This window comes from Amia ocellicauda, chromosome 3, assembly GCF_036373705.1.
Source record: "Amia ocellicauda isolate fAmiCal2 chromosome 3, fAmiCal2.hap1, whole genome shotgun sequence".
Taxonomy (NCBI): domain Eukaryota; kingdom Metazoa; phylum Chordata; class Actinopteri; order Amiiformes; family Amiidae; genus Amia; species Amia ocellicauda.
Window position 1 is genome coordinate 21,129,133 of NC_089852.1, and position 72,089 is coordinate 21,201,221.

The following is a 72,089-nucleotide window of genomic DNA, read 5'->3' on the forward strand; positions in this document are numbered from 1 at the left end:
GGAGACTTCTCATAACCCAACAAAGTCCTCCAGATGAACACTCGTTGGGAAGGGAGAGATAACTGCTCACTTTACTGGCTGATCAAACCCAGGTGGTGCCATTCTCCAGATGTGTCAGTACAACACTGAAAGGTAGCTGCCTCTGCTTGTTTTTTTCTTCTATTGCTCGTTGACTAGATGAGACAAATCATTAATTTCTAACTTTAAATGTCTGAGGAACAATGTGTTGAAATAACTCCATGGCTTTTCCATCTCCCATATAACAGGTCGATGTAGATCAATAGGATTTAGGTCTGTGTAACTTCCAGCCAGGGTTTCAATCTGATGCAATGGGATAGGCAGTCAATCAATGTGAAAGGCCCAAGTTAGATATCAGTTAAGGATGTGCAAGCCCAGAATTCTTGTCATTAGTGGTTCATCATCTCAAAGGGCTTAATTCAATTAACATTGACCCTTTTGGAGGCAAAGCATAAACGCATGCAATGAGTGTGGAACCATATCTGTCTAGCTTTTCGGAGACCAGTCCTACATCATTAATAAATCTTTAACATACTGGATGTGCCACACAATTCTGGAGCTCATCATTTTCCCTGTGTCATCGTGACTACAACATGACAGATTGTTGCATTTCTGCTCCACCGGCAAAGCAGACCCAAATTGATAATAATGTTTGAAACTGCTTCTCTCATTCCGAGTGGGGAGATGGGGGATTGGTGGATTAAAAGCAACTAATTACTCTAATCAGATTAATGATCGTTCTGAGCTGTATTCCAATATCGACTGCATTCAGACTTTTAATCTGTTTACGGCCGCGAAGGAAATGAACCAAACAAACAGGCCACAAACTTTCCTCTGTTCCCGAAACAAAGACGCCTGACAAATCAATCTAAAGTAAAAATAAATATTATAAATTAGCCATTTAACAAGAAACTTTTATGCAAAACAATTTACATAGACTATGTGGAAGTGGAAGCAGCATCAACTCCTGCTGAGATATGAGGAATAAAAGTGTGATTTAGCAAGTTCAATTGCTCATACACACACAGAGACAATGGCAGGGTCAGGATTTATACCAGGGAATTTCAGGTAATAAACTTCTCCTTAAATACTAGACCACCCCAGCCCCCTGTAAGTAAAGAACCTAAATTGAAAATAAAATTGAGCTGGGGCTTATCTTATTAACTGGAGGTAAGGAGGAAATCATTATCTGAGATATTTGATATAAAATACTACAGTAACCCTTAAGAATCCAGTGTGACATACATGTCACATATATTTAAAAGTAGCTTGGAAAAAATATATGATCCCAATTTCCTTGCCCTGCATATGTGAAACATATGTCACGCTGGGTTTTTAAGAGTTAACAAGAAAAATAAAACTTAAGACATTTCTACCATGACTTGTACTGCATCTAACAACACTGTACACCCCCAGTTTTGTGGATAACATGAAGTCAACCTTGGAAGACATGACATTTACTCCCAAAGAGCTCATCTGATGTCACTCTTATAGTCCGGCCTTGTGTTGCTGGGTCAGTTATTGTGAAGGGACCTTGATAATGTGAGATCCATGTGTGTGTGTGTTTTTGTAAAGAGGGAAGCGTATCCATGTGTGATAGAGTATGTGTGTCTTCTCTATTCAGGTGTTACTGTGCAAAAGTTTCTACATCTTTAGAATATGTAAAAGTAGTACCCTTTGACACTCAGTCCTGACAAAATGACTATTAACTTTCTGATTAGCCCTGATTAATTAAGACAATGGTTCAGTTGCCTGTAGGATGTGGGCTCATTGACCCAGGCAGGGATCGATATGGAATAACATTTTGGAATACACAAGCACTGGTCATTGTAACCCAAGCCCTTCTAAAAAGGGTCTCGTCTGACTTGTTAGGCCTTTAAAGGGGAAGGTTGTCTGAGCAGAGGATCCGAAAGGCTTTGCTCGTACCTGCAGTGGCGTGCAGATGTGTTGCAGTATCTGAAAAAAAACAACTCCAATGGCACTTTTCCTGATGCACGTGCAAACATAATTTACTGTTGAACTTGAGATGAGCTCAGATATATCACTAGGTGCATTGGGTGAGATTGGGAGACATGAGATAGCATAAAGGCATGAACAGTATATTTTTTTAATTTGACACAAAAACTGCTGTTTTGAAGAGTCTAATTTACATGGTAACACATTAATACTACTAATGATACAATGGGCTCTAGATGCATATCACTGATTCTTCCTATGTGAGCCATCCATAATTCTAGTTTGCATCGAAAAACTTCCTAAAACGTCCAGCTTCTCTTATATTCTAGAAACTACATTGCAATTAAAGTATTGTATGTGTGACACCTTTGCACAGATAGCATGTTGTCAATAACACCCCTGTGGCAAAGTGATTTTTATAGCTTCATGAACAAAATCATATGCACTGTGCACTTTTTTGTGTGTTGTGTGTGTAATAAATGTATGTCAATCTCTGTGGAATACAAACCGACATACATCTATCAAGGTTAGTCTGTCAGACACTTCAAAGCAAAGTGCGCCGCATCAAACTGATACACCACATGCTGGAAAGAAAGCCAGCCTGAAGCTATAAAAGAATAATGCTCAGATAAATGGTCTTAAGGAGAGGTTTATATCATCTGTACTCTCCTGGCAGTTCATTCCTTATGTGTTGCTTATCCCTTTGCATGCTTCAGATTGTTTCAGCAAGAAAGCACTTTTGAACAGATTTATCAGGTGAGCAACAGTATATGACAACAGTATATTTAGCTCTGTGTCAAGCTAAACTGATTCCATTATTTGTTTCCTTGAAATAAGTTTTAGAAAGTTATTTTTTTTGTACTCTGATCATGGTAATTATCTAACCAGCACCACCACCACCAAAGAACTTCACAGTGCTTCAAACATGCTTAGCCCTTTGTGTTTTTAAATATTATTTTTCCTTCAACCTTAGACTTGCAGGATGCACAAGTACAGGGGACCACATACTGTTTGGGTATTGCACAGGGCTCTGTAAGCATGTAATAATATGCAAAATATGGCCTACAGGAGCAGAACAATCAAAAACAAAGGAGTCCATTATAATAGCGGTCTTTATATAATGCCATGTGACCAATCCAGTTCCCCATGGTAAGGCTGTAGTACAGTGATTCATAAAGTGTATATAATAATAATAATAATAATAATCAATTGCAAGGCCTGTCATGTGTGTGACACAGTCTTGTCATTCCCCCAGATGAAGAGGAAGGTGATTTTCCAGCTGAGTGGATTTGCCTGGGGAAGGAGCCTGGTGTTAACCTCAGCCTTGCTCATTAATTCCAAACCTGGGGCCTGGAGAGCTCAGATACAGAGAGAGAGAGAGAGAGAGAGAGAGAGAGAGAGAGAGAGAGAGAGAGAGAGAGAGAGAGAGAGAGAGTTTGTGTGGGTGAGGGAATGAAAGACAGAGAAAGCGAGAGAGATAGAGGAGTGGGTCTCAAGGTGGGCTCTCACATTGGCAGCTTCAGGTAGCGGGGAGTGACGATACGGAATCAGTCAATGTGTGTATTGAATTACAGTGCTCTTCTGCTCCTCTTGAAGACAGATAAATGAAATGCAGACACAAACACATCTGCTCCAGATTGCAAACCTTGGAATGGGATTTTCCCTTCCTTTCATTATTTGGTATTCTGGTTTCGGAGATAACATTAGTTGACTGAGAACATAAGGTTGTATAATATTTTTGATGTTGTTCTGTAACTCAATCTACAATTCACAGAGATAGCAAATTTCTCTACAATGCCTGTAGAAAAGATGTAATTTTGTAGATGGTAGTAGGATGATGATAAAGATATAATTGGTGCAAAAACAACCCTAAGCACAATATATACATAGAGCATGATTTTCAAATGTGCTCCTGTTTGGTGTAATACAGTGATGCAAGGTAGGACGTCCAAGATGCAGACAGCGACCGTTGGGACCGGTTGACCGCCTAACTGAGCTCCACTGACTGCAGTGAAAGCAATTGCACGCGTTTTTGTCTCCCCCTTCCGGTATGTTGTATATAACACAACGAGCTCTCGCTGAGATCAACGTCAAGTTGAAGTTCATCCAATACTCGTGTTAGTCTGTGCCTAAGAAATTGCTAGATAAGACAGAATAATCAGTATAAGATATGATATTTTTGTCTAGTACCAGACATACAATCCTCAAATTGAATGTAAATTTGTATTACACATTTTCATTACACTTAGAAATAATTTACTTTATAGAGCCTATATATATATATATATATATATATATATATATATATATATATATATATATATATATATATATATATATATATATATAATTGTATACTTCATTACTAACTGCAAAGGTAGACGGATAAACAGATTTTCGTTTATATTATCAAGTAGAAAAGGTGTGCAGAGTAGTGATGGGAAAGTAATTTCTGAACAGTTTTAATTAATCGATTAACAGTAATAACAGATAATAATAATAACAATAACAGAGACCAAAAGATACATAGACGGATAGATACATATAGGTGGCCATGTGGGATGCTTTCTCTCGCAGTAAACAGAGAGAGAGAGAGAGAGAGAGAGAGAGAGAGAGAGAGAAAACGTAAAGGGGGAGTGACTCGTATTGGTCCCTGGCAAAACCCGTGAGAGGCGTCTCAGTGCTCTGAAAGCAAGAACACGGCCACGTCTCACCGCGACCCCAGTGTCTCCTCTCCTCCTGCGCCCCGCAACAACCTGCCACACTCGGCCAGGGGTCCCGCACAGCGCACACGCACTGCGAAGCACCGCGGGCTGAACGACATCCCAGGGCGAGGAGAAGCTTATATAAGGACAGACCTCTAATTAAAGGACAACTCCAGAAACTATTAGAGATCATTCTTTTTTTTATACTAGATCTGAAAGAAATTAAACTTCCCCAAAAGGATATTGGTATTTTACCGATAACGCTAAGCCTGCCTGCCTGCCTGCGAGCCGCTGAAGAGCTGTGAGGGGACAACATGGGTACCGCGATGCTGGTGCTGCTTCTGGGGGCGGTGAGTGTCTGCTGTTCGTTGCATTGTCTGCTGACTTCAGGGTCCACAAGAGCCACTGTGCGCCCGGGTCAAGCGACGGGTCCAGTGCGGGGTGGGTTCACCTGCCAGTGAGGGGAAGCCAAGACACGGTTCCCTGCTCTCTGTCAGCGCTGCCTGCTCGCTCGGTCTCTTTTCCCAGACGGCGGCATTCATTCTCGTGTTCCCACGCCGAGTGTCACGGAGCCCGAGGTACTGTTTCGCAATTGCGCTTGGAATAATTGGACATGTTTTCTGGCTATTTAGACCTTCCCAGTGTGTAAAATGTGCGGATAGGGTGTGTGCGCGCTGTTTGAGCATGTTGGGTACGGGATGCGCCACTAAATGATAACGACCTAACTCCCTGTACATCCAATATTTGTTCATGTTATTGAGAGTTTTTGGAAATAATAATAATAATAATAATAATAATAATAAAAGTATCCATTACTTCTTCTTCTTCTTCAAAAAAAATCAGAAATAGGAAAGTGCGCACCACTTATGTTTCTGAGGAGAGTTGCAGTGTACATGTGTATCAATGAATTATTAAATCACATTAAACTGTAAGCAAAATAGTCAGCATCTTTAAGCAGAGGATACCGTGTGGCAGCGCTGCCCGTGGAGCTCACCGATAATTAGCACAGCCGTGTGTAATAACCTTAGAGAAATCACTCGGCTGGCTGCTACCGAAGACAATTAGACTCCCTGATCAAGTCCCTAATGCAGATCAACAGGGCTCCCTATTTCCTGGGCTGTGCAGTTTGCTTTTAATTGCTCCACTCAGGAAAGAGTCGTGATGTGTTTCAGCCCTCCTTCCATGACAGCTGCATAAGGATGCCTTGGCGAACGATTCCTCCAGCCTAAGGAGCCGATTTAGTATATTTGCTCATTTAATCTTAACCCCTCATCTGCTACAAAAACATATTGTGTGTGGGGGTCTTACAATCCGAGTTTGCAGACGTCTGTTACAGTGCACACATTAGGGAGTAAACTAAACAAGTCGGTGCCCGTCTCGCTCTTTGGCATTATTCACTTCGAATGAACAGACAAAATGCTTAGCAAACCGAGAAGGTCGAGACAGTTACAACCAAATGTGGTAGCTTTATATTACAGTAACTGTCATTATTACGCACTCATACACAGTCCTTAAACTGTCCAAGGCAGTTTTAGGGCTGCACTACATGTCATATAACCTACACCAAATCGTCTGTTATTATTATTTGTATCAACAGTGGCGGCAACAATAACTACAGCCCCCCTTTGTAGCCAATTCTGCGCGCTCCTCAGACCGCCAGCGCAAACCCACTCCTCCTGTGCGCAACTTCGCGCTCGGTCTGTTCGCAGGTTGGAGTCGAAGGTCAAATTGAGCAAACGTATGATTATCCAAGCCTAGTGCGTCGCAGCCTGTAAAGCTTAAACAGTGAAGCCCAGCTCAGGCTACAAGGACATGCCCTCGCTATTGACAGAGGAACCGCAGGGGACGAGATCAGCTCTCTTGCCGCGGGACTTAAAAGCGCTGCCGCTGGGGTGGCTGCTCTGAAATGGGAAGCAGCAGTGAAAGTGCGCAGTCGTGTTCAGTTATCTGTACGGGAAACTCGAGACGGTTGAACCAGCCGATTCCATGTTTTATGTGGCATGTTATGTCCAAAGATGTACGTTTATGATGTGGTTGTACTTTAATCTTAGATGGCAATAGGCGAATAATACAAATACTATCAAACAACTTAAAACTATGTAAAGAAAACGGTTTAATTCTGCTGTGTAATACAGACACAGTAGAGTTTTTGTATTTGTAATATTCTTGGGTACAGTAAACATTCTGCTTGCTGTAGAAACTCTTGTGAAACTTTGGTCTGTACATTACACATTGTGCTGTCTGTCCATTGCTGTGGGTCAAAGGATGTTTGCAAATCCAGAATTTGTGTTTACCTTTTCCTTATAAAAACAGCAAATCAAATATTTGCTGTCCAAATGATATTGTAAAAAGGCAGATATCAACTGACTGGTGACCCTGTACTGGGTGAAGTGGTTACTGAAAATGGGTGGATGGATAGCAACTGGTGATTTTACTATACTGATAAATAGTTTACATTTAGAAAAGTGAGTAAAATAAGGATTTCTTGCCACAGCTATGAATTTAAGTTATGGCGTTTTCATTATGTTTGGTTTAGTTTTAAAGCTCTGCATGTATCCTAACGATCCTAGTGATTGGAGAGGATGGTAAGGGTTGGAGACCCTGGAGTTGTATTTTGGGATGCAACAAGACAGCGAGGCTGCAACAAGGTCAGAGATAGCCCAGAGAAGCAGGCGGCCACAGTGCCCAGATACTGTAGGACCACTATGGCCTTTGGAATCCAAAATCATTAGTATCTTAAAAGACCTTCCAGAATCCCCTTCCAGCAGTTTAGCCTAAATCCAGGTCTAAAGCTGTAACATTGTGAACCGTGTACAAGCACGTCAGGGAGAGAGGCACTAGCAGGGAGAGGAGGGTTAAGAGAGTGGGCGTGTGTTGCACAGATGGGCCCATTATGTTCTCTTTGGAAAGGTATAAAGAGCCCTCTTAGCCACGATGATTTTCAGAGCACCAAACTGCTGCTGACAGCTGGGGTCAGGGAGTCAAACATATTCATCCCTTCGTGGGAATACAAGGAAGACTGCCCAGGCACCCAAGCACAGACAAACACACACACGTGTAACAGGGCATGCGAGCTGGGGGGGGGGGGGGGGGGGCGTTGTCGTGATTGCAGAGCCCTGATAGGATTGGATTCATTTCACTCTGCTGAAGATGCAAAAGTGAAAATGGAAATCCTTTTACAGAGCGTCCCACCCAAACTCTGGTCAGTTGATGAGCCATTACAGATAGGCATCTTCAAACTCAGGCTGTCTTGGGTCTGGCCTATCTACATATCCCTCTCAATTTTAATTGTTGGATTCAGCAATTTCTCACTCCTGTGCCTCATCTGCCAAGAAAAATAGCTGTGTTTAAGATAGTGCAGCTGTTTAGTAGCAGATCAAGACATTGCCCAATTGAATTTAAAGGGCTTTGGTATTCTTAAGGATGAAGAGTGCCATATAAAGACATATTATTATTATTATTATTATTATGCTCGTCATGATCATTATTATTGAAAAAGCAGAGAAATTAGGAGTCTACCCAGAAAGGTATGCAAGGTGGAAGATAAAGGGTAGAATAGTGATGTGAAAAAACATAAAAAAAATTAGAGGTTGGGAAATTAAGACATGCAGAAATGAAAAAGTAAATGTATTTCTTCCACCTAAGGCTAAGGCGAATGTCTGGGTGAGTCATTCCTGCAAAAGATGAGTCTCTCTGTTCAGGACCAGACAAACCTTCCCCCCGAGCCTCCGACAGCTGATTTTGTGCAACACTGCTCAGTAACTGAGGAGTGGGGCAGGGGGTGTGGCCTGGCTAACATCTGTGTTTAAACGGATTTTACCTGCTCCAGCCAGCTCTCACATGGCAACGTCCCAGTGGCTGGTTGATCACATGATTCCGTCTCTGCTGGAGGGCATTATTGACTGGACAGTAATGGGGCTTGGTGTTGCGTGTGCTTGAGCTCCACGAGTGGCCATGGCAAAAGTAGCTGGCCGCTTCATTCGGGGGTCAAATCGAGCCTGGTTAAGGGGGAAAGGTCAAAATCTGGACCTCGACTAAGTTACATCTCCTAGGTTCGCTTCCATCGCTCCCCAGCAGAGGTCACTGTCACTACTCTCTCCTCCCCTTCTACACTTACTACAACTGGGGGCTCATGCAGGGCAGTCAAATGCACCCACCCACCTCCTCCCAGCTCTGGTCCCTGTAATATATATTTAATGAATGCAATCAAATCCAGTCCAGCTGGATATAATTCTGTTGCTGTAGCTATTATACCTGCATTATTACCATCAACCTGACATGGCTCTGGTTAATCTGTTCCCCAATAAGGAGAAATTAATGAATCTATATGTAACATCTATTGTCTCCCTATTAAAATAAACAGCTCTCTGTGATCTCCTGCACAGACAAGATAGTGAGGTTGTTGCAAGGTATACTGAAATACCACCTGTGATTCAATAATAATTATTGTAATATTCATACCAGAACAGATTTTAATGTGAACTTAAACCCATGTGTTTGTTTCACCCAAAGACAAAACACAGACAGAACAAAAACCAAAACCAAACTTGGAATGTAGCCAAAATGCACTGTATCGTCTATATTGATCACAGACATTTTCTTCTCTTTTCTGTGCGGAGAATTCTGCCAGGGGAGGCTTTCCTGTGTTGATTGAGAGAACACAGAAATAAGGATTTGCTTTAGACAAGAGAAGAGCCATGCAGTGTCTGCTCTGTCTGCACAGCATTAATACTTCCATTACCCATGTTAGTGGGGGTGGGGGGTTGTGAATGTGAGAAGCCTTGCTGACTCCTCAGCCCCCTTTCCAGGAAGATTGTCAGAGTGGAGGATTTAATTACCCTGAGCCAAGAGATTTCTCCTGGAGGACACCAGCTTGGCAACACAGACTCTCAAGCGATGGGCAGGATTGGTGTGGAGGTACCAACAGTAGTGTGTGTGTGTTTGTGGGGGGGTAAGAGATTGGATTGACCACCTCCTAATAGTCATAAAGAAAAAGGTGTTCCCAGTTTCCACATAGGGATGAGCTTTGGGTTTTCTGCATTCATTGAGTGTGCCGGGGGGGTGTTGCTGCAGAGTCCTTGAGTGTGGGGGGGAAGGCATGAGCATTAACCCACTTTCAGTCCTTTACTGCCCCACAAACTGAACTTGTCTCCACACCCCCAGACTGACCTACCCCAGTCTTAGCCCAATCCCTTTCTAAACTGTTAAGGGCTTTTAAAATGTAGGGGAGCATATCAGGCTCTGAAGCAAAAAACAAATCTCTGTTATTGCACAGTTGTAGATTACAACCATGATTAAAGCCTGACAATTGCCATGCATGCACAACATTTGGATTTGCTGTCTTTCGTGTCTATAGATAGTAAAAAGCCAAGCCAAAAACCAAACCAAAACAACCCCCAAAGTCCATGAAAAGAAATCACCCGAAGAATCGGATGCTGAGAGGAAGAGAGGAAAAAACGGACCCCTTAAGAATGTTTTTTTTTGGCAGCAGATGTTTCTCAGCTGTTCTGCTGAATAGGCCACTAATGGACATGAACACACACTTCCCCTCAGATGTCTCTGATGCTCTCTTCTCATCCCCCCGCCCCTCCACGCTCATTGCCGGGAGTGCTTCCTCGCCCATAAGTGACGTTTGTTTTTGAGCGGAATCCATTAACCTGACTCAGGAATGCATCCAAAGACATCAGCCTTTCAATCTTAACACTTGTGGAATGTCATAAGGAGATCTGGCAGATAGCAAAGGTTGGCATATTTGTGTAAAACAGGGGGGGTCTGAAATTCACTCCCTGGAGGGGCTTCTGGTCAAGATTACAAACCCCCGAGGTTCTTCGTTGGCCTTTTTATCAGATTCACATGACCCCCTTTGCACTTCTCTTTGGGTTTTCTGTGTCACAAAGTACATCTAGTAAATGCTCAGTTCTGCAGAACCAAGGACAGATGTTACATTACTTCAGTTTTACAAACAAAAAGGAAGGGTGCTGGATGCATACTGCATACCACACACTGATGTCTAGGACTGTGACATATACAGATGTTAATTTCCCTCTTTTACTTTGGTGTCCATCCACATATGATGCCACTACATTATTACTGTAGGGATGAAGCTACAGGGGAAGTGAAGCAAAGTACACTGATTAAAGCATGATGATTACCCAGTTAAAGTCATGTGAATTAGGTCAAATGCAGAGCAAAATCAGGGGAAAAAACACAAAATGACTACAGCATTGACATTCCTGAAGACAGACAGACACAGTGGCACCTAACTCTACACAGCCATGCAGGTGCTTTCTGCCTGCTAAGAGAACAACCAATAAAAATGCCCTATACCCCAACCCCAACTCCAACCATAATTGGTCACCTTCTGCCACCACAGTGGTATCTTAACTGTAATGGGTAGGAGGTACAGCTTGGACTAGAACAAACATTCTCCGGGCTCTGGGATCCAACTTGGAACAGTTACAGTGAGAGACATTGAAACCTAGAGATGCTGTGGTTCATTAGCGCAGACTGCTTAACCGGCGTCCTGTTCCCTGACCTCTGCCCTTCCCTGACACCACGCTGAGACTCCCGATGCACTTCTGCAATGGTTGCCGCCTCAAGACGTTTACAAACTCCAGGTGCGTCTATGGAATTCCACCAGCATTTGGAGAAGGAGCATTCCAGGGTGTCCAGGACCAAACACACAGCAGTCCTCGAGCTCCTCTGCCTTTGAAAAGCAACTGAAAGATTACAATACTGACCTTAGCCTGAGGACCGGCCTTCTAATGCACCTGCAGTGTGAACCGCATTCCTCTCTCTGTATGTTTGATCTTGTTCAGTGGGACGCAGATTAAAGGTCTTATGTCCACCACCCCCCCCACCCCCAAAAGAAAAAACGGTTATGTCTGCACACTGAGTTACAGTGCTGCAGTGAGTTACAGTAACACACAGTTCTACAGTGTGGGTATTAAGTACTTATGTCGAACTGATTACTGTGTACGGCGTGAGGATTTTGGCTCTGGAGATTAAATCGTTTTACATGTTTTACTGGAAACAGCTGTCTTGGAGTTGTCACAACTTTAAACACAACAGAAACTATCCTTTCTTTATGTCTCAGTTTCCTAGTTTTCAAATCCCCACAGTTCTGTGCAACATGCCTAGCACAGTAGACAATGAATCTGACTATTTCTTTCCTCACTTTCCTTTTCGGAACAAAGGACATTAAATCACCGTTACACACCGTTAAATCACATTCACAGGGCTCACCTGCATAGGGATGCTCTCTCTTAATTTTAAGCATCGGGCACAATTGTTCTTCACATGTGGGATGAGCATTACATTCACAAGCCCTGCACTGATTGACTGCCTGTGCCGTTCCGCCATCACCTTGGAATGAAACCCTCTGTCTTACTCTGTCAGAGGAAGTTTTGATCATGTTTTGTGGGTATCAAGATCCTTTAGTGTTTGCGTGCTTTATCACATTTTATGAGCTCAACTTGTTAAAGAAAACGAAACCCAGGAGTTGTGACGGATGAGAGAACTAAGATTCTTAAGAGTCATTCATAGTTTGGCATTAGGCAGCAATAAGTATTTTATGAAAACCACAGCAGGAAAAAGTGTGTTGGGCAGACTTTTCCGTTTGTTCAAGCAGAAAAAAATAAAATAAATGTTGACTTAATATGTAGAATTCAAGAAGCAGTTTAAAGCTCTCTGCCATTTCATCCTCTGTTGCTGATCTTGAATGTGTTATTTACGACTTGCTAAATTCAAAACAACACAAAACCCCAAACCAGACAAAAAAAAAATGGAAAGGCTTGCGTAACTCTGATGGTGGAGGAGGGAAGGGGGACAGCTGCGTGAGGATCAGTGATCAGGACTGAGCAATTCTGAGGTGTGTCCCCCCCAGTCTTACTTCCTCCCATTCTGCCTAGGGAAACACTAGGGAAGTCAGTGCTGAGACAGTTGGAATGAGAAAATAGCTCTCTAAGCAGAAACAGCAGGGTTGTGACAACACAAACACACACGTCTCTTTGGCAAACACTCCTGACACAAATTGCCTAATTCTCTGTGTGTACAGAGCATGCAGCTGGCTCACTACATTAAATCGGCAGCTTCATAAAATAGACATCTCATTTGTTCATAAGATTATCTGGTTCAGCTAATTAAAAAAAAAACTTCAAACAAATGAATTACTATAGCGTTAACAGAGATTCATTCAGGATTTTATTGGTGCAGTCAAAAAATACGTCTGTGACATGCAAGCAATTAATTGGAGAGTGCTGTTTAGTGTATTGTGTGAGGTGATAGCTTGATAGCTCATTCAAGTTAAAGAATTTTGAAAAGTGAAATGGGTTTGCTTATAACTGAATTTTAGAAAAAGAGCTGCTGTAAAGATTATATATAAGTTGGGTCTACATATGTCCTATCCTCCTCACAAGATAGTAGACAGTTCATGTTACACAGATCCACACAAATCAGGTCAAACCATTTCTGTGAATTTCCTATGGAGGTGCCCCAGTGCTTAAAACCATATGCATGTTTCTAAGTAAGCTGGGACATTTCAGCTTTGTACTGCAGCCACAGACTGTAATTAGGTCCTGTTAGTACAAGCCTAATAATTACAAAACTAGGTATGGTTAGGCAATAGAGAGGTTGCAAGAAGTAGCTGCCAAGGTAAAGGACAGGGAGAGGGACAGTACAGGCTAGCAGATTGACCAGAAGAGCTGGCTGGCAAGGTGGGCTGAGGTGAGGAGGATTTTGAGAACTTAACTTACAGAAATAAACATTTGTGTATTTCGTTTCAAGGAAGGCCACCATGCATTGAGATTTATTTTGGTTTCTCAATAGTCTAACTTTAGGCAGCTTGACATTCTCTGATCCCCAAAAACTCAGATCTGAGGTCCCCTCTTAAAAGGATACATTTTATATTAAAAATAATATATCAGTAGTATCCATACATATGGGGAAAAGAGTTTGTCCCGTTGATGCAGAAGTATGAAGAGCATTTGGTGAAAACTGTCTTTGCTGGACAGGTCAACTGTCAACTCTGTATGACGTATTGTTTGAAAATAATGTAAAGATTGCATTCAAGCATTTTTATGTTTATTGTCTTTCTGCTTTATCATTGTTCAAATGTTGTGTATTACTGCAAGTGTACTGCTGAGTTCCGCAAAATTACGCATTAGTGTATTTCATTATGCATCGTACAGTAAAATACATATTAACTCATTCCCATCTCTCTCTGTAGGTGGGGGCCCTGGCTGCCAAGGAGGACTGTGTAAGCAAGCAGTTCACTTTGAGTGGGGAGTGCTGTGAAGTGTGCCAGCCAGGAGAGGGTGTGGTGAAGCCATGTGGTGTGACGCAGACGGTGTGTGACCCCTGCCTAGACAGTGAGTTCCTCTGCTCAAATATCTCCATCCCTCGCAAATACAAACCTAATGCTAGCCTTCACTTCAGTTAATCTGTTTTAGATTGCCACATGCCCTGAACCGAGACTGAGAAATTAAAGAAACTGCTGGAGTCCACCAGAGGTTTTTGTGTTCTTCTGTGCTACAAAGTTTTTTTTAACCACGTCTTTATGTTTTACGGTTATAAATAGTAAACAAGAGCCCAATTCTTCCCATTTTTATTCAGGATGTTTTCACGACAGATTTATGTACTTAAAACATCCTGACAGCTTTTCACAGCAATAAAAAGCGTGTTTTCCCTCTAGAACACCTATTTTAGCTTTATTTTTTAAAACCATTCTTCAAAATGGAAAGAAAGGGCTCGCTGCCACCCCCTCCTTCTAATACTTAACACAGAGTGCCAGGGAAATGACTTCTTTATAATTCTGTGACACAACCTTCGACGAAAAAAGATGTTGGCATGTCAAGAGTGGAAAGGAAAATGACACGAAGTGGGTCACAAATTCGAGAAGCAACATGTGGGAATATGTAATGTTGTATTTTTCAGAACAACCTCTTCAGAACTGCTATTTAAGTGAAGAGCTCTTGTCTTAGGAGTAGTTCAATGAATTCCTTCAGAGCTCATGTAAAATTAAAAGAAAAACACTCTCTTACCCTTCGAGGACTGGTTTAAGCTTTAGCATTTAGGGTTGCACGACAGCTCTGGCCTGTGTCGAGGACGGGGTACAGAGCTGGAGGAAGGAACCATTCATCTGTAAATAGTGCTTGTCCAACTGTGCTCCCCTCCATCAGCTTTCATTCTTTCACCTGCTGGATATGCCTGCTCACTTTTGACCCTGTTTAAAAATTGAACTCCCCCTGGGCAGGAAACTAAGTGAATGTCCAGTTTGTGTTAAGTCATTCAAAATATCTCTTACAGAGCAAAAATGTAACAAACTATTACAACTGTGAACACCACCAGTATAATTATTATAAAAAATAATAATCATCATTATTATTATTATCAGTTTGTTGATCACAGAATTTGTGGGTGTGCAGAAGTATTTGAGATGGAGCTGCTATCCTGCAGGACACACTGATCCTGTTTTGCACTACTTCCCATTAATAATAGACATAGAGATAAACAGAACACATTAGACATATTGAAAAAAAACATAATTGCTGTAATTACAGGCTATGTGCTAGTGTCCTAAAACGTTTGCTGTAAAATATAATTGGGCTCCTTCTGTGTTTTGTGTCCATGCCCAAAACAAAGTGCAGTTGCTTTGGGACTAGTTTTGCAGCTGTTAACACTTGGTGGGACAAGCCAACTGAGTTTATAGTAGACAGGTCATGTGCATCCTGCTAAAAACATTCTGGCCTTTTCACAGAAGGAATCTACCCCGGTTCTTAAGGCATGACCTACTTATAGGCCTTTTTCTGAAGGCCCGTCACAACTTCTGAACACTGACAGCAGTGTCTTGGTAATGCAAGTGTTTGGAATGGAAGAATAGAAAGGGAGAACAAAAACAGCATAGGAAGAACGAAGGAAAGGAAGTACAAGATAAAGCAAGAGAAGAAAAAACAGTACAAAAAAAGGCATGGAAAAGAAATTAAAAGAAAGGGTGGGAGATGCAGAAAAGGATACTGGAAGAAAAACAATAAGGCAATGAAAGAAAAGGGTAACAGGAAACTATAAAGATAAAGAATAAGGAAAATGCATCAATTGTGGGCATATTAAACAATATGTATTCTAGTATATTGTCAAAGGCCTGCTAGCTAGGCCAACAGAGGATGGTATCCTGACACACACAGCAAGTAGGGATTGAACCTGAGCTGCAGACGGTGGAATTGTGTGCGCACAAGCTGAGCAAGGCTCTGAAGCATTCTGCTTAGCATTTACAGGCCCTTAATATTGTGACGGGCTCCAGCAAGCCGTGTTCCCCTGCCGTGACAGATGCTGATGATGCACAGGAGTCTTCCACCAGAGTGGTCCGGACCGCTGTCTCTGCAGCTCTGGACAGGCTGCTTGTGCCCTGCACCTGTGGGCAACACAGGGAGTTTTGGGACATGGGGTCATAAAGAACATCAGAACCTACTGATGATGGACTAAAGGAGACCATTCAGTGCATGGTGTTTGTGTGGTGGCAGGTAGCTAATCAAGCCCACAATCCCATTCAGTACCTGCTTTAAGAATGCCTGAGATTCTGCTTTAACAGCACAGCTGGGTAGTTTGTGACTGATTGATTTGATGTGAAGGCTACTTTCCATACCACCGTGTTAAAGAACCAGTCTACTGCTATCGCATCACATCCCTTATGTGACCAGTAAAGACTTTTCAGTGCTGCAGCACACTGTTGGGTGCACAAAAATGTGTTGGGGGTTGCAAATGCTTGATAAAATTCATAGCGATTCACCCCCCTAAAAATTGTTTAAATTGACCCTCAGCACAGTGAAAATATAATCCAGCTGCATGACATTCATTTTCATGTATGTATATGAAACCTGTGAGTGGGAGGGCAAAGAGAGCTCATGAGGGAGCAAATGCACTTTATTTATGCACAGTCTTCTCTTCTTCAGAAGATAACAGAGAGCATTTAGATAATTGAAATTGACTGCAAGTGGTCCATGTCGGTCTCCCTGAGCCAGAAGATCCACACCGATTGACTCTGTGTTACAGATAAAGATAATCAATACCCCTGTGCACAGGAGCTGTAGAGGAGCTGCTGCTTCTGCAGATTGTTTCAACAGCCCCATCATCTAACCTCAACCCTGCCCTCCCTGCAGTACTTTATCAAGCTGCAATCCAGTCGAAATCATCGCATCATCACCCTTGCCATAGCGGTCAACAGCACTACAGTATATGCTGATTTCTACTACCTGGCTTACCTCTGTTTCTCTTTGCTTTCCATAAGAAACAAACACATATTTTCCAAATTATGAGCATTATGAGTTTTGTTTTCAGGGCTATTTGTACTGCATATCTAACTTTTAATCCAGCGTTTTGCTAATAAATCAGCCTGAACGCTTAAGAAACACAGCACAGTACTTCATTTAATTTGTGAAGTACAACCCCAAAACACATTTGATGCCATTTTATTCTAATTTAATTTAAGAAAAAAAAAACACTTAAATGTTGTTTGGCTAAAATACAATTTAGAAATGATTGCATCCTTCTTAACTCATGTCCATAAGGCTAGACAGCCATCAACACACCTCGGCATAAACAAATAAATTACAGATCAATTAATGGACTTGTGCCCTATGCTGAAAACTCAGGCATGGCTAAATATAGGCTGTTGATGCAGTAGCTGCTGTTCTCCATGACCTTGAACACGCGCACACACACACACACACACACACACACACACACACACACACACACACACACATACACATACACACACACACACACACACACACACACAGAAGCAAGTACAGTCTCAGGTCAGGAGCCTGTCAGTTCCACACAACTCCCAGCCTGCTCTGCTATAGCCCCCATCATTACAATAAAAGCTCCAGTACTAATGTCCCACTTAAATGGTCTGACACCTGCACAAAACTGCTGTTCCACCAAAGATGAGCTTCCATTCCCTTAGAGGGGTGAGTGTCACCCAAAGTGCCCACCTCACCTTACTGCCATTTCCATCTCAGTTGAAATAATTGGATAACTCTTGGTAACTACTAATTCCTTTGTTTCTCACACCATGGGAACACCTGGGAAGACACTCTAGCATTTATAAAAGAGGGTAAGCCATCTGTGTAAAACTTCAGACTAATTCTCTTTGAGAACGGATTGACACGGCAGTACAATAATGTCTGTGACTGGAAAATGTTCCACACCTGTGTGTCATCTCTCTGTCAAGCATGCTTACCATGTAAATGATTTATGCTATAATTGTCCCAAAACCAAATGTTGCTTAGTTGCCAAAAACTGGGTGAGCTTACCTAACAGCCTTTTCAAAAACTTAATCTGCCAATAGGTTTATTAAATTTAAACTTGCTTAGGGACAATGAAGAAGTTGTATTATTTGCATAGCTGTGGAAGTATAGCTAGAAATTCCTTTCTCACAAATGTTTTACTTTATGTACAGTGAGGGAAAAAAGTATTTGATCCCCTGCTGATTTTGTACGTTTGCCCACTGACAAAGAAATGATCAGTCTATAATTTTAATGGTAGGTGTATTTTAACAGTGAGAGACAGAGTAACAACAAAAAAATCCAGAAAAACGCATTTCAAAAAAGTTATAAATTGATTTGCATGTTAATGAGTGAAATAAGTATTTGATCCCCTATCAATCAGCAAGATTTCTGGCTCCCAGGTGTCTTTTATACAGGTAACGAGCTGAGATTAGGAGCACTCTCTTAAAGGGAGTGCTCCTAATCTCAGCTCGTTAACTGTATAATAGACACCTGTCCACAGAAGCAATCAATCAATCAGATTCCAAACTCTCCACCATGGCCAAGACCAAAGAGCTGTCCAAGGATGTCAGGGACAAGATTGTAGACCTACTCAAGGCTGGAATGGGCTATAAGACCATCGCCAAGCAGCTTGGTGAGAAGGTGACAACAGTTGGTGCGATTATTCGCAAATGGAAGAAACACAAAATAACTGTCAGTCTCCCTCGGTCTGGGGCTCCATGCAAGATCTCACCTCGTGGAGTTTCAATGATCATGAGAACGGTGAGGAATCAGCCCAGAACTACACGGGAGGATCTTGTTAATGATCTCAAGGCAGCTGGGACCATAGTCACCAAGAAAACAATTGGTAACACACTACGCCATGAAGGACTGAAATCCTGCAGCACCGCAAGGTCCCCCTGCTCAAGAAAGCACACGTACAGGCCCGTCTGAAGTTTGCCAATGAACATCTGAATGATTCAGTGGAGAACTATGTGAAAGTGTTGTGGTCAGATGAGACCAAAATCGAGGTCTTTGGTATCAACTCAACTCGCCGTCTTTGGAGGAGGAGGAATGACCCCAAGAACACCATCCCCACCGTCAAACATGGAGGTGGAAACATTATGCTTTGGGGGTGTTTTTCTGCTAAGGGGACAGGACAACTGCACCGCATCAAAGGGACGATAGACGGGGCCATGTACCATCAAATCTTGGGTGAGAACCTCCTTCCCTCAGCCAGGGCATTGAAAATGGGTCGTGGATGGGTATTCCAGCATGACAATGACCCAAGACACACAGCCAAGGCAACAAAGGAGTGGCTCAAGAAGAAGCACATTAAGGTGGCCAAGCCAGTCTCCAGACCTTAATCCCATAGAAAATCTGTGGAGGGAGCTGAAGGTTCGAGTTGCCAAACGTCAGCCTCGAAACCTTAATGACTTGGAGAGGATCTGCAAAGAGGAGTGGGACAAAATCCCTCCTGAGATGTGTGCAAACCTGGTGGCCAACTACAAGAAACGTCTGACCTCTGTGATTGCCAACAAGGGTTTTGCCACCAAGTACTAAGTCGAAGGGGTCAAATACTTATTTCACTCATTAACATGCAAATAAATTTTTGAAATGCGTTTTCCTGGATTTTTTTGTTGTTATTCTGTCTCTCACTGTTAAAATACACCTACCATTAAAATTATAGACTGATCATTTCTTTGTCAGTGGGCAAACGTACAAAATCAGCAGGTGATCAAATACTTTTTTCCCTCACTGTATACTTAAGAAAGATAAGGTCAAGCCAAGGGTCAGGCCAGAAGATAGTTTGACCTCTGTTTATAAAAGGCTCTGACTTTTAGCATGGAGTCAGAGCAACTTTGGAATCTCCTTGATTCACTGCTCCTCTCCACGCTGTGTGTAATAAAGGCATTGCAGCGAACGTTCCAACCTGATTGAGTTTTTTCCACATAGCCCACAGTGCCACTAAGTGTATGAAAGGTGTAGCTAGACAGAGAGAGTGGAGAAAGAGAGAGAGATGTCAGGTGTCACACAGGTCCCTGTGTGTAAAGTCATCCCCCTGACTTTATGGAGTGGTGTTCTCCCTAACGCTTTCACGCATGGTTCTCATGCCAAGAAAACTATTTGCTAATACTGCCACAGGGTGAGTGGAATGGCTGTCCCTGGCTGGTTGCCAGACTGCATTAGGCTCAGATTCCCACACAGCTACTAAACCCGTTTAGCGGAGCATAACTTAACCCTTGCATCGCTGGGAAAGAAACGTTTCCCTGGTGATAGTTAAATATAGGCAAGGCAGTGTGCTTTTCAAAGTTTTTCTAAGGACCAAGCTCAGTAGCGAAAGCAAGGCCAATTTGTGTAAGATTTGTGCAATAGTGCAAAAATTAACAGTTAAATTTCCACACTCAAATTTCATATGGAGGCATCAATGTGGTGGAGAATATTTGTTTAATAAACACCTGAGACTGGAGAGTGTTTGTGTCGTGGCAGATAGCGGAGAAAACAGCCTCCTGATGAGTGAAGGCAGTGATTGTGCGTTTCCTATAGTTATGGAATGCAGGGAATGTAGAATCTCAGTATTATGACTGAGACCCAGAGTGATGGAGTGATTAGGTGTCATCCTTAAGGTGTGCTTCAGAGACAATGCAGGAAGTGGGCTTAAAACTAGTGTGTTTGGCGTTTCGAGTACAAACTGAGACTGGAGTGCTTCAGTGGCCTAAATAACAGGTTCTAATGAAGTACTCTGTTGCTCATTATTAAGGTGACAGCCTCAGTGCAAAATGGAGTGCCACAGAGTACATTGTTGCTGTGACAGTGATGAAAAGCTGCTTCAGATGCTAAACTGGAAGGAGACGGAAACAAACAAACAAACAAAAAAATGTCAAGCACCTGTTGGGGAATGCTGCATCACCCTAATCAGCACTATTCAGCTCCCCTCCGGATTACTCATTCTGAGGGACTGAATAGTGTGCATCTGTTAGCCTCCCCACAATGCAACGCCAGTGGCTTCTTGAAGAAAAGCAGTCTGTGAATACTGCAAAACTAGGCTGTTCTTCTCAATGGCCACCTCAGCTCCTGAAACAGCACAGCCGAGCCAGCGCAGGGGTTGTATTGCCCAACCCCTAGAAATGAAAAGCTTGAGTTTCTGGAATCATTCCATTAACTCTATGCTATTCTATAGCCTAGACTGTGGGAAATTGTCAATTATGGAACATACAAGGGATCCGTTGGCAGAATAACTGGATTACCCCTCGTACTATCCCAGGCACTGGGTAATGATAGCCTGTAGTGCAGGATCTCCTCCCCTTCGGGACTGACTGCGTGTGAAACAGGGCTGAGGATGTGCAGTGCTGAGACATGGAGAAGCTTACAGTTTACAGACCCTGTTTTTTCCTGTTCTATAAAGTCTCAACTCTCATCATATTATGGGGCTTATTTACATTGGAATTTAGCCCATCTTTCTAGCAAAAATAACTGTATTGAAAATAAACTGTCCTATGTTTAAATCCCCATTAATTGAATATGCATTACATCAAATACTTGCTAAACCCCCTTGCTGTTCAAATCTGTAACAACTGGGGGGTGAGAAATAATAGCACAAGTGATGAGACTGAATAGCCCTCCTTTGGCAAGCTTATTGCAGTCAAGATGGAAATCTATGTGTGTTAGATTCAAATAGTTGTGTCCTTTTCTTTGACCGACTGGCACTTCCAGTTTCTTTAATGCCTTCCGTCAGATTATCGGTGGAATCGTCACTAAGGTTTCCAGCATGAGCATGACTCGGGACAATTCGCTTCGGATTTCTGCACAGTTATGGTGTGTGCCAGTGGTCGCCAGTTCCCATTCAGTTGCACGTATGCTCAGATCAGATCACCGTATTTCAGGAGGATTTGTCTGGAAAATGTTTGGTTTTGCTTTTAACAGGGACTGTGTAACCACCATAGTTTTATAAGACAGCCCTGTGCAGAAACCCTAATATTACCCAGAGACGGGAGACTATCCTAACAGTGTTGCGGGGCACAATGCTGATTGATTTTTATAATGCGTCACTGGATTTGTGTCTTAGACCCAAAAGTTAAACAGCTCCACTGCTGTGACTAGAGCTCTTACGGTCAAGTCTGCGCTGCCACTCCCTTAGTCACTGCTGAAGAAGCATGGGCTTTGCCTGTGGCCTGATAATGTATTTCATAATAATACTCTCTGTTCTCCATAATCTGTGCATAATTAACTTCAAAAAGGCTGCATTTACTTCCTCTCGTTCCGCCAACTGTGAAATATGGTCAACCTTACTTTAACTGAAAATGTGTACAGAGATCTAAACTCCATACTAATCTACACACAGATCATGTTTCTGATCTCTAAGCCTGATGACCCCAAACTTTTTGCAGACTTATAAACATCAGGATCAGTCAATTTGAAATACATTTAACTTTAGTACTGTGTAGAACTCTGTCATATTCTACACAATACTGTTCCCTAGCTCAAACCAAAATGGTACCCTAGTTTGATAAACTTAGTTCTAGGAGCTATATTAGTACAAATTCAGCAATAAGGGTCCTAGGTTTGAGGCTCGGGGTGCCTGTCTGTGTGAAGTTTGCATGTTCTCCCTGTGTCCGCATGGGTTTTCTCCAGGCACTCCGGTTTCCTCCCACCATCCAAAGACATGCAGGTTAGGTTAATTGGTCTGTCTCAATTGTCCTGTGTGTGTGTTGCCTAGTGATGGACTAGTCCTGTCCTGGGTGTATTCCTGCCTTGCTCCCTATGCCTACTGGCATCAGCTCCAGTTTCCCTGTGACCCTTGCCAGGATAAGTGGTTTTGAAAATTGATGGATATATATATATATATATATATATATATATAAACAGTACTGTGCAAATGTTTTAGGCAGGTGTGAAAATAGGCTGTAAAGTAAGAATGCTTTCAGAAATAGACATGTTAATAGATTATATTTATCAATTAACTAAATGCAAAGTGAGTGAACGGAAGAAAAATCTAAATCAAATCCATATTTGGTGGGACCACCCTTTGCCTTCAAAACAGCATCAGTTCTTCTAGGTTCACTTGCACACAGTTTTTGAAGGAACTAGGTAGGTTGGCCCAAACATCTTGGAGAATTAACCACAGTTCTTCTGTGGATTTAGGCAGCCTCAGTTGCTTCTCTCTCTCCATGTAATCCCAGACAGACTCCATGATGTTCAGATCAGGGCTCTGTGGGGGCCAAACCATCACTTCCAGGACTCCTTGCTCTTATTTACGTTGAAGATAGTTCTTAATGACTTTTGCGGTATGTTTGGGGTCGTTATCATGCTGCAGAATAAATTCAGGGCCAATCAGATGCCTCCCTGATGGTATTGCATGATGGATAAGTATCTGCCTGTACTTCTCAGCATTGAGGAAACCATTCATTCTGACCAAATCCCCAACTGCATTTGCAGAAATGCAGCCCCAAACTTGCAAGGAACCTCATTCGCAGACAAACTGCCTTCTGCTACAGCCAAATATTTCAAATTTTGACTCATCATTCCAGAGCACCTGCTGCCATTTTTCTGCAGCCCAGTTTCTGTGTTTTCATGCATAGTTGAGTTGGGCATGTCTTTTTGGCTGCAAGTCTTCCACGAAGGCCACTTCTGACCAAACTTCTCTGGACAGTAGATGGGTGTACCAGGGTCCCACTGTTTTCGGCCAATTCTGAGCTGATGGCACTGCTGGACATCTTCCGATTGTGAAGGGAAGTAAGCATGATGTGTCTTTCATCTGCTGCAGTAAGTTTCCTTGGCTGACTACTGCGTCTACGGTCCTCAACATTGACCGTTTCTTTGTGCTTCTTCAAAAGAGCTTGGACAGCACATCTGGAAACCCGTCTGCATTGAAATGTCTGCCTGGGAGAGACCTTGCTGATGCAGTATAACTACCTTGTGTCTTGTTGCTGTGCTCAGTCTTGCCATGGTGTATGACTTGACTTTTGACAGTAAGCGGTCTTCAGCAACCTCACCATGTTAGCTGAGTTTGGCTGTTCCTCACCCAGTTTTATTCCTCCTACACAGCTGTTCCAGTTAATGATTGTGTTTAACCTACATATTGAATTGATGATCATTAGCACCTGTTTGGTATAATTGTTTAATCATATACCTGACTATATGCCTACAAAATCCCTGACTTTGTGAAGTGTACCTAGAAGAATTGATGCTGTTTTGAAGGCAAAGGGTGGTCACACCAAATATAGATTTGATTTAGATTTTCTTCTGTTGATAAATATAATCTATTTTTGAAAGCATTCTTATTTTACATTTTTTCACACCTGCCTAAAACTTTTGCACAGTACTATATATATATATATATATATATATATATATATATATACACTCACCTAAAGGTTTATTAGGAACACCTGTTCAATTTCTCATTAATGCAATTATCTAACCAACCAATCACATGGCAGTTGCTTCAATGCATTTAGGGGTGTGGTCCTGGTCAAGACAATCTCCTGAACTCCAAACTGAATGTCTGAATGGGAAAGAAAGGTGATTTAAGCAATTTTGAGTGAGGCATGGTTGTTGGTGCCAGACAGGCCGGTCTGAGTATTTCACAGTCTGCTCAGTTACTGGGATTTTCACGCACAACCATTTCTAGGGTTTACAAAAAATGGTGTGAAAAGAGAAAAACATCCAGTATGCGGCAGTCCTGTGGGCGAAAATGCCTTGTTGATACTAGAGGTCAGAGGAGAATGGGCCGACTGATTCAAGCTGATAGAAGAGCAACCTTGACTGAAATAACCACTCGTTACAACCGAGGTATGCAGCAAAGCATTTGTGAAGCCACAACACGTACAACCTTGAGGCGGATGGGCTACAACAGCAGAAGACCCCACCGGGTACCACTCATCTCCACTACAAATAGGAAAAAGAGGCTACAATTTGCACAAGCTCACCAAAATTGGACAGTTGAAGACTGGAAAAATGTTGCCTGGTCTGATGAGTCTCGATTTCTGTTGAGACATTCAGATAGTAGAGTCAGAATTTGGCGTAAACAGAATGAGAACATGGATCCATCATGCCTTGTTACCACTGTGCAGGCTGGTGGTGGTGGTGTAATGGTGTGGGGGATGTTTTCTTGGCACACTTTAGGCCCCTTAGTGCCAATTGGGCATCGTTTAAATGCCACGGCCTACCTGAGCATTGTTTCTGACCATGTCCATCCCTTTATGACCACCATGTACCCATCCTCTGATGGCTACTTCCAGCAGGATAATGCACCATGTCACAAAGGTCGAATCATTTCAAATTGGTTTCTTGAACATGACAATGAGTTCACTGTACTAAACTGGCCCCCACAGTCACCAGATCTCAACCCAATAGAGCATCTTTGGGATGTGGTGGAATGGGAGCTTCGTGCCCTGGATGTGCATCCCACAAATCTCCATCAACTGCAAGATGCTATCCTATCAATATGGGCCAACATTTCTTAAGAATGCTTTCAGCACCTTGTTAAATCAATGCCACGTAGAATTAAGGCAGTTCTGAAGGCAAAAGGGGGTCAAACACAGTATTAGTATGGTGTTCCTAATAATTCTTTAGGTGAGTGTATATATATATATAACAATTCTAAGACAGTTTTATAGCAGTTGAAGGGCAACAATTTATTTTAATAATCATATAAAGTTTTGGCTTAAGCTTAGCTAAGATTATTTTTAGTTGTCTGGACATTTTAAGAGGGGGGCCTTGGGAGCTTAGACTTACACCTAGACTATGTTTTAGGCACAGTGTTTAGAGTGGCAGGTGACTGATGAAACAGTATTGCGATGAAGCTCTGATGTGAGGATCTAGACCATCCAAGGGATCCAACGTGTCCCTGAGTGCCTGCCAGTCTGAAGAACTGTATTCTTTCACGAGGGATGATATTCTGGGGTCATATCCATGCCAGCTTTGCTATCCTAAGCGCCCCTCCCTGTGCTGCTTGCTGAAATGTGCTTCTGCATAATTTAGTGCGTTTCCTATTATATCCGAACATAATTCCATAAGAACATGCAATATTGATGGCTGGATTTGTACCGCTTATATCTCTGCCCCAGAGAAACCCTAGCATATATTATTTACAGCATCCAACCCCCCCCAAGCCACCACCTGCCTCCAAACTTAATTTGCCCCTTAGCCAAGGTAATAAAATATAATAAGAAAATAAGAAATAAAGATGGTTTTGAATTGCACAGGGCATTGGAGCCCAAATCAGTCCTGGGAGGTCCGCATTGTCTTGAGGTTTGCATTCCACTTGCGCTGTTAATGACCTAATGCACTTTTTCACTGATTCATCTTTTTTTCCCAGTTCATAACCCTTAAGAACCCAGCACACGATAAATGTCACAGAGACATGGAAAATTGAGCTAATACATTTTTGTCAAATCTGTTAAACATTGAAGACCTATATATATCACACTGGCAAAAAAATATATAAAAATGTATCAGCTGGTAATCATTCAGAGAGATGTCATACAATTGTGACCTCCCACATCTAGAGCTGGGAATCTTTGATCTTCTGGAACAGTGTTGTGCTAAAGAGTTATGCATCCTTTGGTAAATTTGCTTTTATGATTGTGGTCTCTGAACTGTCTTGTTTGTGGTCTTTAGGTGAGACGTACTCTGAGTCGTACAGCCACACAGAGCCCTGCCTGCCCTGTACCCAGTGTACTGGCCTGTATCGAATGAGTACCCCCTGTACGGACACCAACGATGCCATCTGTGTCTGCAACTATGGCTACTACATGAATGACATGACGGGCCTCTGTGAGCTCTGCACCGTCTGCCCCCAGGGCCAAGGGGTGCTGGTAGATTGCAGCAACAACATGGACACCATCTGTGAACAGTGTCCCGAAGGCACCTTCTCAAACCAGGACAGCACCATGGAGCCTTGTCTGCCCTGCACCATCTGTGAGGAGGACTTGGAGATTGAGATTGCACAATGCACCGCTACCTCTGACACCATCTGCCGCGGTAAGGCCCTTTCCATTAGCTATTGTCCTTCACTTCCTGCTCATCAGCTGCTGATTACCACGTGACACTCACCAAACTGATTGACAATGTAGAAAGTTAAAACACAGACTGATTGTTCATCCCATAGGATTTCTCTGCCTGTGTTATACATTTCATCCCAGATACGTGAGTGTCTGCATGCAGAATGCCACCCTGCTGTCTAGCTATCTGAAGAAGATGCGTTTGTGCCTGCTCCGTTTTGTGTCTGCCGTTAAAAGTTTGGAAAAACAAAAAAGTCCTGCTGTTCAGTTATTATAAGTAAAGGCTGACATCCTAAGAAAAGGGGCACATCCCAATTCTTTATAACAGTTCAGGAACTATATTTATATGCTAAATGATTTTGTATAGTACTGGTGACAACTACCACTGAACACAAGACCAGAGAAATGTTGAACATAGTGAGATATGATCTACTTGTCTTGTGAGAATAGGACCATATCAAGTGGAGATGGCTGAAAGGCTTCTCTCAGGACAACATCAATGTGCAACTCCATCTCTTTTTTTCTCAGTGCAATGTTACAGGAAACAATCAGATTAGAAGTAAATATTCTCTAACCATACAAACATGCAGGGTATCTAGCAAAGCTCCATACATTTTTTTAACCTTCAAACAAAATGTTATAAAATTAAGCTATATATGTAACATTCTGTAATATTGGGCCAATTCTAAACCATCAAAGCATAGTTATATAATATATTCTAGCCAGCAGCCCGTTTCAAAATGGGGAAATCATAATAAAAAAAAAGGAATTGTGTTTACACAGTCTGTCTTTCCCTGTGGACAGTATTTGATGTAGGGGAAAGCTATGGCTAAGCTTAATTGTTGTAGGATTGCTGTAAAAGCAAATCCTCTTTTACCTACAGAGGGTCCTTACACAGCTGGGGGGCGTGTCAGTGAGTGTGTGTGTCTGTGTGTGTACCCTCCAATAAAAAGTCAGAGATCCAAAGAACACTTGAAATTCTATTGCCTCTGAAGGACATAAACAGACTCCTATCTGGCAGGACAGGGGGAAGCCTGTGCAGTTGAAAGATGGGATATGTTTAAATCCTGCTGCAATTTCATGGTAACTCGGACACCATTATTGGTATGTGGGTGGTACTGTCATTACACAGGCCATAAATGTAATTTCTGCCATCGTCCCAACAAAAGAACTCAGAGCTTTCATAGAGATAGCAGCTGGCATAGCAGTCACTAGGCCTCCCATCAGAGGTGAAGAGGGTCAGATATTTTGGCAGGAAACGGCCCGTCATTGATTACTATTAGAGTAATGGGTGGGTGGGTGGAGGGTCACTAAAGAACAAGCAACTGTACTATGAGTGAATGAAACAAATTTTGTGGTGTAGCCTACTTACAAGCCAGAGAGGGGGAAATGCACTGTTCTTCGATTAATTCAGCTAAATGACTTATATCCTGCAAGGCAAATGTGTTGGAATACAGATTCTTTTTGATTTAATTACACATACTACACTGACCCTGGGGATTGCAAAACTTTCGTTTATGAAATGGTCTTGTTTCTATAGATCAGTTTGCATCTGCCGCATGCACTGATCAACCCAGTTCATCAGAACATTCCCTATGATCTGATGAATGTGTGGCGTTCACTGTTTGTGCTTCCCTGGGTGTTTACTGACAGATGACGGAAAATGGTTTCATTCCAGCACGGAGAGAGTGCAGGCACCCAGCCAGCTTCTTCTTGGCACTGTTCAAAACCATCTCAAATCCTGACCCCCTGAGATCGGCCTGCCTAATTTTGTTGAAAAAACGTTATGTTACAGCTGAACCAAAGACCAGCACTTGTGAGCTGAGCATTACTTTTCCTTAAACCCCAATGAGGACGTCCCGGAAACCTGCTACATTAACTTACATTTCTCCTCAACTGCCAATGCTTCAAATCTATAATCACCCTGAGGATACTTTGTCTTCATGTTTCTATGTGTAGATATATTTTTCCAGTTGTTTAGTCTAACTATAGTAGATTTCTCATCAACTTTACATGCTCCTTCATAGCACAGAAAATAATTTATCAGATGTTACAACATATAAGAAAAGGGAACATCAGCAACACATAGAAGCCACATTCAAAAGTCTAAGGCATTGCCCTCCTAAAAGCTGTTCATTGCTTACCTTCCCCATGTGTTGACTGGGATATGGGTGCTTAATTTCATGCTGAGTGGAGCTTTTAGCAGTCCAGCTGAAGATACGTCTCAAAGTACTGTCTGTGTTATACAAACTGTGATGTGTTATTTTGTATTTTCTGCTGTAATTTAGGCTTGTAGGTCTGTGATGCTGAGCACTGGTTAGGGCCTGTCCACAGTACTCGACTCTAACAAGATGCTTCCACTTCCATCACTGTCTATTTATTTCCAGTCCAAATCCTGATGACATTTGGTGCGAAATCCAATTACCCCTATTAGCTAGGAATCAGTGTATGTAATCAAATAAGAGAAAATAATTGCCATAATAAATCATATAATTTGTAGAGCTACAAATGACTTGCAATGGGGCTGTCATGGCCCATCTCACCATCTGAGGAGGTTATAGTAGTGCAAAGGAAAGGTCAACAGTCATAATTAGCTCCCACGCTGATCCTGTCTACTGAGTCTGGTCATTAGATGATACATGCAGAGTCCTGTTGGGGTCAGAGTTCACTAGGGTGAGAGCGACATGACCTTTGAAACTCTTGATGGCTGTACTGCAGACAGACAGGCGGAGCTGGGTGTGGAGTTCAAAGGAACTCCCAGTGATAGACGTTCGATCTGCATGGACATGTTCAAAGTTTTCCTCTTAATTTGCTGAGGGACTATGTTAAGCAAAACCAAAAATTAATGTCTGTTATTCAAGTTCTTTCTTTTTAAGAGTCGATGCCAGTTGATCTTTCCCAAATTAATTTTACATGGTACACTTTTCTGAAGTGCCTCTTAAAATGCAGATTTCGATGCAGTGCTGGTGAAAGGGTATGGGCAATGGCACTGGTTTCAGTTGAGTGGCTTGACAGCAGGCCCCTGGGAAAACTGACTTATGATTGTTCTGCCAGTACAGATGCCACCATCTCCGCAGTCCAGCCTGGCCAGTACAGAATACAGGCCAGGGGCAGGCAATTTAGGCACCTCCAGTCGATTCTTTCCCCAGCCTACCCTTTATGACATAAGTGAACCTCTGCAGGACTGAACACAAAATACTGGTTGGATTGAATATCCTTTGTTGAAATAGAATGGGTTTGTCAAGGTATGCCCACCCCTGGTCAAGATAGAAAAGGTCAAGAACCAGAATAGAACAAACTAGAACAGCCTAAAGTGAGTCAATTGATCATATCAAAGACCCAATTAAATAATAATGAAAAAGATCAAGTTTCTTCTGTCCTGTCCTGATTTATAGTCAGTTAAGTTAATCCAGCTCATTGTAAAGCATATTGGGGAATGCAAATATTGGTTTACAAAAAAGTGCTAATGTCTCACTAGAGATCTTACTAGATAGTTACTAGAGATCAATTGATTTTCCATTTATTTTATACTTCCTTTTCTATTAAGTTGAGAATATTTCAAACCACCCTTGTAATTCAGATCTGCATAAAAAATCTATCAATCAAGAAATAAATAATCAAAGGAAGCTTCCAATACTTCTGAAAAAAAAAAAAAAACACCAATATTCCTAGGCTAATTTAAGCAGATTCATCTGACTGTAAAAGTGCCCTCCTCACATTCACAATCTTCTGTATAAATGTAAGTTCAAAAAATTGAATTAACTAAATTCTCTTGTGTTGCCTGCACTTTCAAAATTATGTGCAGAGTACAGTGGTTTATATACTGTACATATTCCCAGATGCTTTAGTGAGTGGCAGGGGAATGAGCCCATTGGAAGTTGGAATGCAAGTATTGTTTAATGTTTCTGAAGTAAATCGTCAGTCATATAAACAAAGAAAGAGGAACAGTCTCACAATTCCTTCTGAAAAGAACAATTCTGCATGTAAACAGATATAGAGAAAATTATGTCTCATTAGAAGACAGAGCAGATGTGGTTTGAAGCACCTGTGTAATTTGATAACTGAAAGTGTGAGGCCTGCTGTGACTCCAGCTGTGCGTGGTGTTTCTCGGTGCTCTCCCTGAGCAGGCAGACACAAACACACACGTGAGAGTTCATGAGGAGAGCTAACTGAAAACAGCCTCTTCTGCCCTTATACATGCTTACATTATTAAACTCACCATAGCTGTTTTTGCACTTTTATCATGGTTTTACTGTAGTTTTCTATGGGGTCAATAACGTATTAATTATTATCCATGGTGACTTACAATATATCACATTCCTTTTAACATAGCATTAGCTGTGTATATAGCTAGTGAAAGCACCTTGCTCAAGGGTACAATAGCAATGCCACACCCACCTGGGATTGAACCCAGGACCCAGAGCCCAGACTAATACTGCACACTGCCACCTTTACTTTACTACACTGGACCATGGGCTTACCATGATATACTCTGATAAATGTCTCTAAGGCATATTTGCTATAGTACTCCATGGTTTACTTGTGATACAGTGTAGTAAAGCCTGGTAAAGTCATGTTGAACCCACTGGACAAAACTGGAAAACTATGGTCAAATCACAGTGAATCCATTTAAAAACTTGAGTAAAGGAAGCTATGTGACAACAGCGCAGAGATAGCCTCATGGCTACATAAACACATGTGCACACTTACCCACAGACACACACAAATACAGAAAAACATGTTCAGAATAACACATGTGCACTTGTGCACTATTTCACAACATGACACCCATTATGTTTTATCAACGTGTGTATGCATATGTGTATCTGATACCCTGAGAAGCTAGTTTAAAGATATGTGGTCCCTATTCTCCAATGCAGGCATATATTTAATTTTAGTTAAGAAAATAGATAGAAGCATATTGCAGGCAACTCACTGTGATAGTGAAAGCAACATGAAGAAATTACATGGGGGATACAGTGGTATTTTCTAGGGCTACAAAATACATAATCTGAAAGCATAATTATAGTTTACTGAAGTCTGAGCAAGCTTAGGAAAAATCATTGCAGTAGTGTTCAGTGAGGCTCAAGAAAGTGCCCCCTCTTCTTTTATAAATATGATGGATTATACATTTGCAAGGTACACACTGTTCTTACTCCACTTATAAACCATTTATTATTTGCTTCCATGGATCATAGCTAGTTGTTTAACTTACCAAGTCTATTTCTTTAAGATCATAAGCACTTTCAGAAGGTACTATGATTTAAAGGGAGCTTCAGGATAAATTGTTAACATGTTCCACACATCCATCAAACTAGCTGTTCTCTGTCCTGGATCTGTTTCTACTCAGTTCCCAAATATGTGTTCCAACTCCACACTGAGTTTGGATACATGGCCATGGCGGATGTGGCCAACAGCTCCCTTAGATTTAACTCTGCATTCTCCCCTTGTTCAGTTCTCTGGTGAGTCCACAACATGAAACTCTAATTGGGATAATTGCGAGGAAACACACAAACACTTTATATATATATACACACAGACAGGTGACAAATTAATGGAAAAACCAATATAAAATGTCTCAGTAAGGTGTTGGGCCACCACGAGCCCCCAGAACAGCTTCAATGCGCGTTGGCACAGATTCTACAAGTCTCTGGACTCTACTGGAGGGATGGAACACCATTCTTCCAAAAGATATTCCCTCATTTGGTGTTTTGATGATGGTGATGGAGAGTGCTGTGTAACATGTCAGTCCAAAATCTCCCATAGGTGTTCAATTGGGTTGAGATCTGGTGACTGTGCAGGCCATAGCACGGGGTCGCAGGGAAGCCAGAGCCAATCCCCGGCAGGCATAGGGCGCAACAGGAAAACACAGGACGGGACACCAGTCCATTACTGGGCAACACACACATACAGGGCAATTTAGAAAGACCAATCAACCCACATGTCTTTGGACGGTGGGAGGAAACCAGAGTGCCCGGAGAAAACCCACACAGACACAGGGAGAACATGCAAACTCCACACAGATAGGCACCCAAAGCAGGTGACCCAAACCCAGGACCCTGGAGCTGTGAGGCAGTAGCACTAACCACCACGCCACTGTGCCACCCAGCCATAGCACATGATTCAAATAATTTTCATCAAACCATTCAGTAACCCCTCATACCCTGTGGATGGGGGCATTGTCATCACTCCCATCAGGATAGAAATGTTTCATCATAGGATAAAGGTGATCACTCAGAATAACTTTGTAATGACTTGCAGTGACCCTTCCCTCTAAGGGGACAAGTGGACCCAAACCATTCCAGGAAAATGCCCCCCACAGCATAACAGAGCATCCTGACCCCCTCACTGTAAGGGTCAAGCAGTCAGGCCTGTACCGTTCTCTTGGTGTTGCCACACATGCACTTGCCCACTTGTGGAGAATATGGTGAAGGATGACTCATCTGACCATATTACTTTTTCCACATCTCTGTAGACCAGTGCCTATGGTTTTTGCACCACTGAAGTCTCAAATGTGCATTTGTTTTTGTAATGAGGGGTTTATGCACTGCAACCCTACTGTAATATCCCTCTCTGTGTAGTTCTCAATGGACTGTTCTTGCTGACAGTCTGATCACGTCCTGCATTGACATTGTCAGTCACCTGGGAAAGAGTTGCTCTTCTGTTTTCCCTTACATATCGCAGTATGGCATGAGCATCACGGTCATCGAATGACCATTCATGCCCCAATAATGACGCCTCTTTCAAAGTCATTTAGATCCTTTCCTCTTGCCATCTTGATCCAAAATCGAGGTCAATTGGGCCTGCTCAGCATTTTTATACATGCCACAGAGCATGCTAGGATGTTAATTGCTTAATTGTATCATGCAGTACACCTCTTTGGAGGCATCTGCATTCATTATGTTCCTCCACTCATTTATTCAGGTTTTTCCTTTAGTTTGTCACCCGTCTTTGTATATATATATATTGTATATATTGTATATATATTTATATATATATAAAAAGCTGTAACACTTTATAAACGTTTTATAAATGATAAATCATATCTTATAAATGTTTATTAATAATTTATAAATTGAATTATTAATGGTTCCTAACTGTGTTATTAACCAATCATTTAATAGACGTAAAATAAAGTGTTACAAAAAAAAAATCTATTAACTTAATTTCTATCAACTTATCCATGTCAGTCATAACCTTTGTATCTGTGACATGACCCGCCACTCTTCACCAAACTGTACAGCCACTGCAGTACAATGTCTCTTTTGTGTTCGGCTGCAGTACATTGTGTGACTTCATGTTTGAAGTGATCGATGCCCTTCATGTGCAATGACGCTCACATGTTCCGCACTAGATAATGAATAGCATCCTCTGTGAAAAACACTAACACATCAGAGACTGTGATTCCCTGGAATTCTCCATGCTGTTTCCCTGCATTCTGCGGCCGATCCCCCCCTCTTGGCAAGCCATGAGGGCAGCGGGTGTGCCCCTTAAACTAGGCTCACACTTCATCTATTCACATGGATTTTCCGGTTGTAAATTCTGGAGATTTGCACTGGCAGACAGTTGCAGTTATTCGCTGGCCCATGGCCCACTGCCCTGGGCCTGGGTAGAGTGGCATGGCTTGAATGAATGGGGCAAGGTTCGTTAGCAGTGCTTTGAAAACCCTGACTGAACCACGAACAGTGAGGCCCATGTTCCGGAGATGGCCGTTAGCTTAGTGCAAGTGTATGACACACACAAGTGAAGACCTTTCGGTGCATGAGTTTGAAAGTTCAGCTCAATGATTCCCTTCAGCAAACCAACTCTAGTCTATCTAACCTTTTCCTTCCACCAAGATTGGTTTGTGCGGTCTTACAGTAAAATTGCTGGCTCTCATTCTCACCCTGTTTTTGTGAATCATTTGTTCTAATTCACGGCTGCTAGAGGATTGAGGCTGCAGTCTTTTAAAGAAGCAAACAGGCTGAAAACATCTCCGTGGGGTTTACTGTACACAGGGGGAAGTTAATTCTGAATGTTGTGCGCAAAAGGATAGCTATCATTTGTCCTACAGGTTTGCTTTGCAGAGCCACGTGACGGCACTGCATCGATTTGCTCCGACAAAAGGCAAGTGACATTTTCTGTAATTTGCAGGAAAGACTCAGGGTTATTCATCAGCCTGTTCATAAGCACAACACATTCCAGTTGATTTACTGGACAAAGGAACAATGATAGAGTTGGACATCATGACACTGGGTCAACACCATGCAGGGTTATGAAAGATACATACACAATGTTCCAGCTATTTGTGGATATATAAATGACAGACAGCACACTAGAGATAAAGCTTTTGTCACTACCTTGTGTGTGTAAGGTATACATGATTTTGAGAGTCATAATCCTGTGTATAAGCATTGCCTTTACTATCTCTTTGCACATTATTTTGTAAAGACATCAACACTGCTCAGATGAAAACCCGTGGGATTTGTTCTTAGAGGGTGTGATTGATTCCCACTCATTCAGCCCTGATACCATTCTCCGATGTGGGAGCTTGTGTTCACAGAGGACACTATTCATTGACCCAGAAGGAATCTATGGGCACAAATGATTACAAAGGGCATCTATCACTACTACGGCCATTCGCTCACACACTGTGATGCAAGGTCTGATGGGAGCCTGATGGGGTGGGCATTCTCCCCCTCACAATTCCCGATGGTCTGATTTAGGCGGTAAAGGTGTCAGGCTGAGGATGCTTCAGTACTAAAAGCTGCTGAAACAGAGAGAGAGAGAGAGAGAGAGAGAGAGAGAGAGAGAGATTGTGTGCAGCTCAGAACTGTGCTCTGATCGATAAAAGCGATTGGGTTTCTTCTCGGTGGGGTCGGATTTCTTCCAGTGACCTCTACATTGCGGATCACATTCTGCCGCAGAGCACATTTCCATTGCTGGACCCTCTCTTTCAACCCCCTGCTCCTACACACACACACACACACACACACACACACACCACTCTGCCACCCCTCCCCCAGCACCCCCTCCTTCAGCTATCAGCCTACCAGGAGTCAAGCATCTCAACGTTGTGTTACTTCACAGTGACAGTAAGGCACTGCTGTACCACAGAGCGCTGCCTCGCTCACAGCACCACAGAACAGTCTGAGTCAAATGGTGGAAGCACTGAACTGTTCTTATGCCTTTTCTGTATGGGATGAACCCAGCTGTTGGCTAGTTCCAACATTAGCTGCACCAGTGAATCCAAAAGCAATTGATCACTATAAAAGCTGAAAAGTGCCCTTCAGCTTTTAAAGGGCATAACCTTACAGACTCGGATGTGGCTTCTTTACCTGGGCAGGGCAATACTTAAACCCTCACATAACAGGTACACTTACAGCACCTGATCAGTTTGCTGTTTTTCCTCCTTAAAGAGAGGGCAATTAAAATAGAAAAACTACCACTCTTAGGTCCAGATTGGTGAATAGTGCATTATATTAAACAATGTACACAGTTAATTATGTGAGAACCTAATCCCACAACTGCAAAAACTAGAAGCTTGGCCAGTGAAGGCTCCTCTCTGTACTTTCAACGGAATTGGCAATGGAATGTAAGAAATCAAATCAAATTTAAAAAAACAACAAACACACATAGAAACTTCCTGTCACTCTAATGGAACAGGAGATTCAAGAGGACTTCTTATTAATCACGTTAAAGGAAAAAGATTTGATAGGCATCGGAAGTCAGTTTTGTCTCTCTTGAGTGCTTCGTCAGTTGCTCTACAGATGGCTGTCGCAATGTGCTGCTGGGCCAATGGCACCAAATTGTTTGCAGATGCCTCGCTGCACAGCCTCATGCGATTCTAATGGCCCACTGATCTGCTTTGCTGGCACTCAGACACAGAAAGGATCTCTGTGCCTCTAATGAAAAAAGTTCCCGAGTCTCTTTCATAACGGGGTTCTGCATTTCCTCAGCTGTCACGTTAATTAAAAACCCTGTCTCAGTGCCTTACTCAGCTGCCCTTTATGTTTAAGGTGGCCTAGATCTGACCTGGAGACCTGTTTCTATCAGTTGCAGCTCAAAGCAGGTGTGGGAGTGCAGTTAGGTGCACTGAGTTCTGAGGAGAGTCGAGAGAGACGGGAGCCCATCTACAGTCAAACCCAGCGTCTGCTGTGCATAGGGCCTGGAAACTTATAAAGGTTTATTGATAGTTTTTAAATTGAAATATTTATTACTATTTACCGATCATGTATTAATGACACCATAATATAAAGTGTTTAAATTAGTTATTAGTTAACTCCATTCATTGGCAGAATAATGTGGATTTGCTCCCCTGCTGGAGGAACATTGTCCCATCTTTTGTAGTCCTCAAATGCTTTGTGTCCTCTGTACCTTGCATCAAGTCTTTGATTGAGTGGATAAAGAAGGAGAACAAAACACAATATCCCATGTCTCTCTCTCCAACAGTGCAGTTTTTCCACCGTTTGTGGAATAAAGGTCTGCGACAGGAAATCTAATTTCAGCAGGAGCCAGCCAGATCCAGACCCTTGAAATAAGTTATTAAAACAACGCACTTGAAATTAGGTTTGGCTAATGGCTGGTAGGCAGGAGCTAAAAAGCCCAAGCTAATGCCTTTTGCGAAGAGAGGTAAATTTACTGGAATTGTTTCTCTGCGGCTTTCACCTCTCCGCAACCCTGGGTCTAGCACACTTTGCGGTTTCCAAATTCAAAAGCACTTAAGCCAGGCCTGACGTTTAGATTAAATTAAAATGGAGCCCTACCTGACACCTTTTGGAGAGAATGTAGCCCTGTGCACAAATGAGAAAACAAAAACAAGAACTGCCAATCTTCCAGTCACTGCTAATGCCACGCCACAATCACACAACACACCTGGCAGACGAGACACAGAAGCCTGGATCTCTGCTGACTGCAGTCCGAAGATGCTAAGAGCAGGTTGAATGCTGAAGAAGCAGTCCTGTATCCACAGCCAGTTCCCAGCAGAGCCTGCCAACTCTCAGACTGCTTAACAAACAAAAAATATGTTAAAAGCCAATGGTTGGATTGTGATTTTTAAGAAACATTTTAAGAACATTGAGGCCGCAGCTGAGGTTGGACTACATGGGGCGATCGGTATACATTTCATTAGGTGTAAGCAGTAAAACATTGGCAGGCTCCTGTTGTGCGAAGGCTTCCATAGCTCTGGATCTTGTTTTAGTGTTGCATCCGAGTCGGCACGCAAATTACCTCAGCAAACATAAGATGAGACTGACTCCAATATTCAAGTCTGAAATTGAGATCATTTAGAGTTGTCCCCTGCTTCGTCTGGAAGCCATTAATGTGTGTAGAGCCTGTTCAACATTGATAAATGCTGCATTTCCCTTCTGTCAGCTGGCTGGTCTTAAAGATAAAGTAACGATCTGAGCCGGGAAGCAGAAATAAAGTATCCTAATGATAATAAGGGGTTACGAAATAGCTCCATAGTTAAACAGAAATCCATCACTTGCTCCTCAGCACTTTACTGCTGTATATAATTTACTCTGAGTATTTGTAGGAAGTGCACACCTGTTGGCCTTATATATCTAGGGGTGAAATTACTGGAGAATGCAGAGCAGTTGGTCTATATGACTGTGTGCATCCCTCTGGCAAACTGTTGCTACACAAGCATAAGTGAATGCAGTAATGATATACTGCAGGACGGATTAAAGCCTAGAGATTATAGCCACACTGATCCTGCCGACACGATTGAGATGCATGGGGAAGGAATGAAATACATGTCTACACATATATGTGATACAATAAATAACCTTGAACCTCTCCGTGGCAACTTTGATGTTTTAAACTGTTCAGGAGCTCTAAGGATACAGTCATGTCTTTTCCACACTATCAGGTGACATCCCAAATCAACATTGATCTAGCAGGACGGTATATATCTTTATAGCCAAAGCTCTAGGGGTACAAGACACCTTTGCAAAAATGCCCACTCAAACAAACACACCCATACACAAACATACAAACAGACAGACAGATACACATAGACACACAGACTGTCTGCAGCAGTATTAATCTCCAGTACTTGGTAATGGGACAAGCCTACAACACACCTGTTGATTCTCCTGCTGGTTTTGCAAATTACCGCTGCTTGGCATTTTCACTGCTCTTTTGAAGCCAACTATGAATGCAGCTCAGCCAGCGATCAACATAAAAATGCAATTAAAAAAATAAAGCCTAACAGGGTGGCTTTCTAAAACGTTTTCCCTTCAGTACAATTCACAACCAATTTAAGTTGTAAAGGTGTACAGACTATGTAGGTGTGGAAAGGGGACACGTTTTATTGTTTCTCACCCAAACGCACTTTCATTTAGTTTGGCAATAGTAGTTTGCATTGTTTACAAGATAAGAGCACATTCTGCATTGGAGAAATTGCTCTACTTCACCATTGGAAATAGCTCAGAGAAATCCCCTGGTAGCTTCATGCTTTTGAAAACCAAAAGACTTGAATAAGGACTGAAGCTTAAGCCCAGTTACCACAGTAGAGACAGACTGCAATCTTCTAGTGTAAAAGAAGTTTACACGTCTTTCTGAAACATCTGTAGCAACGGAGGGATTATAGTTTCCTAGTTCCAGTTCAAATACATTAGATGATAGTATAACACATTACAATACCATGATATTAATATATATTCTTTTCAAAAAAGGTTTTGCAGTAAAAGAAAAAGCAGCGCAGCACTACATCCAGATTCTCTTTACAGCGTGTGGTGTTTGATACACAATGTGCGATTAAGGGCCTAACTGCATCGTAGGTCTGGTCACACACAATGTGAGAAGAAAAATATAATTAACATTGGGGTTAAAGGGGATTTAAAGTATTCAAGTGAATAATTATTTCAGTTACTCTAATTCACAGCTTAAGTTAAAGGAACTGATGAACACTGGTACATGAGTGGTCAAAATGACAGCCGAGTGCAAACAAGGCAGGGCACCTTGTTATTCGTGTATTAGCAGTGCACTTTCTACTGTGGATTGGCTATGTTGTTAAAAAAACTAACAAAAAAAAAACTTTTAACATATAATTCTCAGATTTTGTTAAAAATGTGCAAGAGCAGATACAAATACAATGATGCAGCACAGTACATTCTGTCCTGTTATTAATCTTCCACTTTAAATTACAGATACTTCAGAAAAAATGTTGGTTGTAAAGTGTGTTCTACATAAAAAGAAACACTGTCATAAATTTCCTTTTTAGCATTTGTCATACAATTTTCTTTAGAGATAAGGGCAGGAAATTGATAAGAAATAAAATAAAAAAATAAACATACAGCATTTTCCATCTCAGTAATTTTTTCTCCGAAGCTGAGACCATTATTAAGTTCATTAAATAGAGCCTGCTCTGTCAGTGTCTCTCAGCAGCAAACAAGATGGAGACATTGAACACAAGCCCGGCCTATTCCTATTCATTCTGCCAGCACATTCTCCCAGGGAAAGTGAGCAGTGCACAGCTCATTGTAAGCTGCTCTTGTAAGAAGTAATTGCTCCCGCTAATCAGTGAACTTTTGAGCTTGCTTCCGTTCACTATCTCCGTGGAACAAACCGCCACCAGGCTGTACTTCAAAAGCCATTTGTTGGGGAGAGAGAGAGAAAGACAGAGAGAGAGAGAGAAGAGAGAGAGAGAGAGTGAAAGAGAGATAGGGCAGAAAGAGATAGAGTGATAGAGACACAGAGAGAAAGAGAGCGAGAGAGGCAGACAGAAATGGGAGAGAGATACAGAGAGATAGAAAAGCACAGAGATTAAATAAAGGAGAGAATTTTGTGCCCAACAAAGAAGGGCTGTTTCAGTTCAGGCTGGTTGGTTTCATATGGTCATTAGGACATTGCTTTGAAAGAAAGACAAGCTGTTGACCCCCCTCCTCCACTCACCACAGGGAAACTGTACATAGTTTGGGGGGAAAAAGCATTCTGGTTGGGTTTAGCTGCAGGGGGCATGGACAGAGCAGGACTGTGGTTAACTGGATGCGAGATGCGTTGAAGCCATGATCAAAGTGGTGGAGTGAAAGTGGATTGTTCCCAGTCGGAGCCCAGTTAAAGATCAGGGGGTCAGGAACAACTGGCAACAAGACTCATTTAACACAGAGACAGAAAAGACAAAAAGAACACAAAATATACAATAACCAGGAGGATTTTCTTTGCCCTCCTTTATGTTTTTCACAGCTCATCTCATAAAAAGGGCAATGCGTTTTTTAACACAGTGCCCTGTCGTTTTATATCGCTTCACGGTATAAGATGCAATCCAGGTGCTTTCTGAGCGATTCTGTGTGGAGGTGCCAGCCTGCATTAATTCCCCATTCTTGTCCATTTTATTAGCATCAGGCCCCAATTACCACTCAAGTTCAAAAGCAACTGTTCAGAAAGGAATGCAGTTTCATGGGGAGGCTGCTGAGAATAGGCCCTTGTGTCACAGAGTTATACAAGGCATTGTGCAGATTTCTGTATTAATTTTAGCACACATCAGTGGCTTTCAGCATGGGGACCGAGTACTGTGAGAAGAAAAGGAAAAGAAACAAACAATAAACACCCTTTCTTGAGATAGTAGCATTCAATGTATTCAATTACACAGTGCCAGATCCCTGAATTGAAGCAACTATTTCTGTGAGTGGCTTAAACTAAGCGGGCTTGACACCAACTTTTGTGCATCTCAAGTTAGGACCAAATGGAACCTGATTAGGAAGAAAAATGAAAGCCTCCAGCTTTGGCTGTAATGTTGGAACAACCAAGAGATCAGCTCTTAGAGACACCTAGAAATGAGCTGATCCTGCACCTCTTGAAGGTACTGCATGCCGTGATTAGGCCAAAAGTACACCAATGGAAAATTAGTAAGTTTACTGTCTGAATTCTTTGAAATTCCTAAAAACTGTACACATTTCTCTCCAATATCAAAGAGACCTCAGGTCAACACAGTATATAAAGTGAAACTGTGGGGACTAGGTCAAATACTTCAAGGCTCCCAATAAACATAAACCTACAAAAGAACAGTGAAATGGCTAATAACATACTCCCCACCTGAACATGAACCAGCTGGTGTGATCTTTTAAACAGTCAGACCTGAACTTCAATATGTCAGTCTTGACATGGAAAAACCATCAACAATTTGACACAGTAGTAAATGTCAGGATAAGGCATAGCACTGAACTGCAAGGACTCATAAAATGGTTATTTTCTAACTATCTCTAAGTCGGGCAGGACTAGCCACTGGCGGTAGAACAAGTGCATAGTGTCAACCAGGTCAACCAGGACCCCAGACGAGTAAGGGTCACTCAATCAGACAGAGTCAGTGTAATGGGATCTAGAGGTTAGAGCCACAGGCGGAAAAGTGTGGGTTTCAATAGCCCTGTGACTCCAGGGAGAGAAGAGGTTTGAATGAGATGTTTAAGTTACTTCAAAGTTCACAAATCTGCCAAACATCCATTCGATTTGTGACCCAGCCAGCACCTGCCCTTGAATTTTAATATCCATGTAGCTTGATTTGGGAAGCATTGTAGTAGTGGTGTTAAGGGATCCAGGTTTAAAGCAAAGCATGAAGACAGATTAAAAATATAAAAAAGGCAACAGAAAGCTCAGAGCTCAGAGCAGGCAGTCAGTGCTTTTGAATAGTTCATCTGTATCAAAGTGGTATTTTGCCAATTGAATGGAGAATGTCAAGTATACTTGACTCTTGCTTGGTTCATTTAATAAAGAGCTGAGACAGAACAGCCGTTTACTTGTCTTTATGTCTGAGCGCTGTTCCCTCTGATGCTCCCTTCTCTGGGCAGCAGGCTCTGTGAAGGTGGAGACTGCCTTGATATGGCTGCGAAACAGCTGTGGAAATGTCTCTGAGCGGGAAGACTTTACTGGTGAAAAATATCAAAGCCAAGAGAGATGAGGGCGGGGGGGACTATTTTAATAATACATTAAAAAAGCCACTCTCACGCTAAGACAAGCTGGCTGTCAATGGGAATCTCAACACAACAGTGGAGATCTGCACTGCAAATCCACAGCTCTCCCCCACAGATATGACGTTCAATACAATTATTTCACATTGTCCTAAAAAGCCTTTTCCTGCATTCTCAAGGGGAGGATGCTATTTAAATGTACATTTTTTCACACACACACACACACACACACACACACACACACACACACACACACACACACACATAATATAAAAGTATTACTTGAAGCATAACTGCCACACAGATCAGAAGTTACTAAGATCTTTGAAATAAAGAGCACTATGCAAGCATTATGGACTAATAATTCCAGTATGCTCTGGCAGTTGTACTGCTGGCTAAATTGCACTACACTGATGCCTGTTAATATAAGACAACTATAATTCTAACATGACTAAAGTATAGCTACAGAAATCTTATATCATGTATGAACTAAAACAAAAATTAGGGAGAAGAGAAAAACTATCCGTGCCATATTTTCTTCATATTCTGCAACGTTCACATGGACTTTTTAATACATGCTTAGCGCTCATAAATACAAGTCGGCAAGAAAGTTTAGCTTGCTTTGTAATGGCATGAAAACTGGGGATTGCATGTAAGGACTACATGTCTGTCAGTGGAATTGTGGTAAATATAACAAGGATCCCCCCCCTTTCACTTCATATACACAAATAGGAGTAAGGCGACAGAGGAAATATATACCGCAACATACAATATCTTTCACAAATACCTTTTACAACCTCACAAGATTCCAATCATTTGAGGTCTGTCTTGCTTTTCCATCTGGATTTACAGTGCACCAGCAAGTTATTACACCTGCCAGTCTGTACTGACGCTGCACAGACACTGACACTGGACTGGAAAGGGAGGGAGAGAATGCACATGTGCAGCTCATAATATAAGGGAAGGCCACACATTTTAAGTGCCTTTTTGTCCAACAGGGAGAATGCAGAGAAGGAAATTAATTTAGGCAAAGCTGTAAACCATTGATCGTAATAAGCTTGTCACAGAAGAAGTGGAGAGGTTGGTTCAAACTAACAAACATGAAAGTGCAATAATTCTTACTTTATTAGATTTACTGCAACAAACTGAGCACTTATCCACAAAATAGTTACAAAATGCCCCCATAAATGGTCTTCAATTGAAAAACTGCAAAATGTAAGGAACCGTATTAAAATTGGTCACAAGTACGTCTTTTACCAACATTGGCTTCTATTGTGAGGACAGTTTTTGTTATGCGCTGAGATTGTCATACAGCGGTCCTCTCTCTCCATCTACAGTCCCCAGCCCTAATGAACCGCAGGCTATTGGTGTTGCTAGGACTTAATCACAAGCTTATTTCCATTCCCCAGGCCTGTTCTCATGGGCAGTGCTTCAAATGGGACAGTCAAGACGAGGCTGGGAGATATAATGCTTTACTCCATCTGCCACCGACAGGAACAGTGCCCAACTCCAGAACACAGCCCGACTCTGGAGAAACGTTTAACACAAGGCTCTGTGAGCCATTGGCCCCATAACGATGAACAATCTCACTGCTCTGTAGGCCTCGCATATGGTTCCAGACTTTCCCCATTTGAGTCCTGCCATTGTGTCATGTGCAACCCCTCCCCCCTTTTGAAAGCATTTTTATTTTAAACATAATTGTCAAAGGACGGGAAATTAGTTCCACATCCTCGTCTGTACTTTTGCTGCTCTGGGTTGCATAGAGATAAGATTAGCTGCTGTTCTTTTACGGCATAGACTGCATTTCCACCACGTTGCCTCATTCGTATTACTTATTATTTGAGAGTACACCTCTTTGTTTTGAGTGTAAGAAATCCCTGTCTCATCAGAAGCACAGGAGCTACTAGCACAGCTATACATTAGGGGGTTGTTCCCCTGCTAGGCTCTTCACATCGATTTAAACCATTCTCCTGCCTTCAGATAAATGTTTTACAGCACTCCATAGTCAAAACGTTTAGATCACTGCCAACAGCTTTGCTGAACTGATATGGTTGTCTGTGAATGGCCACTGCTCATGAGTAAGTGTGTTCAGCTGTGGTTAAGTCAGTGTGTTTGTGTCCCTCAGATCTGAACCCCCGATTCCAAAGCACCCCCTCATCCTTCACCCCCCTGGATCCCTACACGCCCTCCATAGAGGATATCTTCTTCCCCGACGCCTCTACCTTCTCCCCGGATACAGTGGCCACCACCAAGCCCAGCACCACGCAATACATCCCTGGCGACTTGAACGAGAACCTCATCCCCATCTACTGCTCAATCCTGGCAGCAGTGGTGGTGGGTCTGGTGGCCTACATCGTCTTCAAGAGGTGAGGTCTCTGGGGCTCATGGACAGCAGCCAAGCAGGACTGTATGTGTTGGCTTCCCCACCACACACCCACATTAATAGAGGGTTGTTACTTTGTGTTCATTTGCTTTGTTTTCAACAATCTACTCATCGCTGAGATTTAAGGCAAAGACGTGCTGTTACACTGTACACTACCATATACACTTAACAACACTTAAACTTACTAACACTGTAGCTTAAACAACATTTAATACCCACTACACTGAAGATATTTTACATCTGCGGCTGTATTTATCTTTTGATCCAATCACTGCCATTAAAAGTATATTCTGTAAGTATTTCATACAGCCCTGGGCCTATTCTAGGCTTCTCCACTGTAACATCAGAGGATTACTCAAATCAAGTTTTTGGCTCAGGACTCAAAAACCCTAATGCACTACTAGCTTTTGAACCGCTCTGATCTCAAATTAACATGAGAGCACAGGAAAATGTGAGCACAAGTGATTTCATTGCATTGTATGGAAATGTATACAAAAAAAGTACAAAAAAAGGTAAACCTTAGGTCATCAGGCAATTTCAGTGCTTGGTCCACTTCATGTGGATATCACCATTCATACGTTCAGCACTCAATATTATTATTTGACATGTTATCCACTTATTTGTTTACTTGCTACTATTTATTTAATTCATCTTTCAACTCTGAGCAGACAGCAAGAAAAAAAAACATTCTAGGGTGAGAAGTGCTCAGAGCAGTAAGGTCAATGCAAGTCTTCTCCGGACAAAACCACTGTGTTCCTTGTCAGTGGGCTGTGCCAGCCCTGTCTGCTCCGCTGATATGAAAGCCAATTTTTTCAGGGTTAAGGACATGGTTTTTGTCTCAAAGAACCCTGTCTTTTTAAAATGAGCTCAACCCACATGAGTGGAATGATCAGATTACCCCCCACCTCCCACCTTGAGTGAAAATAGATAAGAGTAGTGGTTAGGGCTCTGGACACTGGAGTACAGTGTCATGGGTTCAATCCCAGGTGGGGGCACTGCTGTTGTACACTTGAGCAAGGTACTTTACCTAGATTGCTCTCGTAAATGCCCAGATGTAAAAATGAATGTGATATCTTGTAACAATTATAAGTCATGCAAGAAAAGGATGTCTGATAAGAAATAGAGTAATAACATGTTTTGGAAATGTGCTGCTGTGGGGCTAAGATCTTAACTTTGGATGATTGTGCTATTCCCATGCTTGGATTGGGGACGACTCATCAAGTCAGGCGCAAGAACCGTGTTGTCACCCTCCTGCCTGTGCTTTTTGCTTTGCTGTTATAAGTCTGAGGAAAAATAAAACTCTTGTCTATGAGAACCCTTGTCGAGCCCTGAGTTCTTCAATGTCAACAGTACAATAGCTCAGAGAGCCACATTGTGGAGGCTAAGCCTAATTCTCTGCCTCTGTCTCTGTCTCTTGCACAGGTGGAACAGCTGCAAGCAAAACAAGCAGGGAGCCAACAACCGCACGGTGAACCAGACACCGTCCCCAGAAGGAGAGAAGCTCCACAGCGACAGCGGAATCTCAGTGGACAGTCAGAGTCTCCAGGAGCAGCAGCAGCAGCAACAGCAGCAGAGTCAGTCCCAGTCACAGGGTAGGCAACGTCATCAATGCAGTGATACTGTGATGCGCAAGAAAATTGCATGCTTAGGAAGCTCTGACCTGGTCAATCTTGTACTTTATATGTGGCCTAGTATGAGGTTTAATTTATACACTACAATGAGGTCCAAAGCTCACTGCGATTTCGTGGACATAGGTTAGAAGTGCAGCGGACAACAGCTGCAGACAGAAAAGAATGCTTTTACAGAGCAAAGCCAAGCTGGTGGAGGGCTGTGCAGAGGCCTAGCAGTCTGCTGAGTGCAATATAACCCGAAGGTCATCACTAAAGACATGATTCGGGTCTTTGAGGAGCTGTGTGACCTGACTGTGGTGACCTAGTGTATGGGCTCTGGATGGGGCTAAGGGACCCTGTAAAGCTCAGACAGCTGAGAGAGATCAGATTCACACACACAGACACAACGAGGGCTCCAATCCCAGCACCAGGCCGGCAGCTCCCCTCAAACCTGAGCCGTTTTACTGCACAGGCCTGCCCAGTGTCTGCTGCTGTCAGCTCCCCCCTTTGAAAGCAGGGTTAAAGACGAACACCTGTGGATCCTCATATGATCTTTTTATAAGCACCCTGGCCTGAGCAGCAAGAGGTCAAAAGAGCTACTTTTAAACTTCTGATTTAAGCACAGAGCCCTGCCAGACCAAAATGAGTGGAGAATGTGTGTGAAAATGTCTGGCGTTGCCTCGTTCACTATTACAGTTACCTCTGTAGATCTGAATACTCGTCCTGGCTCAACTGCAGGGAGCAAACATCCCCCCGATCTCTCCCATAAGTAGGATAGATCATCAAAATCCTCTATTTTGTTAAATAGTGTTCATGTTTGCTTTACCTTAAGCTTTGCACTCCGGTGGTGCCCAGTTGTACTGTGCCCAATAACTGTGCACTTGCAAAACCTTTCTGACCAGGACTTCTTTAGCTATTGTTTATAATGGACTTTCTGTTGTCTTAAATAAACAAAGAGAAAATCTCCCCACTTCCTTTTTGTTGAGGGGCAGATCAACATATCTTAAAACCTTGTTGATCCTAGGATTACATCTGCCCATGTCTGGCTCACCCTGACATTGTGTGTGCTCTTCCATTTCTATAGAAACAAGCATTAACATGTACTCTGTCCTCTAATCTAATAGCAGTTAACCAGCACCTGGTATGCAGTGATACAAGGGTTGATGTTCATTAGGTTGGTGTACATTAGGTTAGAAACAACAAATATCTTAAACAAATACATGGGAAAACAAAATGGGAAATTCAGGGAAATACGTAAATGCATGCAAACGGTCACTGACGGGGGAGTGATCTAGATCTATGAATTGAAAGAAAAAGCACTCAGATACAGGCTAATCCTTGTTCTATACATTTCTGACAATACAGTGCCCTGCCACGTCAAAGGATTGATATCAGAGAGCAACTCCTATATCCCATACGTTTTACAAAAGATGAACCCGTAACTCAGTGTTTTCGTCCCATCGCTGCTAAATAAAGTCTCAGAAGACAAAGGCACAGTGCACCTGCAGATGCAGCAACGCAGGGTGACTGGGTATGCGATGCCCTGCTGTGAGCAGCAGAGTTCCCTGTGCCAGCATGCCAGCATGCCAGGGCTACTCATTAGCAGGTGTGCTCTGACACTGCGCAGATTGACAATGGGAGATATTCCACTAAGGAAAGAAAACAAAGGGAAACTGCTAGTAGGAAAGTCCTGAAATGTTTGTACCTCAATGCCAGGAGTATAAGGAACAAGATGTTAGACCAAGAAGCCACAGTGCTGGCGTGTGATTATGATGTTGTAGGAATAACAGAAACATGGCTTACAGAAAAATGATGGGGATAAATACAAGTTGAAAGGATACACACAGTTTAGAAGAAACAGGCAAAATCGAAGAGGTGGTGGGGTTGCATTATATATCAGAAATGACATTGAGGCAGAAGAACTCAAATTAGATTCTAGTAATGAAACAATCTTTGTGGGTTAAACTTTTGAATAAAAGATCTGGAGGATTAGTGGTAGGAGTGTGTTACAGACCACCCAACTCAGATATTCAGAAAGATGTTGCATTGTACAGTGTAATCAGGACTGCATGTAGCAAGGATGTGGCTGTTATAATGGGCAATTTCAATTTCCCAAACATAGACTGGGAAAGCCCAGTTGGGACTGCAGAAGCAGAAATAGGAACGGTTGAGATGATAAATGACTGCTTTCTAACTCAATTTGTCAGGGAACAACCAGGGAGAGAGCATGCATTGATCTTTTCAAATGACCAAGATAGAGTCAGAGGGACACTAGTTAGAGAACCAATGGCAAACTGCGATCACAATATGGTTAGCTTTGATGCATACTTCCAAAAAACAAGGACCAAGTCTAAAACAATGATCTACAATTTTAGAACAGCAAACCTTGACGGTATGAGGGGACACATAGAAGAGTTAGACGGGAGCACACTGGATACAGATTCAGTTGAAAATGGATGTTATATTTTAAGAAATGTATACCAAAATATTTATACCAAAAACATTGGCCAAAATGGTTTAATACAGGTATTAAAAAAATATCAATAGGAAAGAAAATGTTGTATAGCACATACAAAAGGGATAGAGACAAAACTAAATTCAAAGAATATTTTGAGCTGCAAAGAGATCTTAAGAAAAGGATCAGGAAAGCAAACAAATGCAAATCATTTTTTTCAATATTACAACAGCAAGATGTCAATAAAGGAGGAAGTGACACAGATAAAGGGCACAAATGGAAGTATCTTGGAAAACAAACAAGATGTGGCAAATGTTCTAATTGAGTATTTCACAGAGGTTTTTACAAAAGAAAAAAAAGGATAACATGACACAGGTTAAAAATCAGTCCAGTCAAACCCTAAGAGAGATCAGGATAAATGAGGAGGAGGAACTAAAGGGACTAGTAGAATTAAAAAAACAAATCACCTATGCCAGATGGTATATTTCCAACAGTACTTCCCTCAAAAATGAGGGAAATTATTTATAGGTCGCTAACCCAAATATTCCAAATGACACTTAGAACAGGGGATGTGCCAAATGAGTGGAAGACAGCAAATGTCATACCAATCCACAAGAAAGGGGATAAAACTGAGCCAGGAAATTACAGACCAATCAGTCTCACCTGCATCACCTGTAAAATGTTGGAGAAAATTATTAGACAGAAAATAGAGGACCATCTTAATAAAAAACATATTCTTGGAGATAGTCAACATGCGTTTAGATGAGGCAGATCATGTCTTACTAATTTGTTGGAATTTTTCGAACACGCAACTGCAGCTGTAGATCACGTGAAAGCATATGATATGGTATACTTAGATTTTCAAAATGCTTTTGATAAGGTTCCAACCAAAGACTGATCCAAACAATGTGGGGAATCAATAAAAAAGGCAAACAGAATGTTAGGGTATATTTTAAAAAATGTAGAATTTAAAACAAGGGCAGTAATGTTCAGACTGTGCACTAGTTAGAGCTCATCTGGATACTGTGGACAGTTCTGGGCTCCACACTTCAAGAAAGATATCGCTGCTCTAGAGGCAGTTCAGAGGAGAGCAACCAGACTTATTCCAGGTCTGAAGGGAATGTCCTACTGAGAGACTGAGGGACTGAACCTACTGTATGTGGGGACTTAATTCAAGTCATCAAAATCATGAAAGGCATCGACCACGGACCTGGGGACACAAATGGAAATTGGGCTTCAAGGCATTCAAGACGGAAAACAGGAGACACTTCTTCACACAGAGAGTTGTCACAATCTGGAACAAACTCCCCAGCGATGTGGTTGAAGCTGAAAATTTGGGAACATTTAAAAATAGACTGGATAGGATCCTTGGATCACTTAGATATTAATGGACACCAAACGAGCACGATGGGTCAAATGGCCTCCTCTCGTTTGTAAACTTTCTTATGTTCTTATGCCAGCAGTACCACTTCAGTACCCAATACCGGCAGGGGCTGGGGGGAGCCCTGGTGTTTAATAGGTGCTAATGAGGAGCAGTGCTGTCTTTGAGGCTGAGCTACACTGGGCATTCCCAGGAAGCTCCTGCTACTGCTTACAGCAGCCAGACGAGATTTTTTTATTTTTTTATGGATTTATCATTCATGTTTAATTTCAAACAACTATTTTTTTCTGCTTAATAATAATAATAATAATAATAATTATTATTATTATTATAATAATGATAATAATGATAATAATATTCATAATCATAATTAATTGTATCCTGTTCTTGAACTCAGCTCAAGCACTCATGCCGTTTCACAGACAAGTTAAAATAAAAACTATTTTGCAGCTACCCTTTGACTAACCTCAGTCATGTCAAAAGAGCCTTGGGTGCCCTGGTCTCTTTAGAGACACGTGGTTGAAGTGAATACCATCCGGTTCTTGCTCCTACTGTTATTGTGTAGGGTTTTGTTGCCACAAAGGTGCTGAAATGCATGTCTTAAACGAAACCACACGGATATATAAAACACACGCCCATCTTTAGACTTCACTCGGCATTGTGACATTGGCCCTTCTCGGGACAAAGCCGCCTAGTTCCTCTTCTGTCAGTTGCGTCAGACCTGTTTGCTGCACCGACGTGAAAGCCCATATTACCAGGGTTCAGGTCATGGCTTTAGACTCAAAGGTGCTCTTAATTCCCCTTCTTACACACTGATCCCTTTGAACAAACAGGAGCTTTGGTGTGTTATCCCTGCCGGTTAAATGTAGCCCATAAAACTTTAGGAGAGGGTGTAGACTGCTTTTTAACATTTTAACTGACTGCTCCAGGGCCCTGTGAGCAAGGCATTTGATTTACATATCATGTGACCTTTATGTTTTTTGTGAACTAGACCTGCTTCAATAATAAAATAAAAGCACAGAGCAAAAACAGAATGAAACAAAACAAAACAAAAACAGCATCTATTTGCACCCTGTTACCCATTTACTAGTTTTAAACACTTTTGAGCGTGCCTTGTAGAACCGGTTTAAAATCCTCAGTAGAATCTTCCGTGCGATGAAGCAGTGGATAATACTGGGCTAGGTGGGGTCGGGCGTCTGTCAGTCTTCTCAGCTTAGCACAGCACACAGACCATCTCCCTTTTCTTTCTCTCTCGTCGGAGGAGGAGGAGAACTAAACTAAAAACATATTTTTAAGCAAGTAGGAGTAGTAGAAGTAATAGTAGTATATTGAAATTGGATTACCTGTGACAAATAAAACTTACACATAATATGTAAATATTCTCAAATGTTTGACAGCTGATACATTAACCCCAGTGGTGGGAATAGTTCTACTGGGGGAAAGCTGTAGAGCTCGGTAGAACTGAAGCCACACATTCCAGCTCATACTGAGTTAGTGCTCTCATAACTGGATACACAGAGCCCCTAGTGGCAGAGTGTCTCACTGCAAGACCCTAGTGCTGTCTGCCAAGCACTGAGCCTTCACAGTGCCAGTTTGTGTTGTTGTTGATTAAAGTGACAAACCAAATCAAACTCTCTTAATCACATGAACCCATGCTTTTTGTTTTACTTCCTCAAATGTGTCATTCATTTCTGTGGCTTTCTAGAAAAGAACATGTTAAAAGTGGAAGGATTTCAGTGGTTTTTAGAAAGAGTAAATGCAGAATCATGAAAAACAGGCTGTTCTACAGAATGTAGTCAATTTTCTGCAAACAGAGTCATCCAAGAAAAGCTAATCTAGTTGACTTAGAAATGCTTACATCTTTATAATCTTTCCCACTCCTTGAAACACACAAAGTAAACAAAGGGTAGCGGGTTCTTTTAGGTCATTATTTTGTATAAATTATCACACAGTCTCCGCTCTGTTCTTTGTCCCTCCATCAATTCTAGTCGATGTCTTTGAAGGGGGCAGTGCTGGACACCCCCCATCTAGCTCATGATGCTATTAAGCCTTTTTGGAAGGATCCCCTATGAAGTGCAGTCCACCCACGAGGTTTCAGTGGGTTAAATGTTTCGTTAGGCAATCCTGCCCAGATCATCTTTGCTTACTCTTAGCTTGCGTGGGACAGGCCTTGACTTTCTGCTTTCTCTCCCTACAGTGGTGAAGATAGATGGTGGGCCCTACCCTGGCCTGCCCCCCCACAAGCGAGAGGAAGTAGAGAAGCTGCTGAACGGGGGCTCCGAGGAGGAGACGGACTGGTGCAGCCTGGCAGGGCTGCTGGGCTACCAGGATGAGCACATCGACTCTTTCCGTCAGGAGGAGCACCCGGTGCGAGCGCTGCTGTCTGACTGGGCCAACAAGGACTGCGCCACCCTGGAGGCTCTCTGCACAGCCCTGCGTAAGATGAAGAGGGAGGACATCGCGGAGAGCCTGCGCCCTGAGCCCACCGCCACTTCTGCTGTCTGAGGGCCCCAAGGCCCAGACCCCCACTCCCCCCTTCCCCCTTGGCCGGGTCTGGGAGCAAGGATGGGAGAATGGAAGGATGGGGGTCAGCAACCCCTTCCCAGAGACCGGCTGGGCTGTTTGGTTGGTTGGTTGGTTTCAGGGGTATTCTCATGAAGGATTGAGGAAATATGCCAAGGAGTGGAGTCTAGACCCTGCCTCCACAGCCCCCACTGCCCCCACCCCAAGTCCCTTCCCTCTTCTTCCTCCCACGCCCTCTAACCGTCCTCTTCCTCCTTCTCCTACTCCTGCACTCGCTGCCCTGCCAATGCTTCATAAAAACTTGTGTGCACTGAGGCATCTATCAGTATTGTACTCCTTCCCAACTGTCCCTAGCCCGTCCCCGTCCTCGTCTCTTTCATTCGATCTCATGTTGCCTTTCGGGACATAGAGGTATCAGAAGCTCACAGCACTGTGACTCACAAGCGCCCTGCTCTTGCCAAGCTCGTGTTTGTAACCATAGCCATAGTCCTACCCATAATCCTCTGTTAGGAGTCTGTTGGAGACCAGATGAACTAGCCCCTTCCTGCAGCTGTCAGCCCTCTCCCATATGGTCTCTGCTTGTACTCGCCAGATCTGGGAGTGGGGAGGGCCTGTACAATCTCTCCAATATGTACATAACCCTGTCAGTGTATCATGAATAAGAAGCCACCCCTCATGTGTCTTTCAACTTACCTGTCTGGTTCTGTGCTTCATCTCCAGTTCCCCCCGCTGTACTCGGGCTCTCCCCTTCCAGCTCCCTCACTGCCTCACTGTGATTTATAGACGTGGTGGTGTTGGGGGGGGTTGTCACTCTCTCCTCTCAGTTCCTTAGCTGCCACTGTTTCCCGACTCAATTGAATCTCTTTTGGGAACGGAACCTGTGAAAAGAGTAAAACAGCAATCAATCCAGTTCCATCTCCTTTTACTTCATATATCCTTTTTTAGGAAGTATTCTTTTGTCCCCAATTTAGACCGAAAAACATCCCTATATTAATCCCATTTAATTGTATATTCTGTAAAATAAAGTATGCCGTTGTATGTAATTCTATACTAGTGGCCTACTGGCATCATGGTTAGCTGTTAGGGGGCAGAGGCAGTGTTCCCTCCAGGAAGAGAAGTTTTCTAATAGGCCAGATGTACTGAAGCCACACCTTGCTTGGGTGGCAAGACAATGAACCACTGTCTTAACATGAAGATGTGCTTTGGGAATCGAATGACAACTGGCTCAGACATAGATCAAGCCTGGACTCCACAATTGTGACTCGAGAATCCCAATTCGAATTTTTAAATGCTTTTTTTTTTCTTATCTCTTAATTTTCTAGTGTTATTTGCTGCTTTGACAAGTCAGTGGGGGCTCTGTAGCTTGAATATGCAACTTGTAAAGAAATACAGTAATCTGCAATGGGAACTAGAGTTCTCCGTGGGCCAGTGGGGAGAACTAGAAGGAACACAGGTTAACAAGCAGCCGATCTGGCAAGTGCTTGAGCGCAATACACACCAAGACAATCTTTCTTTCGTATTTTCTAGACTGTTTCTAAAAAGAGTGCTGTAGAGGTTTCAATACAAGACACTGATTTTCATGACACATCCATAAACAAACCAAAAAAACCCCAGTAATTAATAATGTGGGTAGGAAATTAATCAAAAACAATGCCATGTCATTTTATATGGTATGAATACGCTTCATAATACATACATATTTACTACCCTGGGATAAACACTGCAGTTTCCTAATGTCTGCCATATGTTCAGTGTTTATAAATATGGCACAGATTCCAAAACTATTCTTGACTGATTTGTATTTAGAGTCACAGTTTTGTTTAATGTATTTTTTTATTGCCAAAGTATTAATCTGTACCATGCTTACTTGCAGCAGACTCCCTTAGCCTGGGTGCAGTAACAGTTCAAATGAAGCACCTGTATTATGAAGTGTATCCTGCAGTACTCAGTAGCTGTTGAACTCTTCAATGGTTTGTTTCACATGAAGTGAAGTGTCTTTATCTGAAAATCTGCTGTGCCCCTGATGGGTACAATGCCAGACCAACTGTATACAGTTCAATATTTGCCTCAGGAAGTGGTTAAAGTTAAATTTCAGGGGTATGTATTTCTCAGGGTTATCTGGCTCTTGCAGGTCATATTGATTATATATACAGCAAAGAGTATTCTGGTTCCATTAAAAAATTATGCATGTAAACAAAAACAAAGAACATTATACCTCCTAAGCACCAGTAGCAAAATTCAAGAAGTTCAGACTAATAAGAACACAGTTCTAAACTGCAGTTTATTAATACAATGTCTGAACTTGCATCACTTCTTGAATGAATTTGTAAACACACTGGTTGCGTAGTTAGGACAAGATATACATATTATCTTGGTATGAAGGGTGTGCTCTATGTGGACATGTAAACAGTAGATCTAAAGTGAGCAAAAGTTGTCATTCAGTACAGAACACTCTCCAAAAAGACATACCCATGCATTTTAATTTTAACACTACCCTGCATTTTTTTTTCTCCATGCTGTACAATCAGGGAAAATGATAACTTAAACCAAACAGGCTGTGAACTGCCCTGACTGGTCAGAGCTGGAAAGCTCAGCAGTTAAACTGTAGAAAGGTGAAAGGAGTGCTGGGCTTGGTATGCTAAGCTTTTGACAGAGTGTGAAGTTAACCTAAATTAATAAGTAATAGTTACACTGGTGGACTGGAGGTGATTATATTATCATTGTAATAGAGGAAACCTCAATATAAAATAAATAAATACATACATAAATAATAATAATAGTAATAATAAATTCATAAATACATACAAAACCCCCCCCACACACACACTGGCCAAAATCTCAGCAGATCATTTTTGTCTGGACTTTTTAAAGCCAGTATTGATAAGGTCTAGCTCATGGCTGTCCTAGCACAAGCTTCCACCAAGAGTGCTATTTGAATCCCACAGCCAAGAGATCATGGGTTTAAAGCCAGGATGTCCCTCTCCACAGCTCTCCCTGTGCTTCTGTAAATGGATCCACAACTGGGTCATAGAAGAGTGAAAAAGTGCTTTTTTGTTTTCTACAGATACAACCTTTGTGGCTTTTAATTAATGCTGCAAAGGAGAGAGAACTGTGACCACACCTGAAGGGGGCTTCCTTATAGGGTTAACCCACAATCAGTACGATAATATATTAATTGAAAAGTGACTAGCAAACAGTCCTTCAATACAATGGCACAACAAAGAAAGATCCAGTAGGATCTGAATCAATATATTTTTCTTGGTGAATATGTTTTACTTTCCAAGGATTGGGCTGATGGTCTAATTCAGAAATGCTGCATCTGGCTCTACAGAGTAAGTGACCATCACCTAAGTGTCAATGAGCTATTCCACTTCTGAGCTATACTAAACCTGACAGTAGTTACAGGGCCAGATTGAAACAAGGGTATAATAGAGCAATATGTTTTTTTTTTTTTTTTTTAATGGAACGGGTTGTTGCCTTTAACACAGTCTCAGTAAACATCCTTTAACACATTCCAACACAACCGTGGAAACATCGCTTAGAGCTGGTGAGTCTGGAGACTAGCGATGACTGGCTGAGAACTTAAATTTGTGGACCACCACAAACGATGAAGAAGGTCAGTAAGGAGGTCTTGTGCAGTGCATTGTAACTGCCCAGGGAATGTGTTCTGTCCAGCCTGCCAAAGAACCTACAATGGGACCTGCTCAGATGATTTAACTGTGGCATTGTAAACCTTAACACACAATACCGCTGAATCGCGAAGCTCACTGTGAGAGAAGTGCATGCGAGTGTTGGTGCTCGCTGCTTCCTTATTTATTCCTTTTTCTTGTTCCTGCTTTATTTTTAATTCGAATAAAGCCTTATTTCAGTATGCTGCTGTTGACATCAAAAGAACTGGACCCTGCTCTGTGAATGCCCCACCATTCCAACCACATCTGGAAAAAAACATCTGGATCCCAGTGTTTACAGTGGAAGACCGAGGTGTGCTATGAAAGTTCACTCGAGGCTTCTTAAACACTGAACACTAGGTATGGGGTAGCTGAACAGTCATTATTTATTTAGCTCTGCTTTCTGAAACTAGCAGGAATTAAGCAGGACTGCTGGCTCCTTGGGATGCATGCAGTTAGTAAATGATTGATACTGAGCCATGTACTCAGTCAGTCTACATTTGTAGCCCCCTTGACTTCTCTTCAGCCACTGCCTTTGGTTGAGTGGCTGCAGATAGGACTTGTACAACATTTTCCACCATGTTGCTGGCACCTGTTTATTAGTTTGTGTGTACAATAACACATCAAAACTGCAGGCCACTTCACATTTCCGTTTTGATTTTGTAACATAATTGTTTCTTTCCTACCCATTTTGAAAATCATACCAGAAGCTCAGTTTGGCAGAGAATGGCCCTGCCATGAGGCTAGGTACAGGTTACGAAAAAGTCACTAGCATCCCCTTGCGTGATCTCATCCCATTAGAGAACAGAGCATCCAGTCAAGACAGCAGCTTTGTGTTGCAGAAACAGCTCCGTCAAATCACTCCAAATCACTATCTCATATTTTTTTGGGGCAAATCCCCTCTCAAGGTCACTCTGCAACAAAGAAAGCAAAAAAAACATCCGGTTTATAAAGTGACCAGATTTTGAATATTTAAAAAAGGGGGAAGAAAGAAAACATTTTTTTCAGTATCTGTCTTCATCAGTGTTATTAAGGGGGGGGGGATAATTGTATACATTTCAGTTAGGAGGTGCATTAACTGCCATCATTGACAATATTCTTATCATTACCTCTTTACTCTGATGTGCAATTTTATTATACTTCAGTGAATAGCAGGGCAATCGGGGTATGGCAATGCACTTAGATATTATGACCATTTTAACAACGCTTGTCTGCAGGTTTAGGAACTAGGTTATAGGCCCATTAAAGAAGACATGCAAGAGAGCACATAATGCTTTGCAAATATAGCTGACATAGCTGTATATACTGTGTCTATGGTGCCTACACTGACAGTTAGACACTAGACTAATAAAACTAGTGAAGACAGATTTCAAAATGTTTCTGTACTCAACGCTATCTCTTTCTTTCTTTTTGTTATTTTTATTTCTTGACTGAATGTCTTAAAGCAATTATGAGTGTCAGTTCCTGGTAACATACAGTACCTATATAACATGTAAATATTCTAAATGAAGGCAAATTTTCCCCACTGTAAAGATTATTATTATTTTTTTTTTTAACAATTATTTTGTGTTTTGTTGATTTATCTGTAATACTACAATAATGTTTTTGTAGCACTTATAAGTGTAAATATGTATTCCAAAATTCATACTGTATCACAAGTGCCTGGGTTTGTATCAGGTCTCTTTTTTTATGTTTTTTTATTTTGTATTATTGTTTTTCTGTTAACAATTGCAGATTGTAGCCTCTGCACAGGCCTGCATTGGTGCCCTGTTAATGTGCAGTGGCCATACTGAACTAACTCCCCATTCTCAGGAGCCAATCATGAACACAGACACCACCATGCCCCAGCACCTGACAGAGCTTCTGCGTTTCACTGACTGACTAGCATATTCCTGATTGGACCTGATCATTGTTGTCAAACAGCTCATTGGATGATCTAGTTATGTTTTTCAGTTGTGTACTTTACCATGGCGGAATTCATCTCAAAGTAAAACAAAAAAGTATCTATCTTCATATGCTTAAACAGCCAAAGTTGCAATTGGTAGAACTCTGCAGGAAAGCCTTGAATAAGTTCTGTCTTCAGTTTTAATGAAATTCTGGAACTTTTGTTAATTCCTAATGTGCTTTCTTTTGTATAAAACTGTGCTAAGATTTTTTCCTATGGGAATCTTGTGGGTCGTGAATTGAGATCTTACAGTGATTTTTAGATTGAAAACCACATTAGAGAAATGGAAATGGTTTATGTTGTCCCAATACAGGTATTTCAATTGTGGCTTTGCTGTGGTTTAATGCCATTCAGTGAATCTTGAAAACATTCCAGATCTTCTTTTTCACAAGGACTTCTTAAGGACACATACAGCAAGAGCATAATTTCTGGCCAGACTACCATGTTACTATGAAAAGCTTTGGTGACAAAACTCATTCATCTTAAGATGACAAAGACAGGACCAAAATAATTCAATCCAAAAGAATGGAGTGTGTCTTTAAGTTCCAGAATGCCACACAGGTTTGTCTTGTAGACCAACTAGAATCCCTTAAGAATCAATACAGTCGAGTCGAATTTAGTTGAGCTTTTCTTATTTTGTATAAAAAGTAGCCTGTAGACTTACTGTGCTTCCCATACTCAATTTCTACCCCTCAGGGTTTGTAAAGGTCTTCAGTGCATCAGTTCCAGTTGACAGTTGTTGATCTGCTGTTTTGCTTTGCATATTCTGCAATGCTCTGACTAATGACTGAACTGATTTCTCCCCAGATTTAGTCCTTTCACCAAAACATTAAATGTACAGGCACTCCCTGGGTTACATAACACGTGACTTATGTAAATTTGACTTGCCCATAGGCCCCATTTGAAATTTGCAGAGTTATGAAACTTACATCAGATACATAAAGAGCAAATAGTGCAATAAGTGAGTTACCAATTTATGGAGAGATTTGCAGAACGGAAGGTATTGTCAAATTGTTACCGATTCTACTCTTTTTTTTTTTTTTTAAGATATTTAGATGGTGATTAGTTTTTTTTTTTTTTTCTTGTGGAAGGGTCAGGGTTCTCCACTGATGAATGTGATGTTGGAGTCCAATAGCCTTTTCTTGAATTGCAGTCACAGGGGTGCCATTAGCTTTATTTGTAACACACAAGGTGAATCAAAACAGGGGTCTGTGTTTCATTGGGCGGTGAGGCCAGAAGATGACAGTTCCTTTGGTATGAGAAGGCCAGTATGAGATTTTCAGTAGATCATCCCATCACATCTCGAAACAGTCAAACTACTGACACTACTACACTTAAGAGGTACTGAAGTCAGAATGTATTAGGAGATTTATATGCCTACTGATACTGATATTTTAAGAGGGTTAGGAGTTTAGGATTTTCACTGATCTTCAGTATTGTTGCCGGACATGTTTAAGTGTCAGGGAGTGCCATCGGATTCATGACATATGGTCTTATGCTCGGTGCCTGGAGATGTGTAGGGAAGTATTGTGTCCTGCAGAGAAGTGAAGACACCTCGCTGCTAGATGCAGAACGCCTGGAGGAGCTTACAGAGGTGCTGGGGCTGGAGAGCTGGATTCTGAATCAGGGTTCCTGGAAGAAGTGTTGTTCAAAGCTGAATGTTCTCTGTACTTACTAATAATGTACACTGTATAATGTAAATGTGAATTTATTATTCAAATTCTTACCAACAAACAATAAACAATAAAACATTAAAAACAAACAAAGCAAAACCAAGCAGAAACAAGTCCACTGCCTGTTTGTAAGGGGTCCACCTGGAAAGGAACTGCTCTTCAGTTCGGTTTTATCACATGAGTTTTAGAGGTGATGACTGCTGGCACTTGTTCCCATCAGGCACTTGCTTGGAAGGATTCCAGAGCAATTCTACCCCTCACATTACTAATGCTCATTGAACTACACCACCATCGACAACATGTTAAAAAAACTCATGGGCAAATCTGTGGTGAATAAAATATTTAGCCAGCAGGCCAAATAACAGTTTAAGCAGAAACAGGAAGAAGGAACCACATATGAGAACTGAAACAGAAGTAAACCATACACATTGTCCTTCAATACACAGATGGTGATTGATTTTGACGGTGAATCAGACACATTGTTTGTCTTTCTGCATACAGTAATTTATCATTGTAATTTTCTTATTGTCTTTTTTATCACGCCAATTCACACTTGAAAGGAAAGACAAGCACAATGATAAAATGTACACAAATGAAACATGCGGACAATTATCCTCAGTCAAGGAATGACAGACAGACGGCTGAACTTGCTTAAACTTCACGTGGGGAATCAAAATAATCTCCCCAAGAATGTGCCGAACAATACAGAATGTTTAAGAGAAAATATGTAAAAGTATAGTTTATTGGTGCCCTTTCAACAAATATGGAGTCTTGATATGTCCCTTACCGGTTAACAATAATAATCAGCAGCATCATCCTTATATTAATTATTTGGAAAGACATAAAAGAAAGAACATATAAAATTAGAGGGTATATAGACACAGAGACAGTGTGGGAAGGTTGAGGCTCATATTAGTCCAGAGGGAGGTGATGGGGGTTGGGCAAATTAGCTGGTTAAAGACTGGAATGTTTCCAAAAATGTACTAAATGAAGAGTGTCCTTCACATTTTCATCATAAAAATGATATGTCCACATAAATAACGTTATGAGTTTATTAGGAAAATGATCCATGCTGGGGGCTATGAGTCAGCATCTTTTTACTGAGACAGAAACATCAAGAAGCAGCACACTAAAAACAAGAGAGAGGAAGCAGTAAGCCAAGACGAAAATATATCAATCAATATTTCAAATTGTCTCTGATGAGGGCCGGACAAGAGAGAGAGAGAGAGAGAGAGAGAGAGAAAGACACACGCACACGCACACGCACACACACACACACACACACTGCAGAATGAGATACAGCTGAGAATGGGGAGAGAACAGCAGAATGCGGCCTTTTCAATTAGACAGCTGCTGACTCGTTTCATTACAAGATACCGGCCCTCTCCTCGCCGTCCCTGAAATAATTGAATTCCACATCGTGCCCCTTGGAGAAACAGAAGCAATCAGCTATGCCCGGATAACTGTGAAAACAAATGGGTTTCTTTTTTCTATTGGCATCATCCTGCGACTCTGTGAATTATCCGGCTGCAGTTTTATGTTGTTTCCGACGCGTAACTTGATACAACGCCCGAGATGCAGAAAGAAGCAGACTGGTTCAAGCAAAAGGTGAACTGTTCTGCTGCACGGCGATGAGTGATTTCAGTGCTGCCCTTTATTTTACAGAGTTTTCTCCTTTTCCACTTTTTCTTCATTTACCTGTCTAAAGTGGTCCACAAATGACCGTCCTTTCTGAAGCAGGCTAATCCTGATTGTTCTGACAAGTGCAAGTGGTGAGAAGGAAGTTAGCTTGGGAGTTGTTCCTGGCCTTATGTCTATATATATTTGGGATCATGTGATTTTGTGCAGGCCAGCATTAGAACGACACACACTTGCCTCACGCTGACTTGCACAGAGGTTTATTTTTTCTTATGACAGGTGAGTTTTTTACGGTTTTTTTTCTTAGCTGCCGGCGACTTTTTGCCTTTAAGAAAATGACAAACATGTTTTGGTTTTGTGGGACCAGGTGAGCCGGTAAATCCTGCTGAGCTGCAGACTGACGTGGCCTAACAGGCAGAAGTGATGAGGGACACGCCAATCACCCACCCATCTAAATGAATCCTTCATAACAGCCTCTGCATTTTCAAAATGCCTTTGGCTCCCTGACCTTTCAGTTCAAACTGCAAAACTGCATCATGGGTCACTGTGTGAGGGACAGAATACCAGTCATACCAATCATTAAAGAATGGACAAGTTAAAAGCTTGCTGCCCAAGAAATATGAATTGTCAAAATCCATCTGATCACTTTATGCTTTACAGTGCCGCACACCAGGAATTAAACCACTTGTAGTAAGGGGAAATCACAGTGCTCTTAACCAAGTAAGCATGTAGTATTTGCGTTTTGTAAAGATCCATTTCCAGATGGTTTCTTCCTGCTGTCCTGAGTTAAAGTTATCTGTCCACTTGTCCATTGTTACCTTTCTTAAATGTCTCCTTGCCAGAAGTCATGCTTACAGTTTTGGAAGTAAGACTCCACCGCAGGAGAAAGACCCTCTGTTGAGCTTCAAGTATAGACATGAACAGACCTGTTGAAGTAAGAACAACAACATATCCATGGTTTCCTCATTAATCCAGAGGTGTGGTCGATTTAGAAGGAAAGGTTATGAGTCATAACAAAAATAAGTCTTATCGGGGTCTTTATTTTCACCTGCTAAAATAAATAACATCTCTTCTGATCTCGGTTTCCCGGGATGCATTATTCTTTATTTTAATTCACACTGTGCATCTCAATCTTGAAAGGTAGGGCTCTACTCCCAGATTATACATTATCTAGCACAGTTGAATTAACCAACACTGTGACCTTCTTTTCTGTATGTAACAAGAAGGAAGCTGTCACTCAGTTCCAGCCTGGCTAATTGTATAGCAGGATCAATCTGGTTTGAAGAAATATATACACACTGCAAATTACAAAGTATGTTATATATGGGGGCGGGGGGAGGAAAACAAATCTATAAAGAAAATATGTATTGAAACAGCATTTACAAGAGCAAAAAAAACACATACACAAATTATAGCAAACACAGAGCTGCTGATACGTATTAGGCTACTTGATACTTATAAAACCAAGCACACCATAAGTGGTTTTATAGCACCAAAAATCCTCACCCTACAAAAAACAGGGAAATGCATCACAATTTCTAGCCTCAGCCCTTTGGCTAATCAATAAATGTTTGCAAACATTTAGGAAGCAATCATTTCAGTGATCTGCCCAATCGTCTGCAATTGCCTTGATTGTTTCTTGAAACATTAAACCGCTCTCACAAAAAAATGGATGCTTCAGTAGAGAGACTTCACCCTGTACACATACTACCCTGGTTTCTGCTAAGACTGAAGTATGTATCTGTTTAGTTGATGGTATTTTCAGTTACATTTAGCTTTTAGTTACAGAGAGTCCTGAGTTTATTTTTTCTCTTTGTTTTGTATAGTTTGTTTGGACTTATTTTTGCCGACTGTGATTTTTGGTTTCCTGTTTGAACACTGCTCTTTTTTGAAATAAACTTGTTTTTTTGTACTACTCCTTTGTGTTCCCACAACTTTGTCTCTCCTCCATAGAGCAGCTGGGAGGGCTCCTTCACAGACTGTTAGACCATTCTCGGGGGGAATTGCATTTTTAAATGTGATTACTCTGCTCATTATCCTAATATTTCCCACCTTGCGAAGGCCAAAAAGAAGAGTACAAGTTTTGATTGTTTGTATACAGTTACATAAACAGTTTAGGTCAACCTGACTGGATGCACTTGTTTGCACAGCATAATATTATTGGATTATTGTTCACATTATTTTTAAATACAGTTAGCCAGGTTTTTACCTGGAGAAATTAGTTAAGGGTCTAACAGCAGTGTCCGCGACCTGGGATTGAACCCACAAGCCTCTGCTCAGGAGTCCAGACTGCTGGACAATAGATAGTAATTGGCTAATGTAAACATCAATATAAGTTATCTATTCTAACTTTACTACAGATATTACATATTCATTTATTAAAACTCATCATTCTTATCATTCACCTCTTTCAGAGCTGTGTTCCTTTTCTCTTAGTGTATGGCATGTTACTGTCATCACTAATTTGCCCATTTAGACTGCTCTGTGGTTTTTAATCACATTGATTAGATTTACTATGCAAAACAAGTCAAAAGAACAGGGTCCGACTGCATAAACAAAAACTAAGTCTCTGTCTTCATATAATTATGAGCTATACTAACAATAGAAACTCAGTTAAAACCGTTGCATAAAACATAAGACTGGACTTACTTAGTCAATCAAACAAAGCATTTTGGGAATTAAGACATTTGAAAAATAAGAAGAAGTAGAAAAAAAAAACATGACCAATGCTTCTCTAAGACAGTTCGCAGTAAAAATCTGGGGCCGCAGGTGAAATGAAGTGTGTTAATACATGTACGCACTGTTGTATAAAATCAGTGTAACAAACCAATACATGGGAATTTATTGACGAACAATCTAATGTGGTATTCTTGGCAGCCCTATCGTGTTCCCACAGTTCTGCCCATATGGACTGGTGGCTCTCCTCCATTGGAATCCCCATAAAGATTTGGAATGGTCCTCACAAGCGCGCTGTATGCATGTCCAATTGTGTTTTCTGGCATTCAGTCATAAACACTTGGTCATATTTCTAAGTTGATAGAAGCCTACAGAGAACTCACAGTCCTGGAAGAAGGCCAGCGCTGCTTAAGAAGAACGTTCGCTCAGCATCTGGATTGAATGTGCTTTCCGAAGAGCATCTAACTAGGACATGTTCAAGACAAGAACATTAGCTGACCACCCATCAGCTGGGTTGCAGAGTCATAAAGAAGGGTTTATATTTGTTAGCTTTAGTTTTATACACCCAAATACAATACAATAATTGAACTATTCCAGCACTACCTTCGATTCTTAAACCCAGCTGCAAACATAACCCTTGCCATTACCTAAAAGTCTGAACATTAGCCCTAGGCCTACACTTTGTCCTCTCCTCTTCCTCTAATCCACTTTAAAACTGTACACATTTGTACAGACATGTGCCAGGTTACATAGTCTAGGTTTCTCTCCTGAAGAAAAATGCTGTGAGATGCAGTGTCTCAATGGACCATACACACACAAATTATTATTACTCAATTTCTTAGCAGACACCCATATCCAGGGTGACTTACAATTGTTACAAGATATAAGTCTCTTTGCAATTTCCAAATATTTCACATTCACTGGACTTTCCCATGGTTATTTAATGCACAACGGCTGTTTGGCGACTCAGCTTTGCTCTCTATCCCTAGCCTGTGTTTTTCATTTCCAGTGGGACTGCTTAACATTCCCCTCAACAAATTGGCAAAATCATCAATTCTTTTGGGGTCATTATCTATCAGTCCTTCATCATGTTGTTCTGACTTTGAACAGTACAGTTTGGTGAGCAGTCAGAAAAACACACAGTCTGCAAACTGATATAACTGGTGTACTAATTAAAAACTGAAACTCAAGGGTTTAAACTTAACCTGGAGCTGTATGTGCAGAGAAACTGGGATTTTTAAGGCTGAGTGTTTAAATAGACTGCATCGTTTAAATGACTCCTCTTTGTGCCTATTTAAGAGTGTATCTAGTCATCTCTGCATTTGTATAACATCCCTATAGACACAAGATCAACTTTGCTGATTAATTTGCACAAGACACTTATCCCATTAGATGTATGCTTAACCACGCATACATTATTGACTTGCCGAAGACAATTACTGCATAAGAGACAGGCTTAGCCCTACATATTAATTAACGAAAGGCACTTATCCCATAAGACACAGGATCAACTGTACAGATAAAAATACATAAAAAATGCTTCTAATACCAAATTACATCACTGCCTTTTTCTGGAGAGCCAAATGGGAGGCAGTGAGGTAGAATCTGCCTTTGATTCATTCAAGGCAACAGAGTTGGCCAACATCCAAAATCTTACTTTGTTCTTTGCAACTCAGCGCACTCTGACAGTCAATCTGCAAGCCATATGTTAGCAAAATCTTTGCAAAAAGAAAAGAATTCTCATGATGGAAGTTGTACAGAATAGATTAGGTGAGCAGTGGTATCCCTGTGTGATTCAGCTTAATTCCCTTTGCAAGGTCATTAATCTAGCTTGCCGTGTGTTCTGACAGGCCTGTAATTGGGTCGGGCTGGGCAGCAGATTGAGGGCATTCGATGTCGGGATGAAGAGCTATTGAGTCAGCTGTGTGGCAGGATAATGCTGCGCAGAGCAGTGCAGGATGCCGGTGTCCAGTTCTGTCTTTTGGGGATGTTGTGGGGAACAGACATTATTTACAGTGAAAACAGCATTTTGCCGTATCCTGTTATGGTTCTGTAATGCCTGTCAGAACCACTAACCATCACCATCCATTCAAAATATGTTTTTTTTTGCCTGCCTGCTGACCTGTTGGCATTAATGGCTCCCTGTCTCCCTCAAACAAAACCTGCTGCAAATGAAACCAAAGACCAGTCCTACAGGTCGACAGATTATAAACATCAGACAGATGCCCATTGCCTTTCCCATCTACTCCCACTCCATGAGTCAATTACAACCAGACTTTATGCCACAGACTCCACAATGCACGTGAGTATACACCACCACATAGTGCACAGGACCGGGCTTTCATGTGTTTGAGTCTGCTCCATGTTGGGCTGGGTGTTTTACCACTCTACACCACTCTGTCCCAAGCCCAGTTTGTCGTGTCTGGGGGACGGTGTGATTCTTACATTTTTGTATTAATATTAAATATGCTAATTAACTATACCAACGGAAAATGGCTATAAAAAGGTTTACTGGCAGGGAGTAAATGGATAAAGCACATGGACATCGTGAAACTGAATTTAAATAAAATCAAAAACAAACAATACAAGGTTTTGTTGACTAGTTCTACGAAGAATTCTGCTAATGATATCCTTGCATATGATTATTATATTTCTGAGCAGACACCCTTATCCAAGGCAACTTACAACTGAAACAATGTATCACAGTATTTATTTACATACAATTACCCATTTAAACAGCTGTGTTTTTACTACACCAATGCTCAATGATACAACAGCAGTGTCCTCCACCTGGGACTGAACCCTGCATGCAGGAGTCCAGAGCCCTACTCCTCCACACTGCTGCATAGACAAGTATACTACTATAAAGACATAAGGATGTTCCCTCCATGCATGATAGTTTTATTAAAACATTGTGTTAGCATACAGTGAGCTCATCCATAACTACCAAAAGCCATACATTCTACAGGCATGAACTCTAAGTATTACTGTATTGTACTGTACATGGCCTCTACTCACTCACTCACTTGATTGTTTGAAATGAACTGAATACAGACCCAACCCTCTCACACCCTGTCTCCTGAGGCAATGGTTTTGCAGGTTGCTGTGAGTAATTACCCCCACCCCCCCCCTGAGCCCCCCAAATGCCATCGCCATTAATATAAGCTCCACAAATATGTCCAGTCCAGTATTCTTTTAATGAGGTTTGTAGTTCGATTAGCTGTTTCCCACATAAAAGGAAGTGGGAGGGAAGCAACAGAACAGAGAGGCTGCTTTCCATTAGGGGCCATTGCGATGTTGCGGTGCTCAATGTGCGTTCAAGAACCAGGCCCCTTGTAATTAATAGAGTGCTTGGCTGCCTTTCAAATGGCATAGACGGGACCAACTTTAGGGCTAACGAGGTTCTATGACGGGCATGGGGGATAACATTCTGCAATACACTTTGAGGTGGGGTTTTCAAATTGAAGCTCATTACATAAATACATTGGTTAATAAGCTGAGCTATTCCCTTTTAATTAGACTAGGGGAGAAGAATGATTTGCTTTTTACTGTCTGACGGATTTAGTGCAGGAGAGTGGCTGCTCTTATTAAGAGAAAGCATAAAGTCAGCCATTTCCTGTTGAAACCTCTGCAATACTAGTGCATTAGTTGGTCTTTGCATGTGTACTGTTTACTGGCTGCGCTTTATTGCAAGGCATCATTATAAAGTTATTTCACATTCCTGGGGAAGAAACATTACATACCATGGAAGACACCTTTACATTGCACTTCAGACTGCAGACCTAACCTGTCCCCATTCTGCTGCCTTTCAAAATTACTTTTCTGTCCTAGCTAGCCAGAAACGGTTCAGGCGTGTTGATACCATTTAATGAATCTGGTACACATTTTGTTGCACATGTTTCTGTGCCATGCACTATTCTTGATATATTGCTTACATCATCACTGGTCATGCAAACAAACTGTTCGTGATTTTGTCAAACAAACAAAAAGAAAATGTAATTGAATCCATAAGGACTTACAAGGACTTGGCTGCTGCTGAGGAGCCACATTGGGACCTTAGTCTTATGTCTCAGCTGACAGACGGAGACAAACTGCTGAAGTTGGGGTAACATGAAGAGGCAAGTGGGGGAACTAGGACTTGAACAGTGACATCCAGATAATAATTAATTAACCACTACTGCCCTCGGCTTGTGAGCAAGATTCATTCAATTAAAAGGAAGAGTCTTAGCGCCGGATTAAATCAAAAATTTGACCCACCCACTATTAGAAAACTACAAATCTGTACATAGTAGCGGTTACATTTATGATTTGAAGAAAGAGGCATCTTACTTAAAATGAAGTCGCAACTGAGTACAGTTTTGTAGTTTTCTGTTAGCGGGTAGGTCAAAGTTAATCTGGCTCTTAGTCTTTTTAGAAAGGCCAGCAGCCCACTTTAAAAACATTACAGACTTAAGAAAAAACTATACTCCTCCAAGATGGTTCCTAGAACAGTAAACTGACAGTGCAAAATTGCATCTGCTAAGTGGAAACAGTTACAGAAAATCAGGCAATCACATGTAATATAAAATTCGACAAGCAAGAAGAAAAAAAAGGAAAATGCAAATGTACTTTAATTTATTTATGTGACAATCACTTGAACACTATATTTGTCAAGTCGGAACAGGCCACAGTGATATAGTTGGAGAGGCTTTTACACGTCGCCAAAAAATGCTGAATAGTTCTCTAGTTATTCACCAGACCTAAATATTTCAAGATGACAGTTTTGTATACGAATCTAATCAGGTTTACTAATCCTGTTAGTATTACTTTACATTCTCTGTTCCCACAGCACTGAGAAGGGCACGTATTGTTTGATTTACAAAATCCACCAAAAATATCCCAAACGTTCTCTAATTGAGACGTTTGCTGTGTAAATGAAATGGAGGGGAGAAAAATAATAAATAGCTTGAGGAGCTTGGGGTCTACCATTTGATTGAAGGAAGGCTTCAAAACAGGCTGCCAGTGAAAGAGGTCTGCAATGCTTTAATCCTTCTTTTCTGGGAAAAATATTTCTACAACATTCAAACTCTTAATTTTCAATATGTAAATTAAGGGGGAAAATAAACCAATTAGTAACAATAACAAACCTTTCCATCTGACATGAAAGTAGATGAATCTGTGAGCAACTGATTGATAGCCATTAATTCTATTCCACAGCCTTCTTTGGTCTCTATTTGCATGAACACCCTTTAACAAACCACGTTCACGTTCATCCTGATACCCTGCCCCCCTAGTCACCTTATACATTATACATTATACAAGTCAGGTAAGATGCTAGTCACAACTGAGCAGCCCACTGGAACAATACAATTAGAAGATTCTGACTAATGATTAAACCATTTTTACCCCACTGATTCTCCATAATGAGAATCAGTATAAAACGCAGTCGAAAACTTAAAACACATGTTAAATCAATAAAGTCACATGAGTGCCCAATAAAAGGGATGGATTTCAAAGCTATGGCCAACTGCAAAAATGTGTTCCCCTTTCCTTCAAATTAGAAATAAATACCAGCCAATAAGCCAACCCTGTGTATAAGCAAAACAACATTCAAGTAAAAATAGAAATATGTCTTTCTTCCATTGTTAGGACAACTCTTTCTCGATTTGTGCTTGTAAACTTTTGAAATTATGTGAAGTGCGTGGAGAAATAGTTTGCTCTGGTCAAAACATGTTGACAATCTCTTTAATTAAAAAAACAATGGGTCTTAATGTACACATACAAGAATTGCAGAAAAAAATGCCTGATAGGGTCAAATATGAACCAATACATCATTAATGCACTTAAGAGGACATGACAAACTCCCCTTAAGTCAACATTTGTCACACATTTGCAGTTAGACAAAATCACTACTGTAAAGTCAGCAATGTATTATTTGGACCTTAACCTTTTAGATTAATTGAAGTCTTCCTTAGTTATCTATTTGCACAAAAAAATGAGAAAACCTCTTCAGGGGAATTGTACAGTTGTCTAACTAACGTCAATTAGTTAAGTCAAGGTGATGGAGTTTTAAGTGGCTGTGAGGCCATATTACTCTTTAACACATCATACTCATATAGAAATATGCAGTGTTAACAGGAATACAGCTCACAGGCACTTGACACTTAATGGCCAGGAGTGTTTTAAGTCAATGTCACTCACTGTGGACTTCTTTATTTTTAGAGTTGGTGTTATGTTACATTCCTCATAAGGAAAAATGACAAAACGCAGAGATATACCACCCAGGTAAGCTCACCCTTTTAAGCCACAATGACTTTGCGGTTCTGCGTATTCCTGATGGAATTATTCGCATTTTAATTTGTGGATTTTTGTAAGAAAACCGACCGAGAGGCAGGATTTTGTTTCAACATCAAGGCATTTCCGCAAATTATAATTCCAAGAGAAAGGGGGGGTTATAGTGAAGGGGGGTGATGCCTCTTGTTTGCAAAAGTCACCAATTAGGACTTTTGGATGTAGCAAATCCAAACCACTTGCCGAGTCCTTCCTGAATCACTTCCACCATCAGGTCTGGCTGTAGTATTGAGACATCCCCAGGGACTGTGGTCTCTGAGCTTCGTCAGGCTGTCAATTACCCTTCAGCTGCTGGTTGACCAGACACGTCTCCGCTGCCATGGAAGTTGGGGATCCCTGTAATGTAATATAGAGAGCCACCCCGCTGAGGCGAGCTGGCTGGCTCTGCTGGAGCTCTCCTTCAGGACATTGGGCTGGCTGGCTCATGTGTCAGATCTCCACCTTCTAAATCAACCAAGTGGCACTTTTTATTGGAATTAACAAGCATGGCAAATCCTGCATTAGTCAGGTACCGCGGGAGCCCAACGAAGAACAAATGTGATGAAACTATCAAACAACCAGTGCCTCCATCAGCTATGGTCGTTCCCCACTGACTTTTCCCAGCTGAAGCAGCCTTTTTCCGTATCGTACACACCTAACCAATGGAAAAGATCTGTAAGAAAATGGCTTTAGGTCTTGTTAGTGGAGAAGCCATGCTATATGTCACCTGATCACTGAGAAAAGCCTGCCACTTTGGTCACCTGTGACACACTGTTTTAATTCTCAGTCAATGAACCAGAGTCTAATGATCTGGTAATATGCAGACAATCCTAAACTCACTCATCACATTTCCAGTTTTTTTTTTTGTTTAATTTTTGAATTCTTGAAAAGCCACTGCTTCAATGCGTTTAAGGTCTTTAAAATGTGTGCAGCTCCTTATCACATTTACATAACACTTAAAGGGTGTTAATGCTACAGAAAACAAGATTTGA

At 41.6% G+C, this 72,089-nt stretch overlaps 1 protein-coding gene across 1 annotated transcript; it reads left to right on the forward strand.

Annotated features, from left to right (window-relative positions):
* The first annotated feature begins 4,638 nt into the window (after window positions 1-4,638).
* Window positions 4,639-60,577, forward strand: LOC136740495 (tumor necrosis factor receptor superfamily member 16). The gene is made up of 6 exons (XM_066698442.1): window positions 4,639-5,029; window positions 13,906-14,047; window positions 26,567-26,929; window positions 44,962-45,202; window positions 46,642-46,811; window positions 52,863-60,577. Exons 1-6 carry the CDS (start codon window positions 4,994-4,996, stop codon window positions 53,168-53,170), a joined length of 1,260 nt encoding a protein of 419 aa, XP_066554539.1. The 5' UTR covers window positions 4,639-4,993; the 3' UTR covers window positions 53,171-60,577.
* The last annotated feature ends 11,512 nt before the right edge of the window (window positions 60,578-72,089 follow it).

What these genes read in the sequence shown, in the direction of transcription:
- LOC136740495 (XM_066698442.1), top strand. Translation starts at nt 4,994, where the DNA reads ATGGGTACCGCGATGCTGGTGCTGCTTCTGGGGGCG. An exon ending in TGGTGCTGCTTCTGGGGGCG is followed by an intron (nt 5,030 to 13,905) that starts GTGAGTGTCTGC and finishes CTCTCTCTGTAG; the next exon opens with GTGGGGGCCCTGGCTGCCAA. An exon ending in GCCTACATCGTCTTCAAGAG is followed by an intron (nt 45,203 to 46,641) that starts GTGAGGTCTCTG and finishes TCTCTTGCACAG; the next exon opens with GTGGAACAGCTGCAAGCAAA.